Source organism: Sinohyriopsis cumingii, chromosome 10, assembly GCF_028554795.1.
Source record: "Sinohyriopsis cumingii isolate HCF-2022 chromosome 10, ASM2855479v2, whole genome shotgun sequence".
In the NCBI taxonomy this organism is placed as follows: domain Eukaryota; kingdom Metazoa; phylum Mollusca; class Bivalvia; order Unionida; family Unionidae; genus Sinohyriopsis; species Sinohyriopsis cumingii.
In genome coordinates, this window is record NC_142970.1 from 88,608,184 (window position 1) to 88,680,272 (window position 72,089).

At 33.0% G+C, this 72,089-nt stretch overlaps 1 protein-coding gene across 1 annotated transcript; it reads left to right on the plus strand.

The window, feature by feature from the left end:
• The first annotated feature begins 2,394 nt into the window (after positions 1-2,394).
• LOC149790556 (uncharacterized) lies at positions 2,395-35,905 on the plus strand. Its single transcript, XM_089973242.1, has 18 exons — positions 2,395-2,491; positions 4,557-4,592; positions 5,296-5,393; positions 6,066-6,198; positions 11,051-11,164; positions 11,887-12,048; positions 13,089-13,196; positions 16,185-16,274; positions 16,881-16,958; positions 19,356-19,397; positions 20,038-20,124; positions 24,085-24,165; positions 27,003-27,092; positions 27,323-27,409; positions 28,970-29,056; positions 30,986-31,142; positions 31,866-31,932; positions 35,846-35,905. The coding sequence occupies exons 1-18, from the start codon at positions 2,440-2,442 to the stop codon at positions 35,903-35,905; spliced, it is 1,629 nt and encodes a 542-aa protein (XP_089829368.1). The 5' UTR covers positions 2,395-2,439.
• Positions 35,906-72,089: the final 36,184 nt, after the last annotated feature.

Genomic DNA, 72,089 nt, shown 5'->3' on the forward strand with positions numbered 1-72,089 from the left:
ATGAGTTCTAACAGACACGTATATCAGATTGTAGATTCAAAAGGATGCAATGTAATTTGAACTTTATTCTAGTCAGATGTTGCTTATAAATAAAGGAAAGTGTGACAAGTAGTGATGTTACCTGGCTGATAGTATCTATAACGGTTTTAATGGAGAAGACATCCTGTATCTATATTGATGATACATTTAGGGTATATCCAACCCAAACAAAAGCGATTTCTGCAACAATTCCCATGTTTCCTGGTTTAACTGGAATGTCTAAACAAAAGGCAAATATTAAAAGGCCTTCAGTGTCACCTGTTGATGAAAAACAAATCAAATATAGTGTCTGCATATATTTTTCCTTTCATTTAGATATCGCATTCTAAAAAATATAGCTTTCGAACAGTATCAACTAACTTAAGATTTAGCTCTGAAAACTGTCGAGAAGATAAACACTTTGCATTGATAAATGTATTGCTGTTAATTATATATAAACGGTTGTAATGTTTTCAGACCACTGACATAATTGTTACTTCGTCATTACATATGTTGCTCTAGAATTATTAATGCACAGACGGCTTTATATTCATATAGTAAACAATATCCATAATATGAACTTATTTCTCACATTTTGAAATATATAAACAACAAAAGTACTTAATCATCTACTGTTTGAAATGAAGAGCAAAGATGACATGAGAAATATAATTTTTCTATTTTGATATAAACTCAGTAGGAGTAGTTTATTGGCCGAATCTGTCTCATAACTGGAAGAAGAAAGCAAAATTTCGCTCTATTGCCGATGTCATTACAACTATAGAAAATCGCTCGTTGCCGAGAAGTTGAAGAGAAGTAGGCAGTTTTGTAAGTTGTATAAATATAATATTTGCTAATGAAGGATAGAATGTGTAAGGTTGCATTCCAAAAGCAAGAGAAAATGAGATGGCTAAATCGGGAACACTGTTAAATTTAAAACAAAACAAATAAGACAAAACGAAACAATAAATTATGAGAGATTAGTCTTAGTGAATGGCATAGTCAAAAGGTAAAGACGCATCTGTTTCATAATAAATAATATTATTCAGAAAGTTTTAAATAATATGTGCATAGCACACGCATACATTAAAGCGAATAACAGGCGATTCTTCTCAGGTATATTGTATAAGGGGTGATCTCCTTAGCAGCATATAGTAACATGCTATATTATCTACATTATATCATGCTATGACCGAAACAACATGGTTAGCACTTACCCAAATAGACGATGTTTGGTTTCAAATACTAGAGTTTGATATAAGATATGGGTAATATTCCATTATCGAGGAATCCCATCCTGAAATGTTGTTTGTTTAATGCTAATTCTGTTTTGGGGCATGATGCAGATTTTATTTTTGGTTTTGACTGCATTGCGTTTATCAGTCAACGAAGAAAGAAGAATTAAAATTAAGAGATCTTCGCTTGTTGCATAGATTTTATTGTAACAGAACTAAATATCACTGGAGGCAGATAGGTAATATAAAAGTAAGAGATTGGATAACGTGTAAGCCTGTTATAATCATTATATAACCGGATAATAAAATCCTTTTTTTCTTTATTATTTTAATACAAGGTAATAATAAAACATAAAAGCAGTAAAACAATGTCAATATTAATAGGATGCTACAAGTACAATTCATGAGCAAATATATCCATCATAATGTTAGACTGAGTAGGACATAATGGTATACAATATTAATATAATAAAGTGAAATAGAAATATACTATTTGTATGTGTAGTATATGTTATTGAATTTATTTAGACTATTATTATTCTTTTTAATAAGCTCACATAAACAGTCGTTGTTACGGACAGCCTCTTTCTAAAGCCTCCTCTTATCGCAAACCGTTCGACACACCAATTCCACCATGATAGCCCGGTGTTATATAAATAAATAAAAAGCTTTTGTTTTCTGTTAAAAAAAAGTAAATAAAAACAACATCATATTATAAAATATATGATATAATCCTGTAGATGAGATTTGGTATATTAAAACTTTGATTCATAACCGAGAAGAAAGTATACGTAGTCGAAAGTAACTACCCACGTGAATCGTATATTAATTTTATCAGGAAAAGTAGCCTTTGGCGAATTTTGCGCTAACAATTTAGACTGAGAAATAGCAATAACCGATTGTGGATTTATCACCCTAAAATATGTGAGTTAAACATATTTTGACAGGATATAATTAATATGTAAGATGAGACACATCACCATTTCATGTTATTATTAATATAAATTATATAAAGATCTAACTTTGCTATCGATCGTAGCTATCTGATGTGGTCCAGTAAGGAAATCATTTCTAGTTGACGACAACAGTGCATGAAATGTAAAGTAAATGAATATTATTTAGCTATTTTGTTTTCATGTTTAGGTTTGTCAAGTTTCCAGAATAATTCAGAAAGGTCGAGACTAGAATGCATCCATGGGGAGGAGTTTTGTTATCATACGTCTTTCTACTGTTTCAAGGTAAGTGTTTAAACGTCATGAATTATAAAATAAAGCAAACACATCGCACAAACATTATATAAAACTTTGGTCTATTCCTTTGAACACTGTAGTATTGCACATACGGATTCAACCTGGTCCAGTGTCAGTGTAACCAAATACTATAATGTTTGATTAGTAAGTTACTGACCATAATTACCTATATTAAACACGGATTGGCCTAATCATATTCTATTCGTATTAAAAATGTAAGCTGACTTATATGGTAGATTGCATATGAAATCAATACAATTGTCCCAAAACGTTTCGAAGCAAAGGTGGGACTTTTTTGCCTACTTAACCTGTCACGAGTATGTTCATACTTGCTTGCGTAAACTCACTATGATGACCAACTAACATTTCGCACTTCAAGATAGACACTTAAAACTTTGAAATAAGACCGTGGAATTCTGCAAATGAACAACCGTATGTTGCAAATGAGAGGAAAGGTAGCGCATTTCATACCAACGCGTGAATATGTGTATGTTTGTGTGAATATAACATGTAGCCGACTTGAAGTTTGACAATTATAATTATAAAGTAGGAAATTAATAATGTTAAATTCTGTGAACAGACTGTAAAAGCATAATACAATTTCCACTCCCAGTCCACATACAGATGAAACTATAAAAAGGAATATTTCGGAGCAAATATGACAAACAGCCATATTAAAAACTTCATTATGGGAGCGAAAGCTAATACTTAAGCAATTGTTCTTTAGACGGATTTGCTTTAAACAGAAAAACAACCACAGCAAGTCACATGTGCTAGGGGAATGTATTACTACAGAGTTTTGCAATTGGATTTGCAATTTAAGTGCACGTATTTGCATTTAGGTACTCAATTACAAAAGTGTATGCATTGAGATCAATGGCATACATTCGAAAAACAATAATTTTCAACTTCGAGTGTATCAGTTGTATGAGAAGTTGCATGAATATTGGTTGCTTGTTTAGATTTAATCGTTTGTGTTTGGAATAGAAGTTAAATGCATGATGGTGGTTTGTATGTCAGTGTGAATGGCTCTTGCTTGGCCAATTGACTTATCGTCGTATATCACGCAGACCCTAGCACATGACTTTGTTAAGGGACTATGGAGCGATGCTATTGCTGGAAACGATGTGTGCCTACCGTGATATACACGTGGACTGGCAGCTTGTTGTACATTCTGGACAAATCTCAATAACTTATCCAACTGCCTCTATATATAGTATACAAGCTCAAATCGTAATAGCTAAAATATTTCTCAACCGTTTCTCAACATTTGTTGAGTATTTAATAATCAGTAAAACAAATCGACTTGGGATGTCTCTAGGTAAATACTTAGCTTTTATATATAACATGCTAATGAGTAGGGCTTGATAATCTCATGTCTGATGGTGTATCATTTTTGTAAGAATCTAATCTCGCACTTCTAGAAAGCATAGTAGTTTGAAATATCCGGACATTAACCTATTTACCACATAAATGTACTTTATACAGTTGTTTGTTCTGACTATCAGGTTATAAGATGAAGAGACATTTAGAAGGTAGGACTTTTATTGTTAGTCATGACCTGCACTATATCAAACAAGCGTATTTCACCGTACACTTGTTTACGGCTTCATTTTTCTTTCTGCCTCTGTGTCTATCCTTATGCGCCGGTACGTATGTTTCTGTGCAAAAAGGTAAAATATCGCGACTTGTCCATAGTAGGTGCACTACTTGAGGTAGGTCCACCCATGTGTCTAAAGAATCTATCTTCAAGTCAATCATCCCTCCTCGTGTGTCGCTGCTAGTGCATGAACTGGAACATATTATTACATAATTATATTTGGGAGGCTGCATTAGTGAATATATATATATATATATATATATATATATATATATATATATATATATATATATATATATATATATATATATATATATATATATTCACTAATGCAGAGAGAGAGAGTGAGTGAGTGAGACAAAGAGAGATATAGATGTATAGATATATCGTGACAACCAGCTTTGTTAAGATCTGAACGGGTATTCTACGTATATTACGGCTTTACCTTTGCAGATTGTCAAGCCGTGAGAATTCCCATTGTAATGGAAGGTAAGGACAACGTTTTCGATAGCAAATCATGTTTTTGGATGCTTTCCAGTTAAACAGTGCTCTCCAACTTTTTTAAAAGCTGCACCTTTCTAAGTAATATAATATACAAGATAGATTTAAATGTTATATCTTTGTTATAAAAACCCATAAGTAAGGGAGACATAAAACTTGTCTATATAGATATGCACAACTACTCTTTCAATGGTAATATCATGAGTTATTAGTATATCATTACTATCATAATGTTACGATGCAACATTTCTTCACCATCTTCATAATTTTATGAGTAATGATTAAAATGCGCTGTACTGTTAACTGAATTGTTTTAGTCAAGATCAGGTTAATCGTTTTTCTGCTTTAACTTCTTTAGGTATTGTAAACGGCATATATTTACCTTAGGTTTAATTATAACGTAAATCTTCAGCCATTAATAATCGATGACTGAGAATTTCTCGTGACTTACAAGAGGAACCTTTTGGATAAAATAGAATATTTACATTTTTGTCATCGAAATCAATACCGAAAGATACGTATTGAAACTAACGTTTATTAAGACAATAGGGCTGTAAATAAGTCGTTAAAGCTTGTTGACAGAATCATCGTATTTTGAATTTAAATCATATCGTTTAAAATTACGAACGAATAATTTGAAGATTATTGAACAATCATTCATTGAACATCGAGTTATATTTTCATGATAAAGGGTGCAGAACGCTGAAGAAAGCATTCAGGGTTAACGTATCCAATGTTAACCCGAAAGAATGTCTCCAGTGGTGCAATAGGACTCACGTTGGCATACAGGTTTGTACCTTCAGCACATACTAGCATAGTTCTTTGCCACTACATTCCAGAAAGATGCTCTTCAGTCTTAGGGACAAAGAATTTATTAAGTCCATGGTCATAAACGATATAACATAACAAAGCGAAAACACCAAATTGTATATAGCCTGAGTTATACTTTATTTTTCTAAAATTAATAGAGATGAAGACTTATTTCGAATTGAATCCAAAATAATCATAACAAGTTTTATTCAACTTCGAGAGGATCGAATGATCTGAATGAATCCACGGCTCTACTTCCTACTGATACACACACACACACACACACATATATATATATATATCTGTGTGTGTGTCTATCACCAATATATGTCGCAATACAACTCAAGTGATAGACCTTACTACACTATCATATATTTCATAATACTTACTGATGTGATGTGAGCCATCTAATGGGAAATATCTTAATTCTTTTAAAAATCCAAAGACCAAACCCATCTAATGGAAAAAACCTAAGACCACTAGCCAAACTTGTACTGAGATTCAATATATTGGTTGCATTTTAATATTTCTTTTTGCGCGCGTGTGTGTGTGTGTGTTGCTGTTTGCGCGTTGCAAATCAGGGCAAATAAGAATATTTCCTTGTGTGTGTGTTTATGTGCATGTGTATGCTGGTTTTGTTTTTGCCTTCAGAATAACACGTGCTTTTGTGGAGATTTTGAGCCAGCTCTTGCTCCAGATCATAACTGTAATCAAACATGCAAATGGCAGGAGGAAGACATCGAATTTTCCTGCGGTGGAAATTTATTTTCTGTATATTCAAGAGGTAACTGACACTGTGACTGTTTTATTGTTCACATTTTATTATTAATTCCAGTTCTACTATAAAGGCGCCATTGAAGCAAGGCTTACATTTCTCATCTTGTACGTTTTGTGTTGCTTTTGTTTCAAATTGAAGATAACAAATTTGGCCAAATCTTTAATTCTCATAGTGAATAAAAACACATTATCCTAACAGCGGATATACACATTACGATATTGGTTGGTGGATAACGTTTGGTTATAATGTTAATTCAGATATCATTTAGTATAATGTGAGTACATGCAATGATAAGAATTTTTTAAAAGATATTTTTAAGAAAAAAGCCCAAGCTGAAAATATGGGGGAATTTCCAGATTGAAGGTAGTGCATATAAAGAGTTAAGAAAACATATCTAGTTGTTTGACCTTTTTCATCTATGTCAATTTGAAAAACGTTCTTATAAGTTCAAATATGTACTGGATAAGTCAAGCAGACTAATTCAGACATTAATTCGTTTTCAATTTTAGATGTCTTATCGCTGACTGAGAATATACATGGGTCACTCATATTGTCCTAAACAATGCTCTATTTCTCTAGACCAATGTATATACTGGAGCTGTCGTTACATTGACGTGTGTTGGTTGTAAAAACTCGACCGTTTCAAAGCACAAAGCAACTACTTTTACATCGTAAATACTGACAAATAGTTACATTATATTTAAGGCGATAATTATTATAGTCCTTTGAACTATTTCAAGGGCTGAACATGAATTAGTACCAGTGTTATGAAAAAATAGTGTGCATTGTATTATACAAAGTTGGATGGAGTCAACTTATGCTTGCAGCTAATTACATTACTAAATATAAAATACAATACATTATTAATGTTTCTTTCCTTAAACATACAATAGTAGACAAATTTGTTTACAAAAATCGTTTATTTATATATCACACGGATCATTTTGTCTAACTTTGTTGAGGAATTATTTACAATCAGGCAAACAATTTGCATGCGATCAAAACAGAACAAATAGGAAAGAAGATAGTATGGAAGAAATTGTTTCGAATGAAATCTTATTTCTGGATAAAATATACAAAGTTGTACATATTTTATAAAAGCAAATGATGAATGGTAAAATATATGGTAAAATATATGTACGTTTTAGGTCTGTAGGACACGATCAATGTTTTTCAAAGTGTGGTGGCAGCAGAATATTTGTGCCATCAAAATAAATACATAATTGTTCAATCCGAATATATACTATCGTACATTAAAAGCGTTGTGAAAGATTAGGATGAGGCGGAGTCCACTGGTGCAATGCTAAAAACAAAAAATACTCTCTTAAAGTTAATAAATGGAAATGAAAATCACATAATAGATATGACAATCATATGGAAATTTAAAAGTATTACATGTGTTTACAGCAATAATACCAGGAACACACTCAGTTATGCATTTCAATGGAAAGCATTTACTATGTACAAAATTATCACAACCATAAAAGGAAGTCATCAAAGTGAGCCTTGACCAGGGTTTGAAATATTCTATTGTTGTTGGATTCATGAACGATATACAAAAGATCGAGCGACTCATTAAATCGTAGACTTAATCGAGCTATATATATCAGGGTAATTACAGACATCATTGCAAAGCCAGTTGCAAAAATATATCAATGGATAAACTGTTGAGGAAACAAACGTAGATGTACAAAATTAGCATAATTATTTTATAGTAATGATTATTATTTTTATTAAATCTGCTGACCTAATCAGATAATGTTCTAACGATTTATTGCAATTAGCAAATATAAAAATATATAAATAGATAAAGAAACATTCGCACTAATGTTGCTCAAGCTGCTAAGATCTTGCTTTTTTATATAAATAAGACTACTTTATTGTTTTTGCTAATCTCTTTCGACTTTAGAAGATATTTATCATTCTTTGATCTGCCTGTATTGCCTACTATTATAATTTGTCCAAATACAACTGTTTTAAATCGCTGTTGAAGGCAGCTACAAGGAAAGCTACCAAAACATATATAAGATAAAAGGACAAAATTTCGAATGTTCATGGATTGTTGCAAGATAGGTACAGAACCTTATGTACGGCGACACAAACTTTACAAATATTAAGCTATGGATTAAATGCACAGGGGTCACCGGCTAATTTCCACAACATAAAGATTGAATTAAATAGTGGATAAATAGTGAAAAGCATTGTAAAACCATGGAGAGCAGTTTTAATAATAACATCTAACATAAAGAGGACAGCAAATAATGCTTCAAAATAATTATTGCGAACATGAATATACCGTTACAGTTGCATACGAATGATAATATAACAGCGATAACACATGTGAACAACTGCTTCTTGCGATTTGAATACGACAGCGAAAGCTACAATCACAAAATTGTACCAATCGCAAGCTGGTTATATATATATATAGTCATAATTGGAATACATACCAATTTTTCGATATTAAGTAGATGAATTGACAGAGTATAAAGATAACACAGTCTAGAAACATTCAAACATGTGTAAAATACAGCAATGGTAGATAAATAGGTAGAATAGTACACATAAAGAAGAAACGGATAAATACAAAAAAAAACGCGCTTTAAGGAAAACACAGGTTAATATCAGCATTGACGATATTGGTATATACGGAATACGTTAAAGCTACAACATTGAGAGGCTTTTTAAGTACAATGGTAGTAATTTATATAACTAGGACAGTTATTATTCCAATCCTAGGACTAAAAAAGGCATTTTAACATGGTATTTGTTTCGAATCTAGGCACATAAACGACAGTCTCTTGAAGTGGAATGTCCAAAACGTCTTCGAGACAAACACATAGATCAGTGTTTATCTGAATAGCCTAGGAAAAATAATATTGCGCAATGCATTATAGCAAAAATAACCAAATCTCCAATCAAGGAGAAGACTTACACATAATACTGGAACTGAATCGCTACAACCTTTGTGTATAGAGGGCAGTTCAGATAGCGAAGTCACTGACAAATCGAGCTTAGTATTGTTCACTTTACGATCGTGTAAATACTTAGAACTTCGAATAAATAAGGCACGTCATAATTTCATAAAGCCTCTGAAAAGGCAGATTGTGGTAATAATAATCATAAATGTGAATTAATTTGGAATTTATTGATTAATCGGTAAATGATAAATATGGTAATGTTATTGATTTAGTGTGGGACAGCTTTGAGAGAGAGAGAGAGAGAGAGAGAGAGAGAGTCTTCCACATCATATCAAGACACATTAGATGAACCGTATGTTTGATTTGCTGTAAGGAGCTTTTGAATATTTTGATATTGTACACAAATATGCAGAGAGCGTTTAATACATATTTTCGCCTACGCAATAGAAAATATTGCAGTGAGTAAAGAAGGATGTGAAAAGTATGTGTTCATACCTAACTGAATTTAGCTAGGAGTTTCCTGACGCCACTATCTATACATATACGTGAAAAGAAACAAAGGTTTACTCATTTGATCCTGCTAGCCATTGCATTAGATTATTTCGAGAAGATCAAGAGTATATGCGACCATATACATGCAAAAACCTGTAATCAAATATTTAATATGAATTTTAGAAATTTGTTGAGATCTGAAACAATTATATGAACTATAGAATACTTTTGGGTAATACGTTTACCTGGTCAACGTTGACATGCAATGTAGGTACATTTGACGTATTACACGTTATGATTGTTCAGTTTTAGTAAATATATTAACAGTTAATTTAATTGTTGTTACAGACACAGGCCATGTACATATCGAGATTGAAATTCTTTGTTACCACATACTTTTACATTTCCTTGCAAACTGTCCATTCGTCCTTATCGGATCTGAATACGTTTTGTTAAATAAAGTTTGTTCAACAAATCTCATTATTTGGGACACTACTGAGCTCGTCATTTAACAATACTTGGACTTCCTTATTAGTCTTAGATCAGGTAAAATAGATATCGCGTCTTATGATGGCAGTAATATAATAGGATTAAATTCTTGGTCTCATTTCTCCGTAAACAATATAGCAATATAAACTTACAAACAATCGACATCAGTTATCCTTAATTTCATTTCATGACCATATTTGTCTTTCGAATTGTTGTTGAGATAACTATATGAATGTAGTATGACTGTAAGTTTGTTTTTCGTTTTTTTTGGTATTGACTACAAGTACACACACACACACACACACACACACACACACACACACACATATATATATATATATATATATATATATATATATATATATATATATATATATATATATATATATATATATATATATATATATATATATATATATATATATATATATATATATATATATATATATATATATATATATATGTGTGTGTGTGTGTGTGTGTGTGTGTGTGTAAGTTTGTGATTCTTTGAATGATAGCTCGATACGGGAAGTGAAAGATTAACCCGTAATGCAAAACTATTTATTGTTCAAATCGATATATTCTTAACTTCCATAGCAGAGATCAGAGTGAAGGTGTATGTAATAAAACCTTTCTACAGCCTCTACGAATGAATCTTCGCTTCATTAATAACGTGAATTAAACTGATATAAAAGTATCACAAATAATTCTGTGTAGAATATTGTATTAAAAAAACATAACATCTTCACAACCTAAATCAAAGACGTCTGATTTAATTTGCTTCAGTTGGCGATCGATATCATATGTACGCTACTGATATTATGAATAATTTGACATTCTGAAAGGCTACATTGCTAAATTAGCTTATGAGTAAGAGACACACTAACTAATAACGCAATAATGTAATTAATTGCATAGCAGATAAACTCTAAATCCGTGACGCAATTTAACTATAGGTAGAGGTATAGATGAGGACACAAAGGATCAAAGTGGATGCGTTCTGATGCATATGGATAATGAATTCAGGGTGGATAATTGTTCAAGGAAACTTTCTTGTATATGTAACGGAGGTAAGTACACAATATTTAAAAAATGGTTTAATTTTGCAGAACTGACATACTCATTACAGTATGTATGTATGTATGTATGTATGTATGTATGTATGTATGTATGTATGAATGCTTTATGTTCCTATCTGTATTCATTCGTTTAAAAACAACATGTATGACCATCTTTAGATTTGTCGACATTCTGGCCTCTTACATATAGCAAAACTCTATAATTAGGCTTAAATGTGAAGATTAACTATGTTTAAGTGTATTATGCATCCAGTATTTAAATTTCTACCGTTTGTAGGTGTAGTAAAAGAAGCAAAATTTAGAGTTCAGCATGATTGATATGGACGTAGTAAAATATCGTTTACTCTTGTAATCCTCCTTTACTCCCATTCCCTATGTAGACAATTTTATGCAGGGAGTTTGGCCGGTGTTACGACTATATCTCGATGATTCGCTTCAAATCGTTCGAATGTTGCATTAAGTGGTAATTGATTCACAAATTAGAACATGCTCTTTGTTTATTGTTATTACTGAATAGAGCATGTATCACTGTGTGTAAGATTACATGTCTTTTAGATGGCTTCAGTTTGTTATGGAGTTTAATACATTTCAAGAAAGAGAAGAAGAAAAAGAAATGCAATGCTTATTTATTTTCGACAGTTTTTGTTCTTATCGATAAATGGTGATGCACGATATTTTGATTTTACTCAATCACATATTATATATCTTTGTAGCTTATTTCAAAACAGTTACGAGGACAGGCACTGAAAACAATTGGGCAGAATGTGGTCAATCGTGTTTCAAACAGAACAATATGTTTGGTTTTTCTGAGAACAATCAATATTGTTCGAAACTTCCTTGTATATTGGATCGATGGATAAACGCATATGTTTATGGTATGTATATGGTATGGTATGTATATCAATCTTTCCACTCTATCCATCTTTGCAAATAAGTTGATATTAAGCTAATGAAATTATGATTGCATTATAGATGAATTAGATGACATCTGAGCTGGAAGTTATATGAAATTCACACTGTTCTCTGAATTTTTTAACTTTTATATTTATTACGTTTCCTAATAGGCACATATGGGCCGCTCCGTTAGCTTAAGCGGTTAGAGCGACCACTCTGGATGTGGGTGTTCGCGGGTTAGAACCATACCAAAGACTACAAAAGTGGTATTAGCTGTTGCCTGGCATGGCGCTCAGCATTAAGAGGTTATTGTTTGGACTGGTCGTCCGTCTGTCAGGATGTGACTGGGTTGGACATGAAGCCCTTGTGCTAGGCATGAATATAAATAACCACAATGTAGACAACTTAGCAATCTGACTAACTTGTTAAAGCTACGTTACAAATCCAAATCACACACATACGCACACACACAGACATTGAACTAAGAGAGAGCGATGATCATTGTACACCATCACGCCTATAATGCTTAGAGGCATAAGTATATGTAAATGTTCTTCTAGACATTATTGCAAGAACAAGACTTAGCAAGGGAAAATGTATTACAATGTATATATCTTCACGCTGACGTCCAAACTAATGGTGCGTCATAAACGCTATTTCAAGACATATTTACGTTTACGTTATATAATATCGAATTATTACCTAAAATGTGTTTCGCAGAGAGAGAGAGAGAGAGAGAGAGGGAACTATGTTAACAAATGATAATCTCTCTCTCTTTCAGACAGAGAGAGAGAGAGAGAGATTAGTATTCGCTAACATAATTGTAATGTTAATTTCAATCTACACAAAATATAGTATATACTATACCTTGGATCCTTAAATTGATCCTAACAAGTAACATAGAAAGCTAAGTAAAAGGTTTGATTGCATCATTTCAATATTCAAGCAAATATGACAGATTGAATAGCCCAGTATCTTTAATGATTTTATCTTGACAATATCATGCTTTTTTATATTCAAGATGACTGCAGTCCAAATCCGTGCCGAAACAATGGTACATGTACAAACACAGATTTTGATTTCATTTGCACGTGTTCTTCTGGCTTTATGGGCAAAACATGTGAAACAGGTGAGATCTCTGACATTTTTACTCCAAAATTGCAACATGTGAAATGAATACTATATATCTACTGTAAACTATTAGATATTTTACACAACCTTGCATAAATAATGACAAGCAAGGTTGTTTATTTGGAACAAGGTACAAGAATATTACCCACAGAGTTAATCGTCTATGTCATTGATAAAATTATACAACGTGATGTATATCACTGGCTCGAGGAAAGGAAAATTCGAAATTTTCTAAGGAAGAAATAACATAAAATTTGAGACGTTTTTGTAAGGAATCTATATTAATGTTTTATCGGCAATACATGCAACTCCGTATTAATACATCACATGATATAATCACGAGGTTCGACTGAGCGATTGTCTCTTTTATGAAATTAAGCATATCCCCTAACTACTGAATGTTATTCTTGATAACGGGAATTATACATTTTCCATGGGACACCTGCATACCTTATTAGATGTCAGTGGATATTATGATCTGCGTACATTTTTCATTCACTTCAACCTTAGGAACGTCAGGCACTCAATGTTATTATTTTCCACAGCCCTCAGTTTATAATCCTGCAAGAAATATTATTAGAGAGCAGTTCCTTAAGGAGAAGGTAAAACTAGGATAGTACATGATTAGCTCTTAGCTGTGACGTCACATATAGCATATACGGGCACCGTTCATGGGTAGAAGATACTGCTAGTCGTATGAAAAGTAATGTCATTGTAGCTATATGTAAACTTTCCAAACTGATCTTCAAGACAAAATGGAAATACGGTGGAGAGATCCACCTTGTTAGGGTAGTGCGCTCCGTTTACTGAAACTAATCAGTCGTTTAACTGTTGAAATGGGCAATGAGGTGTGTGTATTTTCTTTTATGTTTCTGACGGGATATGAAATCGTAATTGAGGCAAACATGATTTAAGGATAGCAACTTCTTACTAATATTACGTCATCTGTCAAGCATTTACAGGGTCAAACGTATTCATGTTCAGTGATTTCGGACACAACATACGTAAGTGGTCAGGTGTGCTTGTTGGAAATATGACACCGTTACATGTTTGCAAGGAAAGGCCTTTATTTAAATATTTATTAAGTCAAGGAATGGTATACGTTTGGCTATCAAGCTATAAATGTTTTCTCTATCTATCATAATTGGTCAAACCTAGAGGCTTTTTTGTAGTACCACCTGCACAACACAACATCTGTTTCACTGTTTTTAAAATCCCACCTTCAACCACTGTTTAACTTCGATGTATGTTGTATATACGATGATAAATAAAAACAAATCGTCAGTTGCAAATAACGGACCCGCAAAGTGTCTTCACTCTGTGCTAAAATAATATAACCAACCTTTTCTTATCTTTTTTATTCATTGTAAATTAGTGCCAACTATCAACGACGAATCGTTATTGTGTATCCGCCGAACATCTCCAGATGTAAAGTTGGGCATTATCAGTATATGTTCTGAGAAACACCATCCAAGTCGGTTGTTATATAGAACGATCCAGACAGAGATGGCAGTAACTGCAATCATTCATAAATTTAGTGAATCCACTAAGCACAGAAGTGTATGATGTCTAGAGACATACCCATAACTCATTTATTTTTCGCTCAGTAGATTCTGTCCGAGGAATAAACACGCCAATATTTCGGCTGTACGGGAAATATGTGTTAAACCATTTGATTTGAAAGCTCAATTTTCAAATTCTACAAGAAAACTTTCTGAATAAAATCTGATATAAATATTTTTGCGAAATTCCCCATTATTTATATCGCAAGCTATTCCAGTTATAGCATCTAACTGTTAGTTAAATATACAATACAATTAGTAATACCATATATATATATATATATATATATATATATATATATATATATATATATATATATATATATAGGCAAACCATTTTAACTATGGCTGAAATTATATCTTTTCAACTTTAAATTATACGACAATAAGAAATACACTTTTCTTACTAGGTATCTCTTTCTTATTTTACCAATACCTCTAAATGACACATATCTCAAACGAATGCTGGTCAGAATTCGTTTGATTCTATCGAAACAGGTTATAAGGATGTAACTTGTAGGACGTTTTGATATGATATAAATAATGTTATATTGAAATATAACTTGTTTAAAAGCTTAAGAAAGTTTTAAATCAGAAACGTCTAAAATAATTGATCATTGATCAAGACAAATAATGCTTCCATATTATGTTCGTTTTAGTTTCATTGAAACCTACTATTTTCAGCATATTCTGTTCAATACGGTTTAAAAGCACTACCAGCCATGTAATTAATTCAGTTCCGAGGTGATGAAAATTACCTAGAAACAAATATTGAATTATTTCTTAAAGTTCTTTTAATTTGTTTTTGAAGTTTGAAAATGTTTTGCAGAATTCACAATTTAATATAATTTGAATTTAGCAAACGCTGTTTTCAGCTGGTCTAAGCTCTCATTTCCTTTTCGAACATTTGTATTATCTATATGTTATGAGTAAATGAGGGGGAAATTTACAATGTTAGATGTATGTTTAAAAAAAAAAACAGTCTATCTGTACCCATTTTTAGAAACAGTTTCATCTTTAGTATTTTGGATTAATTGAAAAGAGCTATCTGTACGAATTCTTACTTGCCAATATAACTTCTTCCATGCATGGAGACAAGAACGTCCAGTCATTCTGGATGAAAACAATACAACATTTGAATTGTTAAACGATTTTAAAGTAATGTATTTCATAAAACTGCATGACAATACTTTGTTTATGAGCATATTCGAGTAATGTCTAAATGCATTAACAAATTAATTAATATTGTTATTAAGAGGGTTGTTTTAAAATTTGGAATGGACTCCTGGTCATCGCAGTGCGATTTCAATTACAACATACGCTGCACCATTTTTATATCCGCTTTTTATTACGATTCTACACTGAAGTAAACTTCTACCAACATTTTTATCTTCGAAACTAAAACATGATTGTTCAACTTTCAGACTCGATTGTACAGCCTTCTACCTACCTGACGTATTCGCTACCTCCTTCTTCAGATTCAGCATCCGCCTTAACTATTGATTGTTCTGCAGGTAAAGGTCCATTGCGCAGCTATTTTTATCTCTTTTGGGCCCATTCATACTTTCCTGCGTACTCACATAATGCTATAATTTTCCTTTCTTAAATAGTTTGCCAATACACGTAAAACTGATACAAGTTTATTCCGTGTTTCTCATTTATTGCGTATAAGAACTGCTAATGTCATATCTATAATATGTACACATTAGTCACTTTTGAGATACAAAACAAGGTTGAAACTGCTCTCTCATGACAGGATTGACATGTTTAATATCCTTCAAGCTGTATACAAACTGATATATATATATTTAAAACTATACCAGTGGTGGTTGCTATTATATTATAGCATTTAAGTATGTTTCATTTATTTGTCACAAAGCTGACTCCAGGTATCAAGCCAGTATTCTTCTTCTCCTAGAATACGGACAGGTGGGAGACATTGATAATGCCTTTCAGACCTTTAACGATGGGTTATAGTATTATAGGGTGCTCCTTAACCAAACCAGTTTACTTCTAAATATGTCTTTCACACAACATAATATAGTTAAATAATAGTGTATCAGACATAAGCAAACAGTAAATAAACATTACGGGAATGATCAAAACGTATCACATTCCAGATCAAATGTCATCAGTCAACACAAGAATATGCTCTCAAAGTGCATCACCAAGTTTTGTGTTAACCGTGAACTCCTCGGGTAAGTAAACATATTTCGCTCTTGGAATCATAAAAAAAATATCATTTTATTGTTTTGCTTTTCTTTTCCTAGTATACAACAAGGCAGATGTAAATTTACGTTTTATTCAACACTTTAATTAAATTTAGCAAATAAAGGCAATGAATTACATTAAATGGAATGCTTACCTCTGGGAAGTTGCAGCGAAAGGACAATACAAACACAAAACCCCCAGAAACACAAGCGCATGACATACTTATGCCAATTATCAGCTACCAATCCATCATCAGTATAAGTGGATATCAGTGGCGACCTACGAAACTGAAATTGTATAAATGTCTGGGGTATATATCAGCTTCTCCAAGACATTTTGTAATAAGGTCGCTGAAGTTCACGCTGTCACATTGCAAAATACAATGAAGTGTGATGTTAAGAGAATAGAGAAGAAGAGGTTTATACTCATAAATTGATGTTTGCTTTTAATGCATGTTTCATGCCATTTAAACATATTGTGTGTACAAAAGTTTTGAAATATTTGCATGAATACTTCATGATTATATAATGAAAGTCAGGTTTGCCGTACTTATGCTGGTTGTTTAGCTTCTCATTAAACACAGAAGTATGCAAATACGTTATTTAGACTGCTATTTTCTTGAAAGGACATTTATAATAAAAGGTTTTAAGAAAGGTGCTTAAGCATGTAGCAGTAACTGTAAGTATTAAGTTTGAATTCCTATAAGTTTAACACACTTTTTGAGATTTCAATATATTAGTCTTTATCTGATCGATTATAATACAGACTTTACATAAACTAACATCAATAGTTTTCTTTTATGTCATGTATGTGAACTTATATAAAGTCAATACAATTGCTTTCAATTCAGTTCTCAATTTATGTGTTTTTATGTGTATGTCGTATCCTACGTCGCTGACTCATACGCAAGGGGCAAATGTTGCCATTACCCTCGAGAGCAATTATGTAATTTACAAAACTGTCATGATAAGCGGCCATTCGCTATACGGATAAATATACATCGCATTTTAAGCAGACACGACAATACATTTTGCAATGTCTTCATTTCAATGCCAATTTTGACATTAACCAGGAACATAAAACATTTGACAGATTCAGTTTCTTTAACATCAACCATTGGATATACAAGTGTGTATCCCACTAGTGCATATTCTTAAGGAAATTTATCTTGTATTCTTACATTTCGCACTTTAAGAAATATACCTGAACATTCAGTACGATTAAAGAAGCAATCTCAATGGACACATTGGATGCACACACACCGCCACTAGCAAGATCATTTTGTCTTGATTTGATTTCTTTGTTACCAGCAAGCACTCTTCTGCTGTGTTTTTGTATGAAACGTATCATGGTAGAAAGAGTTGAACTTATATTATATTTAATATAAAACCACCTTTCCTCATAAAAATATACAATAAATATTTATAGATTATATAGTTCCAAGACCATGTTAAAAATTGTTACAGAAAGAAATTTGCATCAAATCATATAACCGTTGCCTTATTATCTCTTTTATTGTTAAACAGTCTTTACGAAAATGAAGACATCATCATCACATGTGCAATGGAAGATCTTTCTTTCTTATCGGGATGATTTTATAGAGATTCAGTAATTCGTCACTGCGCAATACTAGGTTATCGTAACTAACTACAAGGAAAGGAAATTAACAAGAATTGTTGGAAACTTTGCCGGTGTTAGCTAATGTTTTAGAAGTATTGTATATTTTACTAGTAGACTAGCTTTCTTCTTTTGCCTAAAAACCATCAATTAAATAAACAATAGTTCATATTTTACATTAGCATCGCCTCTGATCAGCTCTGTAGATCTGTCAGGCTTAACGTCTTCAGACAGTTAAAAAATACCGCAAATTATACCGCATCTTTCACTTAAGTATGCTACTTAATTTGAAAGCAAACAAATATGCAATGCATGAACACATTACCTTAGTAGCATCCATATATTGCAATCTGATTATAGACCTAAGTTTAGACTCATTTGTTAAATGCATTAAACGCTGAGTTAAAGCAGCAATCCTTCTTCGTCTCAACTCGTGAGGAATGTCTACAAAATTCTGATAATCTGAATTCGAATGAGGAAAGATCATTGACTGATTTTGTCTTTATTTCCCTTGCAGATGTCATCTATAGAATCAATCTCGCGACCATTAATTGGTTCATCTTTCGCTTTTTGTGAAACAGTTGTATCATGATTGTGTTGGTAAAGTTCGGCAAAGTACTGGAAGAGGCTAAGGGTTTGATCCACGCTAATATGATATATTTAGCCAATAAAAATAACATAATTATCCAAGTTTTATTATCCAGTTGTTTCTTATATGTTATCATCTTTCAAAAGTTTATGAACAATTTGAAACTATTTCTTTTCAGCTTCGACTTTGACGACCATAACTAACACTATTCATACATCAGGTAACTTTAATTTCTTCAATCATGAATAGTCAAATCGAATATTTCTCTATCAATATGTTAATTACATATGTGTCACTTCTGCGAAGTTCATTTCTGAAAAGCTACCAGTTCATTGTAGCAACACATAAAAGTGATTTGATTCCTATAACGAGAAAGCATAGTTATTTACATATTACAATATGAAATATTTACCATTTTGCAAAACTTTCACATCCGATCGTTTCGTATATTAAATGGTAAATGATATTTTCAATGTAATTTTGTTTGAAGCATTTGATTCAGAATTATTCCATTTATTTGAGTAAATTCACGAATAGCAGATTGTTCATCCGTCAGCCTCGATTGCGCAATGACGTACAGATACTTCAAAGAAAATTACATTTGCTGGTCATTCTTCAACTTCAAGCAAATCCTAAACATTTGATTATCCTGCAGGTAATAAGTACCACTCTATCTCTTTCTTAAAGAATCACGGACGTACTTTCACTTTTTATAGTTGAGCATATAAAAATTATAACGGTATAGTTAAGACCAATATTTGTCCCTTTGCGTGAAAAAAGTTCATGTTACATATGAAGCACCTATTATTATTATCTGTTAATGTAGAATATTACTGCATTTACTTTGTTGCCTATTTCAGTTGCATCAACATCGTCAGGAACAATGCGTTTGTCAAGTACACTCTTAGCCTCATCTCATTCAACAACCAACACAATGCCTCCACATGGTAAATATCTTTTTGCTTCATTAAATAATGTAAAATAATGTTAATAAGTGATGTCGGCGAAAGTTGTTTCACGAAAATGTAAAACTGGTCTTGAAGCGAATATATATATATATATATATATATATATATATATATATATATATATATATATATATATATATATATATATATATATATATATATATTCGCGAACCTCTAGTACATATAAAGTTTCATGAAAATACCATAACCATTATCAATTTAATTTTGTCATATAAAAATAATATAACTTCTGAAACATCCCACAAAACCTCGCAGATTATATGGCTTATTACGAAATTGAATTTTAACAATGAAACATCCATCCAATCAAACGTTTGGAAGACTAACTTTAAATAATAACGTTATTTCATGTGTAGTTGTTTAAGTGAACCATACAAAATTTAACCATATGGCAAACCCAATTTACTTGAGATGCCGTGGAAATTTTAAAGCATTAATGGAGAAAGTTTATAAGAACAGAATTTGTTTATTATTTACAAATAGTCATTGTCGTAACGTCTAATCTATAATCATGAACAGAAGTTACGAATGGTCCTATAATCTATAATCATGAACAGAAGTTACGAATGGTCCTCGTCTTAAAATGCAATCTCCAAAATATGGGCAAAGATTATAATATAGAATATATGCATATTATGTATGCCTTATCAATGATATACACCAAAATGTGTACAGTTATACGAGTGTTATATCACTGATACAGAGTACATACTAAACATCTGTTATATATACATCGCATACAAATATACATATTTGCCAACTGAACGGAGTTAAGACTGACTAAAGAGAGCTGTGTATTGTCCTAGTGAATGAACTCCTCACATCCTTGCTAAGTATATTCTCCACAAAATGTAGTTCTCTACCATTTGTATCTATTCACGATAACTTTTGTATAATGATATCTTGCTTGTTTTCTTTTTGGAGTTTCTTGTCTTGTTCACATTGATTAAGTCAATATAAGAAAACATGAAATATGGATTAATGTTGATAGAAGCGCACTACAGAAACCGACCGTTCAGGCTCAGCCATTCACGTACATGCGCATGGAAATAAGTGTGACGTAGAAACAAAAACGAAATGATGAACTAATAAGAAGTAATTAAATTATTTAATATATTTACAGTTGATCTAAGTATTTATTTTGCTTTAATTTAACATTACTGCCGACGATAACATTGTTTTCGTCCCTTTCTCCCCACATTGGTCTGTTTGAAGTGACATTTACCATCATTCACATTTGCAGGGTCAACGTCGAATGACACTAGCAAAAACCAAAGCGTAACTACTGCACGCACGTCTTTTCACGGATCTCGCACGTATATTGCTACGATAGGGGAGAGAGAGAGAGAGAGAGAGAGAGGGGGGAAGCCCTTTGGGTATTTTCATATTTAATTAATAATAATTTTAGACCGATATAATATATTTAAGAAAACAACCACAAATTGTTTATTACAATGCAGGATAGTGTACAAATACCGTTACGACGAGCTATATTCATGTTGGTTACTTTTTGTATATTCAGTTTCAAAGGTTTGATCCAGTTCAAATTTGTTTCTCTCTCATTCAAGATTTTGTCCCTTGTGCATGAGAAGGGAGGGGGATCAGAAAGCAGAAAGGAGTGCGGTTAAATTTATAGAGAGAACGGGGAGTTTTAGTGTTATTTTCATACATCAGTAATGATTAATGAGTGAAAGCCATCATTGATGTATATGCCAGGAATCATCAGCACAATTTTAAGAATACTTATTTATGTTTATTACTGTGCCATGGGCGGATCACAATTTAATATATAAATAGTATTGGTATCTCAAATACCAACACTTAACAAGCCATGCTAATTTTAACGTCTGTGGTATATATATATATATATATATATATATATATATATATATATATATATATATATATATATATATATATATTGTTTGCAAATGACCTTTATCTCATAGTACATGTACAAGTGATATGAATATACAAGTTCGTCTATCTAACAAAGAAGGGAACAATACCAACATGTTTCTTAAAATTCAATGTACTAATTTAATTTCCTAACATGCAAAATAAAAAGAATTTAAAATAACTTATTATGTGGTAGGAAGTCTTATTTCCTAATTGTTTATATCAACTCTAAAAGAAAAGATCCGATGCAATTCGAATATTATTCAATTTAATTTGCATGAAATTTGTAATAATGAATGCTGGCAGCTTAACAAGGAGCCGGTGGCCTCTATATTGTATATGACGCATTACCTAGTCATGATATATAACATGGAATGTCAGTGTGGAAGAAGGAAATATTAAAATATCCAACGAAACTTATTAATTAAAGTTTAATGTAATTAAATTGCAAAAATCATCAATATCTTTGGCGCATTTAATAATAAACACCGCGACAAATTCATTCGTTCTCTACAGACATAAGAAATCCCCAAATCGCCATCGCAGGAAGGATTTCCAGTTTGTGTACTTTTTAACTTTCTTATACATTGCTGCCTTTTAAGCTGACAATGGAATCAGAGAAAATCGTCTCGTTACCGTCACTGTGATTTTCTTTGTATTTTTTGTTACGACTCCATGGTCACATATTAAGCCATAGAAAGAAGCGAAACCAACACTCTTTGTAAAACTTTGAAAAGATTTCAGTTGCCAAAGTCATATATGAGAACGTGAAAGGAACTTACAATATTATGACGTGAATCCCTAATAATCCTGATATAGGTCTTTGAAAGCAATAAATGGATAAAAGCTTTAGTATTAATTTCTAAACCAGAAATGAACTAGTCAGCATGGAATCTTGAGGTAATATATCTTAAATGATATTATTCTATTTAGATATATAAATGACAGCACAATCGTATAGCTGCAGCGGTTATTTTTCTATAACTATATTGTAGGTTGCAAATTTAGATTTGATGCGAAACATTATGACGGTAATATGCATCCCATATACCATTGTGAATGTGATATATTCCCTAATCAAACGACGACATATAATTGTAGTGAATGAAAGACTGTTTACGAACAACACAATTTGTAAAGAAATACATTGATTTATTTTCAGCTTCAACGTTGACGTAAAAAAAACCACCAGTTATCCATCACATATTGTTAATTTTTATAAATGATGCATATTCTAATTGAATTTGTATCATTCGGTATAATTTTAATATATCTGGTGCTGATCAAAACAGTAAAACGTCTCTGCTGTCATTTTTGGTACAATCAGTACTGGAACAATCCATACTTAGTAAGGTTTTCCAAAACTTGTACATTCATTGCGCCAAATAAATGTATAGAAATACATACATATACTTTTCCATCTTTTAACTCACGACATTCATTTGCGTATCCTAGATATTACTGAAGATTTAGGTACCGTTGTCTATATCGATTGTTTAATGTGGCCTAAAATTCACAGATTGCTGGCCATCACAAAGCAGTTATATATAAAGGGGCGATATCTGCGTTTGTGATTAAGACTTTTGTTATAGGTATATTTGGTCCCTTAGTTACATATCGACATTAATAACTGACATTTAGGTTTCAGCCTCGATTTAACCTAACCATCAACATTATTAACTGACATCCAGATTTCAGCATCGAGTTCACCTACACTACCTAATAAGATGTATTCGCCAGGTCCTTCATCGATTACAATTACAACCGTAACATTGAATGTTTATGCATTTAGCAGAACCACTCCTTCTCTTTCTATCGCATCGAAGTACACACATCCTATAATATTTTCTTCGTTGCAGGGCTTGATCGATACAAATTATAACCTGAAAGTGAAAACAAATCTCTCCACATTTTGCCATTTTTCTCATAGAAAACATCCAATTATACAGATCATGCGCAAATTATTGTCATTTATCGGTATACACATTTTGAAACAATATTTTACTTTTCCTGTTGCAGCTGCATCGAATCCGACAATGCGTTTGTCAAGTTCCTACACAGCATCCTCTTCTATACTAAATGCTACAATTCCTCCAACTGGTGAATATTCTTCTTTATTGAATGCAATAAATAATCAATCTTCTCTCTTATGATAATGGCCTGAAATTGCTAACATTTCCTGAAGCAGGAAGTAGTGGTTCAACCTGAAACATTACCGGCGAAGAGATGTCGTATATTACGATATATCCTCTTAATTTCTTATATATACAAATAGTTCCCATTTTGCAGGCACTAGTATTTGTAACTTTCATGGAAATATTTTAAAGGTGATTTAACTTTTAGACAATTGTAATATGGATATAACTTATAGGTCATTGTCATAGTTTTGAAATTTCTTACAAAACATCTACAACCAGGATTATTGATCCAGTGTTTGTATTTAGTATAGATTTCTAAGCAATCTAAACAAATTTCCTTTTAGCAAGCTGAATTTGCAATATTTCGCAGGATGCTTCAATTTTTGCATCGATATAAATGCTACAAAAGTTGTAGTCCTAAATATCCATCATAATATACGTTTTGTAACTTATGTTAAATATTGTCATGCCAAATAATTCGTCAATCTTTCTGCACTTCATCATAATTTGTACATATATTAAGACAAAGTAGATTTAATTAGAGTGATCTTGCCTCTCAGAAGGTACCTAAGTAAATATTGTTTAGCTATACATTCGATTGGACACAAGACATTACAAGTGTCAGGGATGTATGCGTAATGGCATCAGTGAGAAACACGTTTTAGTTAGTCAATGAATTAAGTCTAATAAGAAAGTGGATCATAACATGTGTGAGTGCTTCATTTGCTGTCTGATAAACCTTATTTCTGACGAACATTGATCAAACATTTATTTCAAGTACAAGTCTAATCACAACCGTAAATACGAATAATCGGTATGGTATTTTCTCTGTCCTTGTATTATGTTTCAATCATTCTTTTTACGGTAAGAAACAATCTTTCATTATGTATAGACACCGGCACTTGTGCATATAAGCAAACTCGTAAACACATTTTTGCTTCCATTTGCTTTCACATAGGACCAAGAGTATTTAAAATTCTTAACTGTTTCTTTATAAATATTGGACAATATAAATTTGAATCCGTTAAGACAAAACATATTAGTAATGCAGATAAATATATATGAAGGAGACAAATTTAGACCTTTGACATTTAATTGATATACCTTGGAAATAATTTGAATCTAAATAATAATTGTCATTACAGTGAATAATCTCAACACATCTTTCTGCTACAACAGAAACCTCTCTTTAATGTTTTGGAATGTTCTAGATTGAGAGCTTTCACACATATATACATTGTTTGAAATCAATCGCATTGACGTTGACTAGTTAAGTTCTATTTTGGAATCATACTTTAGCTACCATTAAGGAAAACAATCACCTCTAGAATGAAAATATAATTGTATGTGGGTATATTTAAGCAACTACAGTTGGCACATATATATATATATATATATATATATATATATATATATATATATATATATATATATATATATATATATATATATAGATATAGATATAGTTGACCGTACGTCACTAGGAAACATAATCTGATATGAATAACGGCTATTATCAAAATTCAATTAGCCTTTCTGTTATACTGATAAGAGAAATGTAACATTTGATCGAGTGACTGATTTAACGCAAAATGCCGACATGGCACCATAACATGGTGCTTCCGGGCTTTTCCAGATCACTGTTGTTGATAGGGTCATCAACCTCTGTGTTGCATACTGTGCACTTTTCCACTGTGCGATACAAGAATGGGGATACGTCCTTGCCTTCCAGAGGCATCGCATGCTTATCATCACATAATTCCCTCTTTCTCTTCTCTGGATTCGATTATCTAAATATTCTGGAGCCCCTGTCTCTCCGACGCTATTTTTACCGAGAGAAAATTTTATTAATTTCTCTCAGAGTTCCTCAGACTGTCCTCCTCTTTAGAAAACATGGATGACGAATATCACTGGGGCAATTATATTAAAACCCCCAATTTTTTCTGGGAACATACACCAAGTCTTTTAGCCTGGCCAATCAGGATTACTCATATAACCTGCAAAATATATGCACAGTCCATTGAAGCTATACCAGTACTCTTATGTCGGCCTTTATTAATAAATCTTCTGAAAGTATCACTATATTATACATTTTTCAAATCGCGTACGACTTTCTAAAATCATCCCTGGTTTGTCTCAAACTTTCGATATTTACATCTATTGCCCTTGCATTAATATTGCAGTATATTCTAAATATAACGGTTAACCGCGCCAGTCCTAATTACAATCCAAATCATGCTCCAAGTAGAACAGATTCCATCTTTTGCAATCAGAACTTTAGGATGAGTCAAATCCATCTGTCAAACTTAATTTATACGTGTCACACTGACCAAGACAAAATACACTGTGAAATAATTCTACATAACCTGTTATACAAAATCATGCGCCATTAAATAGGCTTCTTAAGAAGGGTAAACTCTGTTGTTAAGACTAGAACTAACAGTATTTTATGGCACAACGTGTTAGCATACAAACTTTAATATTTTGAATTGCATACTATTTTACAAAATTTGTAAATTATCTGCACCACAAGAAATGTCCAGAAAACATACATATAGATTCCCATTGCTTAATTAACAGCAGATAGTTTCTTATTTTCAATAGTACGGTATATTTAATTTTGTTGTCTATCTCCATGTTTGTTTTAATTTCGCCCCAAACGTCACTGATTCTCGCTCATGACAATGCGATTTTGTGTTAAGAGTAATTTAATGATTGTTCTTGTGAATGAGAACTTTTTACACGTACGCTTGGTCTCTTGTTTAAAGATTGACACTAATAACTGTATTCCAATTTCAGCCTCGTTGGATCCTACACAGAGTCTTACGCCGTATTCGTCGGGTCCTTCTTCAACCTCAATTCCCGCCTTATCTTCAGTTCTTTCTACAGGTATTATTAACCCAACCCTCTTTTCTCTGACAAAAACACGCAGGTTATAATTTTTCTTTTTTTATATGCCTTGATCCATACAAATTATAATGGGAATGTGACAAATGATCGATCCTTATTTTGTCATTTTTCGCGTAGAAATAAAAGTTCCGTCATACATATAAAGCTCAAGTTATTGTCATTTATTAATGGACAGATCTTAAATGAGTCATTTATTTTGCCTGATTCAGCTGCATCAACTTCGATGGAACCAGTGTATTTGTCAACTTCAATCACAGCCTCATTGTCTGTAGCAAGTACTACAATGACTCCAACAGGTGAATATCATTTTTTATTAATAATATGAACGATCAATTCCTTCTGTGTTAATGAGCTGAAATTTGAAATAAAACATCTACCCTCATATATAACTGAAGAAAATTATCAATGGTTTAGTGTGTGTATTCAATAAAGATTTTTAGGCAATCAAAATTGAATACTTTTTTACAAGTTACATTTGTATTTTTCACATTATGCTTTATTTTGTGGGCACTTATGCACCTGCTAAAATATGAATACCGATCTCAATAGATGTTTTGTAGTTCATATTGCAATAATAATATCATGTCCTTCAATTTTTCGTTCTTTCATTGCTTCGTCATAACTTGAAAATATAGTTTGACAAACCTGACTTAGCTAGAGAGACCCTGCATATTTAGAAATACCGAACTAAACATTATTTAAGTATACAGTCGCTTGTCCATGGAATTTACACTGGACATCGCAGATGTTAGGGGGTATATGCGTACCTACACCAGTAATACAAAGTAAGTCAATGAATGAAACTTGGCAAGCATTTTGTTTCGTAAAAAACGATTTCTATTTTTGCTGTCTTAACAAACTTAGTAATGGGAGATAGAAAAATATATTATAATTTCAAGCCTTTCCACAACCTCTAGCTCGAAGAATACGTAGGGTAATTTTATGTCCTTGTATTATTTTTCCAAAGAGTCATGATTCCGGTACGAAAGCCCTTCCATATGTATAGACACTACTATTTGCGCATATCAGCAAAATCGTAAACATATGTTGTTGTTATTTTGCAGTTGCTTGTACTTTGAGCCAATAGTATGTAAAGTTCTTAACCGACTTTATTAGACAATATATAGTCAGAGCGGTTCCAAGAAAAAACATGCTAATTAAATCAGATCAAACAGCTGAATACGACAAATTAAACATTTAATTAATATACCTTGGAACGACTTGAAAATGAATGGTAATTGTTAATATAGTAAATATCGGAACACTTCTTTCTGATACAGCAAAAAGGTATCCGTTGAATGTTTCAAAACTCTCAAGGTAGAGACATTTCGCACAAAGTACTTCCAGATGTCACACACACACACACAGATATATATATATATATATATATATATATATATATATATATATATATATATATATATATATGCTATCACTTAAAGCGAAATCCGTTTTTGATTCAGAGTATTGGTATAGGCACGCTCAGCCCTTTATTTAAATATCGTCATTAATATCTGATATTCAGGTTTCAGCCTCGGTGTAATCTGCATTACCGTTACGATGTTTTCGCCAGGTCTTTCTTCAACTTCAACTCCCATTATAAATTTGTTTTTTTCATGCAGGTATTATCACCCCTACCCATCTCCTTTTATCTCACAGAAGCACACACAGACTATGTTTTTCTTTCGCTACACGGCTTAATCCATACAAATTATAACGAAATGTGAAGAAGAATCTTTCCTTATTGTGTCATTTGTCGCGTAGAAAACATTTAATTATGCTGATAAAGTTAAAATTATTGTTTTTCTTTTATTACTGTACAGGTTTTATAAAAATCCTGTTTTTGCATGTTTCAGCTGCATCAGCTCCGACGGGAAGAGTATACTTGTCAACGTCAGTCACAGCCTCATCTTCCATAACAAGTTCTGCAATGACTCCTACGAGTGAATATCAATTTTAATGAATAATATGAAAAATAAATTCCTTGTATGTATTTTGCAACGAATAGTATTTTTAATTTCTCAAAGAAATGCGATTGTGATTGTGATTTAACTTCGTAGGTAACAGTTATAGTTTCGAAACTTTCTAAAAACCATTTATATCACAATCAGGATTTTTAGAACGCCAGCAAAATATGCATGGTCTTGAGTGTTATTCATTATAGATTTCTACGTAATCGAAACGAACTCCTTGTACTTAGATATGTCTGCAATATTTCGAATGATGCGTTCTTTTCTCCATCTAGATTACTGTTAAAAATTTTAAAATGTGAAACATTCAACTCAAAAAACGTTTTGTAGCTTATGACAAAATAAGGCTTTCATTCCCTTTAATTTGACGATCCTTTTGCGCTTCATCATAATTTGAACATATATTATGGCAAACAAGATCTAATTAGAATGACCCTTCCCCTCAGAAGGCACCGAAGTAAATATCGTTTAGTTATACTTTCGATTGGCAATAGCATGGATAATGGACATTAAAGGTGTTCGAGATTATATGCGTACTGTCAGCAGGAAGTAAATATGTCTAGTCAGCCAGCTAATCTAACTAAACAAGAAATTGGGCGAACCGTTAATTCTGTGACCAGAAAACTTTGTTCTGCGTGATAGAAATTTAAAAAAATAATTTCAATTTCAAATCTTAACGCAACTTCTTGTATGAAGAATCAATATATTTTCTGCCTTTGTATTACACTTCAACCATTATTGGTTCAGACACCAGCATTGGCACATATAAGCAGACTCGTTAACATATTTTTGCCTATGATTGTACTATATGTCAAGAGCATTTAATGGTGTATTTAATACACCTAAATACTTCATAACCTTTCCTGGAAAACAAATATCGGAATATATATATATATATATATATATATATATATATATATATATATATATATATATATATATATATATATATATATAAAGCGGTTTCAATTCAAAAGCATTATTAATGAAACTGAATAGAGCGCAAAACGACAAATTAAGACGAGAGACATATAATTAATCTTTAGATAGAACGTTGGAGGAGAATGATAAGTGTTTTTACTGTACATATTCGAACGATTCTTTCAACTGCAAGAAAAACCTCACGTGAATATCTTAGAATACTCTAGCTAAAGACTTATCGCAAGTGTTACTTTTGGAAATCTTCTTTAGATTGCATTAAGGACAACTAACACCTTTAGTTTGAAGATATAACCGTAGTTGGACATTTCACATTTTACACTTTTGTTAAAAAAAACGGAGTTTATATCCATCGTTGACGTGCGACAGTAGCAAACTCCCCCTCCCTTAGGAAAAAAATCAACTAAGAAACGTGATTAGGGCTATTAGAAAATAAATCATACTCTCCTTCGGTATATTTTGCACTGATGACTTGATTTGGTAAATGCATATAGCAACATATGTTCATCGTAAACGAAATGCAACATTCATGTACCTTAGGTATACCCTTATAAGTTGAGTCATTAGAAATTGATTAGCGAGGTTTTATGTCACTTTTTTAGGCTCGAATACACAGTAACACAAAGAAGAGTGAAAACAACAAGCTTTGAAATAATACAAATCTTGTCTTATATTAACTTTTATAACGAATGGTTTGCTAAGGTGATTATGTTATTTCTGTACCAATTATTGCTATTAATAAGTACGGTCGTATCCTTGTTGAAACTACAATTACTGCGTGATCCGCTGCTGATTTTTATAATCTTAATGACAATAATAAATGTTCTTAAAGTTTCAAAAGTGACACGTGCTTTGGACAGAGTTAGTCATTACGAAGACATATACTGAAATTAATTTCAAATATTGTCGCAAACATTATTCTATATTTAAACTCATAAAAACAAATGTACCTATTTCTTGCAGACACATCAAATCAGAGCTATGCAGGCTCAGGGTGGATTTCCCAGCATGCAGTTATTATATTTCCGATATGTGGTGCAGTTGTTTTATTGTTTGTTGTTATAATCATAATTATCTGTGTCAGAATGCGGAAAATGAAACGGAAGAATGAGGAACTGGTGTAAGTAATAAACCAAAAAGAATTATTATTATTATTATTATTATTATTATTATTATTATTATCATTCTGAAGTTATGTGGAGCCTCTTATAGATTAAATGAAGGATCATTAAGATTAGTTTACTGCACCATAATATGTGGGGCATTGTGAAATATATAGAGCGCGTTAGTATCAACTTCAATGAGTGTTATCAATTTGAGAATGAGGTTGAGCATAAGAGATACTAATCGTGTTTTTAAATTGTACTCCTTAAAACGGTCATGAAGATACATATACCTTGCTGTAAAGTTTTAAGTGACACTTTTGTTTGATCATGAAGTGCAAGCAAGTTTGCGTCGTCATAGTAACTATGATAGTCATTCATCAGTATCATCGAGTTTGTTTTTAACCATGATCAGGTAATTAATAATTTGTGGAGAGTACTTTTAGTGATTTACAGATGCAAAATTACATTGCCTTGAAAGTGTATTTGTGCAGATACTTGTCTCTCTGTGAGTCTCTGAGGAAGATATTCAACAAGTAGCCCACATTTTCATTTCATCTATCATCCTACCTTCTCGCATGCATTCTTTGAATATTTATATACCACTAAATAGTTCAAATTGTATATGCATCGATTCAATTATGTCTTTTTGAAACAATTTCGTTTCTTTCCCGTGGTACTGTCTTTCATTTGTTTGCCTCCCTCTTTGGATAGTTGACCTATTTATTTCCTCTTTTCAGGTTTGAAAATACGGATACACCATCTAATTCAGAATTTGATTACAAAACCAGCTTTTCATATGGCCAGGTGGGTGTTCCTTTTGTATTAGTATAAGTTTATTTGCAGTCTTTTCTGCTAAGGCGTAGAAGTATTGGTAAAAGAGAGCAGTGACAGCAGTAATAATATCAGTATTAGTAGTAGCATTATTAGCGGTAGTACTAATATATTAATAGTTTGGATAACAGTTTTGACGGTTATGAAATCAGCAGCAGAGGCCAAGTTTTGGTACACTGGTAACATTGGTGGCAACTTGCTTTCTGCAACCCTGGTGAAACATTTATAAGAGCAGATGCAGATTGCATATGTGAAACGTAAAACTGTATATCATACTCCTTAAAAACCAGCTTCATATTTTATCCTTGGAGAGTTTATCATTTTCCTTCAAGTAACTGTGATGAAAAGTGGTACCTTCAGGCAGCTCGTGTCAAATCACAGTATATATCTATCTATCCACACACCCATACACACTCATACACGCACACACACACACACACAAATATATATATATATATATATATATATATATATATATATATATATATATATATATATATATATATATATATATATATATATATATATATATATATATATATATATATATGCGTGTTACTTTTAACGAATGCAAGATTACTTGAGCTATCTCACAGACAACATTTATAGCATACAATACCATTGTGTTATGCATATTTAATTTATATCTGATATAATTGTTTGTAAGTTTTACAATTTTTAATTTTTTTTATTTCATTCAATGTGAAAATGATAGGTCTGTTTACTGGGAGAACTGACTTTTTTAGAAAATAGCTTGACCATGTCTATTCATTTTAATAAACACATACGTCTGACCTGGAACCGGACTATAATTCAAAATTAATAACGGGCGCGTGAAAAAGTTATTTTTCATTTATTTTTATTGTGGAAATAATAAGGTTGAGATCAATGATGTGTTGGATACGTGACCCTCGACTTGTAATTAGCTTTTAGAGAAGTAAACAACTTTTTTTCTCAGAGTCAAATGATTGGTTGTTATCAAGTTGATACAGGGCCTACGTAATTTTTTATATCTAAACATAATCATGTGACCTTTCTCTGGGCATCTGTTTTACGCATTATTCAAGTTTTAAACCATTGCTTAGAGATATCTCTCTAAGTCTGGGCTTTAAAACACTTGATGTCAAGTCGCTTCCTTTGGTTGTGACCAGTTTTCAAGTTGTATGTTAATTTATCTTCAGATTATTTGGATTCTAACAGATTAATACGTTCCTCTGGAAATATGTTTGTACTCATGCAGAATTCTGGAACAAAGACATTTCTTAAAATTCATTTTCGGATTTTAAACACCAGATTACTTCTTGTATTTCTACAAAGAACTGTAGACCACAACACAATACATAATGAATTATTTGTAAAACTATCCAAAGTTTGTTGTTTGCAATCTTTCTTGTGTTACTGTTTGTTCAAGCCTATACACTTAAAAATTGGAGGCGAAATTCAAACTACCTCAAATTGTATTTTGTTCTTTTTTAAACCGTATTATCATTCCGCCACACAGTTTGTTCACCGGAAGGGTTTTCGCAGAGTCAGAACGACTGTGTATTTTGGATGGAACGGGCATTTTCCATTCCTTTTGTTTCGCAGGCAGCAACAGCAGTTGTTTACATTTGGCCTAAATGTGTTTACTCTAAAAGAGGCTATAGTCTCTTCGGGATGTTGGTCTCAGTGAGGGGGTTTCTTTTGACTTACTAGCAATGTGAACTACACAAAACGTCCCATATTGGTGAGGATGATTTCGAGCTTAACACACTGAACCTAAGATGAAACTGATACTTTGTAGCAGCAAGGCGTATATATACAAAAATAATATAAAATCCTGAATAACTACCCTCATGTATCGCCTTGGTACTAAATGAATTTCTACAATATCTAAGCAAGAGTTTTAAATGTGAACCGCCTCACAATGTAAGAAAGGTATTGGTTATAGTTTGTGTTGAATCCTTTCGCACGCATTTCTAGAGAAGAAGATGAAGCTGGATGAAACCACATCACCGAATGCTTACATAAATTTAAGGCACTCAGGCGACATTCACAGGTCAACTAGACACGAAAACATATCCACCTGTCTAACCAAATTATCATTACAATTGATACCTTATATTAACATGGATTCACACAATCACTCAGGGAAATTTACAGTAAGAGTAATAATAATGCAAAAAAAACAAAAACGTTATAAACATAACAGACCAACAGGTTCTTGTGCATATCACATAGCGAATCAGTTTCTTTTCAATAAATTCTAATTCGTGAAGAAAGGACGATAACAAAGACCGGCACTGAGATCGACGCCAGACATAATATCCCAGAAGAATTATGGAACGCGGTCATGATGTTGTTTTAAAGCTAATTGTGTAGGTATAATGGACAAGAATTAATAATAACAACAACAAGAACATTAACAATAATATATATATATATATATATATATATATATATATATATATATATATATATATATATATATAATCATAACAAATTTAATGACTTGGGTAGATTTTAGCAGAAAAGTTGCGTCGGCAGCAAAACAATGATGAATGGATGTATTTTGAGAAGGTTGCAACGGAAAGGCTTGATTTTTTCATTTAGGTCGAAATGCATGTTTTCTGGTGTAAGCTTACATTATGAAGAGCTACTGTGATGATCGTGATCATTATTATCGAAATATGGTTATTATTTTTTTACCTTCTTTCATTATTATCAATATTATTATTATCATTATTACATAGACCAGACAATTTTTATCCATCTTACCATAGTGAGCAGTATACTTATAAAGAGGTGCCTAAGTTGGGTCCGTCACAACAAATGCATATTCCAAAAGAATCGGTAAAGTTTATAATCTTACTTTGAGCAAGCTTGTCCTACTACTTAACAATACTTTTTGCTGTTTTTTCTGCAAACACTGTCACTGTGAAAATGTAAAGTACACCTGGGAATTCTAAAGTAGAGCATTGTTGTAGTATTGGCACAAACTAAGGATAACAAAACAAGCCGGTCAATGAAATGGATGGGAACTTATTGTCATAAGGTCAGTCGTTTGAAAAGGGTTGTTCCACTTCTTTGATAAAGTAAAAGGTATGATTATGTCAGCTGTTTAATTAAATTATATTGGCTATGGAAATGCGACCAAATGGTATGTTCTTGATGTAACAACAAATCTGCTATTGACACGATTTTGATGTTCATACCATTGATATTGATGTAACGCTGTTGAAACGACTTTGATGTTATATATCGGGAATAAAACACTCTCAAAAACATTTTGAGAAAAAAACTGATATTAATAATCTGTATTATTGACAAGGATCCGTTGAGAGTTATTAACATATAATTATGGCTATGACGAACTTCACAAAATATGTGACATATTAGTCAGTAAGGGTAAAAATTGGGAGAATGAGTTTGCTTATGAACATCTCAAACTACTTATGAAACATCAAACCCGTGCTCCTCAAGATCTCTGAGTACACAACTGTATCAGGTGATTTATTTATTGTCCCTTTAATTGTTCTCATTTATGTCATTTGTAAAAATCATAGCCTTTTATTCATACGTGCTTCATATGCTCTCCTCTGTACGAAATTTAATCAGTTGACCAGTTGATAGGATGAACATGTTACATACCGATTTGAAAGATATGATGCAGTTTAATTTGAAATATGTGTCCTTTTCATTGACTATGTGTTTTCTTCTACGCACTGCACGTACTATATTACTCAAGTGGAAAAAACTAAATCTCGTCATACTATGAAAAGATTAAGACGTGCAATATCAAGGGATACCAGGGATACGACGACCAAAGATCGATCTATTCAAAGTTCCAGTTGTTTAATTTTTAGCTTTGTTTCATACTTATTCTGAAAACCGATTACTTTCACAGACAAGTCCCGCTGGCAGTCATCCTAGATATAACAGAGATTATGAAGAGCATGCATTTTAATGGACTCAGCATAGAATGTTTCACGTGCACACTAGGTACAATGAATGTCTGTCTGTCTATCTAGCTAACTTTTTCATTCAATTCTCTAAAATTTCTCAGAATCGTTATTATTATTAGTATTATTATTACTATTATTATTATTACTATTATTATTATTATTATTACTATATTATTATTATTATTATTATTATTATTATTATTATTATTATTATTTTCCTTTGATAATTTGATTTATATTTAGATAATTTGACTTTTCTTCTTCACTACGGAACAATTATTAACCTTCTTTCTTTCCATTTTACTCACATTAGGTGTACCTATATGTCGCCAGGAAAGGTTACAGACTTGGAATAATGCTAGTGACAATTTGGAAATATCAAAAGCCATTTTACGGGTCCAATATAATCTTTATTAGACTAAGTAAACCCCTTCTGTGAAATTTTAGGCATAGTTATGTAATATAGAAGAAGGATCAGATGTGCAAATTTTGGAGAATTCAAAGCACAAGTCGACAACCTAGCAGATATAAACTGATTTGCAATAGGTTTACGTTGCTCATGAAGGAATTAAATAATATATTGCGTCGAACATGGATTGACATATACTGCTTTCAAATTTGCAGTGTATATATTATTGTAATTATTGTTTTTGATAAAATGACTCAGGTGTTTTCTAATATATGTTGCCATCTGTATTAGAAAGTGACAGCATATCTGCCATTGGCGCACACACAACCTTTATCTTCATGATCTTTGTTTGATATGATTGATGTATTTAATTATACTAAATGAAACCTGCATTTTTTCGTAAGCTGTATATAGACATCACACATGTGTTCTGTGTATTATCAACGTACGCCAAATCCAGAATGGGTCGTCGAATCCCGGGACAGAACGGAACAAGTTTCAACACATACGAGGGAATGGACGAAGTTTGACTGAAAGCAAAGGAAGAAAAATTAAAACAAATTCAAACAAACCAATGTACAAACCAATAACCACGTATGACCGATATTGTTAAATACAGTACCAACAACAACGAAATGTGGATGCAATTTAAAGTTTCTCCAGTAAGGGTGCCATATTGGATGATCATTATCTGATGTACAAGGGACGAGTGTCTCGCACGAGAGCAACTTCTAACCACTTTAATAAATCGCTCAGAATAAAATATGTCATTTTTGAAAAATAAAATAACTATCAGATCTTTGGCTGGTAAAGACGTGTAATTACTCAGAGTCTCAACAATAGTTTGATTTATAATCATATAAGAATGCACATGGGTTACTAAAAAAAGACAAGTTGAGAAATCCACATCGTGTGCATTGTTATTTCTGTTGTTCTGAATGATTAAGGTATTATAGCAAGAGACCACTGCTTAATTCTTCTCTCGGAATATATTCCGGTGTCAATTATGTTTTTTAGTGCTGCACGGAAAAAATGAATAGGGATAACAAATACATGGCAGATATGGCATATGAAATTAGATATTGATGCATGGTTTCAATCACATTGTTCTACGTCTTCTTTCGTCAAGCAAAGAATAGAATGCATTTTGTATATAACAATATTTGTGACAATCCCATTATTAGCACATCTTTATGATGAATTCGGGAATATTAAATGACCCTATTATGAGCAAGTTTCTTTAAAGTATTTTGAACAAATTACCCCGTACATCATATATATATATATATATATATATATATATATATATATATATATATATATATATATATATATATATATATATATATATATATATAATTGTATATGTTTTTTTATTGCAATCCTATTTGTTTTATACTCGATCAAAAATGAAGCATGCTTAATCAGTCAGTGAGTATTGCTGAGAATAATGTAGTCTGTGCATCACATATGATGAGATTGTTGTAGAGTATTATTCGAACAGACTTTGGCTGCTAGTCCGATTTGATCGAGGCAATTTTCAAAACTGTATCCTTCTGGTCGCGAGTCCTGTTTTCAAGCCACTCGGCTACATTAATTGGGAATGTCCAACATCTGTGTGTCGTAAAGACTAGATATATTTCAAAGACCCATGATATAAAATTTTAACAAAATTATTACTTTTTGAACTTTTGTTCTTTTCTGTGTTTAACTGTACTTTTTTATTGTTGATCACAAAACGAATGTCATCATCTACGTTCCCTTGTTTTGGGGTACTTATCGCGCATGCAATCATCCATATTTTCATATATATATATATATATATATATATATATATATATATATATATATATATATATATATATATATATATATATATATATATATATATATATATATGCATTTTGTCATTCATTACCTTTAATTTGCGAGTATGTTGAAACGGAAGAGTGAACGAAAATCTTAAATAAATGGATACCGATCAGCGAAAATGCCAAAATCAGCTATATACGTCTGAATGCTAGTAGTATAGCAAGCGCATTGTACATGTAGCAATACTTGTTAAAAAAGATGATCTTTGCTTGCAAATCAAGCACTCGCGTTAACATGTTCGTATGTATATTGACTAACAATACGTATGCCATATTCAAGCGCAATTATATCTCATTTGGGGAATTATGTTTAAAGAATTCCAACAATCTGCTTGTCCTCACAAGATGTACAGTTATTTGGATGTTACCTACTCGCCACACCATTTACAATTTGATTTTAACTGTTGTTTCAAATACTTTAAACAATGCAATGCATATCCAACATGTATTCCCCTAAATTATAGAAAAATATGTCTAGTGAGTAATAACTTTGCTACAGGCAACTATACATCAAAACGGTGTACGCATTGACAAATGAACGATAATATAACAACAATTGTCTCAACCAAACAATAGCTGATAAAAAAATACAAGAAACTGAAACGATTGGAAGTCATCGTTATATACTGTAAAAATCTAGATTTCAACATTTTGTTTTACAAATGATGTACATCAAAGAGGTGTCATAACTAGTTGCGGGAAATGAAAAACTGTTTGAAAGATAACTTTAACTAGATGAACATATATGCATATCTTGAACATTAATGACCAAGACAGGAAACTTACTTTTCACGTTCATATGTTGAACATGAAAGGCCAATACAAAAACATTTAAAATTTACTAATTCATACATTTTAAAGACATGTAAATATGTGTATGGAAATTCATCATTATACAGTTCGCTTACAATTGTTCCGTATCATTGCATCGATTATCAGACACTTCCAGTAAATTCATATTCATTGAATAGAGACCATGTAATAAATTGAGACCTTTAAATACAGTTTATTTCCCTTTCTTACCGCAGTCCCAATATATATTGTCTTTTGTAATCAACATAGAGCTAAAATGGTTTTGCACATGTATTAGATATCATATGAGACTGGGGTTTAGTGCGTACACATTAACGTAAATCTTTTAAACCACATAATTATTTATAGGTTCCAGCACAAACTCATTTATCAAGACCTTGTGTGTGGCCAGGCCCAAATAAATAAACTGAGAGAGTGAGGTCATTTTTAGTTCAGAATGTTATACATAGATAACATAGCATTTAAAGTGTTGATATAAAGCAAGTTAGATAACATTGATATTGATAAATCAAACTGTTAACAACCCATGGCGCAATAATACAAACACATAAACATTCTTTCAACTGCATGCTATAGATCAATGATGAATTTCCATCATTAATCATTAATGACGTATGGAAAAAAACAATAAAAGGTATTAATAGTCACCGTTTTCTAAATAAATTTAAAATAGTACACAATTTCATCGCAATCATTTCTTTTTTCCGATCTCCTCTCCCCTGGCGTGCATAATTACGCAATATAAGCAGAAATATTGAGTGAGAAAGTGAGAATAAAACAATTTAGGTTGAATGAAATCTTACAGGTGATCTTGCACCAAGAATATGGTTAGTTGTAACGGTATGTTTATGCTTTCATTGGGATTTATCATCAGTGTTCATAATATCAATGATCCATAGTTGCAATAGCCAGTCGACACTATAAGTTGAATTTGTCGGTTACGTACTTAATGCGTTATTGTTGTTGTTTATTAAACGTATTATAATGTTCCAAAGAATCGGTTATTGTTAATTAAATATGAACGTGTCCAATCGGCGCCACCTCTCTCTCTCTCTCTCTCTCTCTCTCTCTCTCTCTCTCTCTCTCTCTTACTCACCTATTGCAACAAGATACGGGCGAAAATGCATACAAACACGAGACGGAATGAAAGAGAATGCTGCGGTTTGTACAATGCTAATTAAAGCAGAATAAAAACTTATATCAACTGTACATATATTATAATGTTTCAATTACCTGTTGTTGGTTTGTCATTTCGCTTAGTTTCTATTCCTCTCTAATTTCCATATGCCAGTATGTGAAGGCCTAAGATTTCAGTGTGTACAAGAAGCTAACGTGTTCGTTATGCTCTACTTTCTGAAAAAAACTGTATTTCATATTTAAATCGAAAGTGTTTCTTTTATTGATTTAATTAATGTCACTAAAAATATAAACTTACAAAGGAAACAATCAACGTATCAATTTGCAAATGTGATGGTGAAAAACAAGAAAAGTCATATAACTATATGTTGTAGAAGACACATTCGCATGAATGTGAGTAGTTCATTCACTCGGTCAATATACATTTTCCAGGAGCATATCTTAACTTCGTACAAAGGGCAAATATGTGTATTTTTATATGATATAAATAAAATGTATGCATAGTATGTACGCTTTATCAATGATATACCAATCGTTGTATAAATGCTTCATTAAAAGGAAACTTAGTTTCATTATAATAAAATGTATACATCTCTTGGTATATCATCTATCTATCTATCTATCTATCTATCTATCTCTATCTATCTATCTATCTATCTATCTATCTATCTATCTATATATATATCTATCTATCTAAACCGCTTACTTACGTCACATATTGCCTAATGTCCTGATTTGTAATTATCTATCGGCTCACCTTCAAATCTGAGACTAGTACTGTCTTTCATTTCTCACGCAGTGATTATAATGTGAATCCATATTATTAGAAGCAACTTTTGCAATATATTGAAGGGAATAAATTGTATTCAAAGATTGTTTTAGTTACACTTGAACTTAGTCATTCAGTTTTTAAATATATTGTATATGTTGACCTTTACGTCTGAACCTAGACAAGGGCTAGAGGGCTGGAAGGTGAGTGAATTGTGCCGATTTTCCTGACTCTTACGACTGAAGGGTGACGAAGCCATACCTTGTAGGAACAAAACTTTCAACGTTTATGTTACATGATTGTTAGGAAATAAACGACTAACCAATTAGATCTATCTAAAACTGTTATAAACTGCCGTAACAAAATAATTGGATTAAAATTAGATATTGTCTCAATCGATGAAAAACAACCACAAATACAATGTTGAAATTAAATAAACTATGCAGGTTGTATTATATTGTTGTTTGTCCTTAACCTAGAACATGATAATGACATAATTGACTGTTTTTGTTTTTTCTGTGTACGTGAGTGTCTGATCCGATAAATTTACCCTCTTAGCTGTCTGTGGCACTTCTTGCAGGACATGACGCTTGTGAAGTAAAGCGATTTCTGTGATTTACGTTGGTTACGCGTTTGCATTCCTTCTTCAGTTTTTCTCCGTTTTGAATATGTAGCTTTATTATGGATCGATCATGTGTAACGTCTACCCAAAACCCGAGATTAGTATTGCAGTGTTTAAAGGATTACTGGCATCCTGGTGTGGGGGCGTGTCCATCTCAATTTCGATTTCATCAGCAAGGTTTGCATGCATGGAATGCCTGCTCGTGTGAGGACCTCAGTGCATGGAACCCTATCATGACATCGTATGCTCATCCGTTTCCTCAGCCAGCCTCTGGGAAAATGGTATAGGGTATTGGTATGGCATATGTACACCATTCAGTTTTCGCAAGCATACGTCAGGGACAGCATCAAAATGGCTTCGTATATCTTTACGTTTGTTTGTAAATTGATACTTCTGTCTTTCGACACATATGCTCGTAGTCTACCAGAATGATTTGATCATTTGCTGTGACTACATGTAGCATGGAAGGGTTTCATAATGCAGACTGGTGTAGCATCTCCGTATTCTTGAAGTGCTGCAATTGTCAGCAAAAAGAAGTCAATGAAACATCATATCCTATGAATCTGTCTTTGCCTGGAGTCGTTTCGGATTGAGTCCGAAATCTGAAGACGATCACATTGTCACATATTTTAAAGTAAGGTGGAAACCATCATGCTGAGGAGGGTTGGGGCCAACATGCAATATTGCTTGATTCAATTGGTGACAGAAAATGAGATTTTTAATTTTCCACTTAATACAAATGATTCAAGATCTTGTAATAAGTCTTATAGACTACAAGAAGAAAAGACAATGATGTTTCAGGGGCTAGACTAAGAGCTTTATATAGATATTACATCTGAACGACAACTTGATAGCCCACTGACCAATCATCGCCAACCGGTACCCATGTAGTCCCCATTGTTATCAGAGTAACACAAAGGTTCTTGTATGGTTTTAGTTTTACTAGTAGCGCCTTAAACAAGCAGGAGATCTCAGGATAAACTCCTGGTTGACAATAAGATTTTTTTTGTCACCATGATTATAGTAAAGAGAACGGGAAGTAAAATATTATCACTATTGTCAATAACTGCTGATTAATCAACACTAGAAGCAAAAGTGACCGTCCTTACAGACTGGCCAATACATCTAAACGAATGATTACTTGATCAACATCATTCACAAGAGCCCATTTGGCCATAACATTGGTAACTGTGCAAGCAGGATACAAAAAGGACTTCAATTTCAATAGGGACAACCTTTGATACAAGCTAGGCATTTTAGTTACAAATGGATTAATCACGACCTTATCTCAAGCTAAGCAACATTCTTTTAATCAAAGTTTTTCTACCTACACCAAGCATAAATTTAATAGATAAGACAATTTGCAGTAGTTTGTGTTAGATGACATGCTGTTTTGCTATTTATGATTTCCGTTCTTTGCCCCCAGGTCAACAATGTGGTTATCTGCGTTAATCTCTCAGCAACATCAAAGAGATGTGTAGTCACTTATTTTATAATCGTTGTTCAATTTAATTTTTATTCTCTTTTTTCTCCATTATTATTAAACTTTTGTTTCTAGATTTCCTCTATCATTCAATCGTTGTAATATTACGTGTTTCTTCCTGGGTTGTTTGTGTTAAGTGTTTGTTTACTGAATGTATATTGTTTCTACCCTGACGATGAAATTTGATTATCATCAGATCCTAGAAAATGATTTGTAAAAGCACGCCGCTACTGATTTTTGTTTTATGAGTACAATACAGATGGATACTTGAATATACTTATATTGTGAATAAACCAAACATATTGCATATATACAAGGAACAATATCCCAATCATATTCTTTTGTTTGTGTGGTACATGCCGGTTTACATGTTGTCTATAAGAATATGATTCTATTCACTAAAGCCCTGAGTTGCTTGAAAAACCTTTATAATCATTGACATAATCTTAGCAAGAACTGGTAAATGAATTGAACTTTTGTTATACATGCAACCGTCCTTATTTGCCTATAAAACGAGACAAACTGTTGCAACAAAGATCATGATCTGCCGTAGCATACTGTATCTGCAGATCAAGCTCTCTCTTGTTTGTTCTACTGATTACTTCTAATAAACTGCACTTAGAACTACCGGCGGATCATGCAACAGCAGATCTGGGTCTGTGCGGTTTGCAGTTGGACTCGTCTTATCAGCGAGCATATAGGGTACGTCACAATGTACTTTAGAATAGCAATACCATAAGTATTCTGAACGTCTTGCAATCAACGAAACAAACATTAGAAGCTTTGGTAGTTTGATAAAGTCCTAACATTCAATCATATAAGCCAGATTAGTCGACTATCACAGTTACTACACGATTTCTTACATTCGTAGGACGTTACGGATCACTGCCATCTCACCTCTGTCTGCGTGGGTTCGAGTCTAGGATTCGGCTAAAGTGGGTATGTGAGAAAGCTTGCCAGTAGCTTCTCGTGGGTCTGTGGTTCTTCCTGGGGTTTTCCCGGGTTCTTCCTCTACCATTAATACTGGCCGCCATGCATAGCCTATCGTGTGCTGAAAAATGGCGTTAAGCCCCACAACAACAACAACAACATTCGTAGGACTGACATATTTGTGTTATCTTCACCCTTCGGATTCATGGCTCTTTATTGTTTTAGGATCATTTATTCGGAACACTCTTTTCTCATCTGCAGCAAAGTAAATTTGCATGGATTGCAATAATTGGCGTTGATATTATCTGTCTTTCGTATCAACAAATCATGCAGTCCGACGGTGAACTCTATGTTACCTCCTGATTGTACGAAAAGTGCCTGTTTATAAATAATTGTTCTTTCTCTAGAACTCTCTGACCTACCAATCTGCAATACTGCCTTTATATGAACCTCTCCGTGACCTACCAATCTGCAATACTGCCTATATATATACCTCTGGGTGACCTACCAATTGCAATACAGCCTATATATATACATCTGGGTGACCTACCAATCTGCAATACAGCCTATATATCTACCTGTCTGTGACCTACCAATCTGCAATACCGCATATATATATATATATATATATATATATATATATATATATATATATATATATATATATATATACCTCTCCGTGAACCTATCAAGTAACAATAATATATATGTCATTCATTCAACTACTAATTCACTCAATCACTAATTCGTTCACTTGCCTCTACAACCCATCAATGTCTTCATCTAATTGATCTAGTTTTATTCTTGCATCTTAGTGCATAGGGTTCAGAGTGCCAAATACAAATTTCGTTTAACCAGACGAAACCAATAAAGTATTTAAAAATGTGCAGGTTTGTTTAAATTACATTCCAATGTGTTGCGGCATATAGCCTGAAGAAATCCTAGAATGTTCGCTAATATATCAAAGGTAATCGAGAATCGCAAGTGTTGGGGAGGTTCCAGAAAGCGAAAAACACTCATAAATTATTTTCACAGTATCAGTAGGTGGTCAAGCTTAATATATATATATATATATATATATATATATATATATATATATATATATATATATATATATATATATATATATATGTATTGAGAGAGAGAGAGAGAGAGAGAGAGAGAGAGAGAGAGAGATGTGTGTATGTCTGTGTGTGATTGAAGGAAGCAAACTTGCACATCGAAAGAGCTTAATTTACTGGTTTATCTTACGTATATCACCACTCGAGTTCATTCGTAAACAATGTCAATCAAGTTTCGCTAAATGAACCGTGGGTAAATCCTGAATGTGTCTCATTGCAATTATAATTTTAACATTGTGTGGGGTTTATTGCAAAAATATTTAATGTCTAATTCAGCAAGATCATTTTACGAACTTCTTTCTTTCGTACCTGTAGCATTGCTTCAAACTTAAAATCATTCAGTATACGGATAGTCAGTCATTCATTTATTGATTCATTCATCAATTCATAAATTCATTCTTTCATTCATTCATCTATTCACTCACTCGCTAACTCTCTCATTCGTCCATTCGTTCATTCATTCATTCATTCATTCATTCATTCATTGTAGATTCTCTGTAACTCCAGTCTTTCCTTCCGTGATGGATTCATGTATTCATTAACTCATCTGCCTTTCAGGTGTCCAATAGATAACACTGGATATGTCTACAGAAGGGGCCAACATCAGCTGTTGATGGTGCTGTCGTTATTGCTGCACTTGTGTATCCCCTATCTCAAACGTGTCGATCTCAACCTCGGAAAAACAAAACAATGGCCCCTCCCCCCCCCAAAAAAAACCCAACTAAAACGTTACTAAAAACAAAACAAAACAATACTAAAAAATAAACAAAATAAACCTAATCCAAGACAACAACCACCTCAAAAGTCTTATAGGTTTCATGTTCAATCAGCAAATTCTTTGCAACATGTCATACTTAGGAGGCGTAACTATTCATAGTAAAGGAGAGTATCCAGGCTTGCTAAACTGGTATAGCTAAGCGTCTTTAAGCTATGTATGTGCAAGAGGCGTATGTATGCATACTCAAGGAACTTTGGCCTACTCAATAGACATTTCCTAAATGTCGTCATCAAATGCCATATGTGTTGTCAGCGGGTAGATTTCCGCTGACTTTATATGGTGTTTGGAAGCTGAAATAAATTCACTGAATCTCAATATACTTTTACGACAATTACATACATAAACAGAACGCAAATCAAGCTTTATACTAGAATATGTAATTGTGATTCATAAGTTAACTTTGTGTCAGTATTCCTTGTAAACAAATGGTACATTTTGATGACCGCATATAAGAGAAACTGCCAGGATGTCCATCGTCCAGGTAAATTAGGCTGAATATCGTCTGCTAGTGACTGTATCGGGAAGGATCTATTATCATAGGTATGCGTACTTGAGAGGCGTAGCTAGCGACAGTCTAGAGGTGAAGATATGCGAACTCACTGAGGATCGCGTGCCATTATAAAGGGGCGTCGATATGCATACTCACAATGCGCAGATACTTGTTGTTGTTGTTTTAGGGCTTAACGCCATTTTTCAGCACAATATAGGTTATACATGGCGGCCAGTATTAATGGTGGAGGAAGAACCCAGGAAAACCCCGGAAAGAACCACCGATCCACGATCAGCTACTGGCAAGCTTTCTCACATACCCACATTGGCTGAATCAGAGACTCGAACCCACGCAGACAGAAGTGAAATGGCAGTGATCCGTAGCGGAAAGCACTTGAGACCACTCGGCCACTCGGGCCCCCCGCATATACGAATACTTACCTATTTCAGGTATTCCTAAGCACGACAGCGTGATAATAAATTGCTATTTGCTCTAACTACTTCGTGTCCATTAGATAGAGGATCAATGGTTTGATATATAACGAAATACAATCAGTCATTTTTTGTCAAGCTGAATTTGTCTTCTTTATGCTGGACATCAAGAGTAATGGTTAATTAATAAATTATTTATTTTCGTATTGAACTGAGGTTAAATAACCACTATTGACTTAAATCCACTGGCGAAATTGAATCCTTGAAACCAAATGGCAGATTATAAACACAAACTTTTAAATGCTAATTTATTTATTAAAGCACTGTGTTTCAAATGCAAGCATTCAATGTACGAACTGATCTCGGACAAGAAATCTTCTACATATATGCCTTCACGTTCATAAACGTCTTAGCAACATAGGAGTTTAAGGGATCTCAAACAATGTCCTATTAAGAAAGTAGGTATTAATGTCAGTGAAGAAGTAATTGCTCCATGTTGCAAAGCAGTACTTTTGTTTATCTCCCTATGTTTTTCACAACTTTCGTTAACATTTCCTTGTTAGCTTTTAAATGTATTATGTCATTCATGATGTACCTTTATCTAAATAAATCCATTTTATATTACTTGTTAGGTTCTATATATTTATTTTATTGATGTTATTGATGATGATATTAGCATTGTTAATATTATTACTATTATTTCAATTATTTTTATCATTTTATAATATCAATTTCTTATTAGAGTTTTGGCTCTTATCTGATTTTAATACATTATATTTATTTACAACAACCGACAATCAGACATTCATACGTATTTAAAAACGAAGTTATCACAAAAAAAGAAGCTAAATAACTGAAGAGACCAGAACAAAACAAAACAGAACAGACTATGCCTCGTCTGTGTGATTTTCCAAATCAAAACTGAAAACTTTAAAATCAAGATTAACAACAGACTTCACACTTTTTATTAAGAACATTCAAGAACTAAAATAAAATGTACTGACCGTACTAACAGTTTCTTACATCAGTGCTTGCGATAACTGGATTTTAGTTATCTTTCGTCACTTGAGTCGAGAAAGAAATATATACAGCAATAAATATTGTAAATGGAATAGACTTTGAATGGTAGTAAGGATGAAAATCATGAACTTTGACTAGAACTAGACGGAGAATACACCCTATATGACAAGGCAAGGTATTTATTTCCATGTCAGATGAGGGTGTAGACAGGTTAAATTCATTTCATTCCTTGCAAAGACGGAATCACTAGAATAGGAAATGTATGCAGACACAAGAGGTAGGCTAAAGTGATAGTGTTGGGCATTTCCACCGACACAACTGTGAAGTCAGCAGAGCTGCAATGACCAGTTAGAATCATTTGATTTTTTTAATTGTAAATTTCACAAATACATCAAAGAAGATTCGCAAATATGTGGGTGTCTAGGCGTGCCATGCGGTAACATGTTTTTGTTAGTTATCTATTGATTAATTTGGGCTTACCATGCGGTTTTACATCCGTTAGCAAAATTTCAAATTGAAAAGACTCATTGCCGGTGTTAAATAGCAGGAGTCGATCTATTCTTTAATTGTGTAGTCTGTAGTCCGTTACTCGAGTTATTTAAATAAATAGCGACGTAGATCAAGTCAGTATTTGAAATCATTTAACCGTAAAGAAATCTGAATATAGGAAACGTTTGTTTGATGACTATATAGTTTTTGCTTGGGGTTTGGTTATAATATCAGGGACCGAAGTGATGGAACCGCCGGCTCCGCCCATTTATCCAGTATGGGAACGACACTGGCTGGCAGAGAGCTCATAATAAACACGTTATTTTCTGTTGAAATTCCGGAAGTTGTGGCTTGTTCATCAACGCAATAAACATAGGCCATTAATCATATTGTAGACGTGGTCATATATTGAATACATAATTTTTTACAGTGAAAGAATATTTATCGCATATACAAATATTTTGCGAAATATTTTAGTCATAGCAACAAAGTTGTGAATCGTGCAGGCATTTGCTTATATATTCCTGCACAAATCTTATCAATAAAGACAATTGCCACATAACATTTTCAATTCCCTCACTCAACCCCCCTCCCCCAAAAGAAAATACGGTGGAACAATATAATGCTATAATGATATTACTTCCTTAAAAATGAACATTTTCAGTTTTAGCCAGGATCAGATTGTTTTTGTAGTTTTAAAGTTGTCTGACTGACTGGAAACCGTTTAAAATTTAACTTTCGTAAATTCTCCAATTATATATATATATATTTTAAACAGTCCAAAAAGAGTTGGCATTAGTTTTGTCTAGGCCTCTAGGTGTCTGCATTTCACTCAGAACCTATTATAAATAATATTATCGATATTCTTCTTCTACTTCTTATTATTGTTACTATTATTATTATCATTATTATTATTCATCCTCTTCTTCTTCTTCTTGTTAATATTATTATTATTATTATTATTATTATTATTATTGTTAGGGGAATGCTAGAGTTAAGGTTAGGGTTAAGTAGCTAGGAAAATATTTAATATTTTTTATATGGTCCACATGTGCCGGTATATAAGTATATAATGGCACTGTTCCTTAATGAGTACTAAACAAGAATGGGCTCTAATTCGTCTTGCGTAAAATCCCGAACTGATTGACATATTGCAAAACCAATGATTTACATTGTAAATGGGCCATAAGATCTTTCACGAAGTCTCACGTGAGCGTTTAACCGTAGCAAATGAAAGTATACAAAAAATATATCTTCATCTTTTTCGACCTTTTTCACTTATGAAGCTAAAATAGTGTTTATTTTGTTTTTTCAAAGCTATATGACCGTTTTGGTACAAAAAATGTGTACATTATAACGTTTTTTTAAAAAACAACAGACATACACCAATCTTACCAATTTGATATGTTCGCTTTCTTGTAAAGATTTAAAGGCACGACTCTCACCATAACTTCAACAAACGTTGTTAGATTTTACAAAGAATAATCACTGGGTATGTGGATATGGTCAAAGTGGTAACAAGAAACAAGATTAATCTATCTCAAGAGTATATATATATATATATATATATATATATATATATATATATATATATATATATATATATATATATATATATATATATATATATATATATATATATATATGTATATATATATATATATATATATATATATATATATATATATATATATATATATATATATATATATATATGTATGTATGTATGTATATATATATCGCAAAGAAGGCATTCACTGGTGTTTGCAAATTTAAGATCAGTCATATTTCAATGACTGACTACAGTACACACAAAACACAACCAGTTATAACTTGATAAGTTATTGAAATCAACAGTGGAAATAAATTGAAATAATTGAATTCTCAACATGTGCAAGTTTGATTGGTATCCCATAAAAGACCAGTGGTTTTCACCGGGTTGTCCGTGTCCTTATCCTCCACATCCAACATCATTGCAGTCTAATATAAGATGGCGGTATATTTTAAACAATCGGGCCTGTTTTCTCTCTATTCCCTGTTATTACAACTATCCTTGTATATTTTAATTAATGGAGATGGTTTCTTGGAGTGGGAGATAACCGTTCTTTCTGATAGCAAGATCGGTAGGTTGTTTTATTAAACAGATGCATGGATCGTAGAGTGGGTCATGAAAGCCTTCGTCCTTGTTTTTGTGTGTCACTATTTTGACCTTATTTTATATATCAATGTTGCGCATGCCATTATCTTTCATTTAGATGACAAACTTTATCGCTATCTGTCGAACGTAATCAACAGCATATTCTATATAAAACACGAAGAATTGGATTAATTTATATTCGACTTGTTAATAAGTAGACTGGTTCTGTTCCACGAGGATAACTACTTTTTTCACAAAATGTCTTATCTGTAATACACTTCTTAATAAAGCGGGCCAAATTTATCCGGATAGAGATTCAGGAAATGAGATCCGCTGTACTGGAAAAATTGTTATTTAATAATTACGAATTAGTGTGCAACTAAGTTTGGATAGTGTTCCTATTGGGGTGGAACTATGCAATCACGTGTCATTTTCCAATCACATAGAAAGGGACAAATTCCCAAAGGAGAAAAGTCATTTGCAGGTTTTCACCCATTATATCTTATTTACTCAAGTAAACATAATGCCGATAAATGCAAGGGACGTATCAAATGGAGACCGTATTTCTGAAGTGTAAGAGAGTCAACGTACGGCTCATATTATGTGTAACTTAAGGTAATTGCTTGCAAAACATACGGTTATGTACTATTTCTAGGAAATTAGAAGAACCCGCTTCACTGGGTTATATCTCTATACAACTTTGCAGTTGGTTGATGTATGAGATTCGCATGAACGTTAGAGCATTTATATCAGTTGATCGGGAGCAAGCACAGTCCCAGACATATATTACATATAATAAATGTACAAGTTCAGCGTTGCGACCAAGGAGTTTTTACAATTTATTTGATAGCCTGAAAGAGTTTGCTTTTTGGTGTTAGAAATGTAATTAAACATTGCAATTATAAGTTTGATTGTCTTTTTCTCCACAAACGTTCGGCAATTTTATTTTTGTATTGTCCCAAATCACAAAGCGAAAGGCATATTGTGCCCCTGGCGTATAGGATACAAATACCAGGCTCGTCTGAAGGAGGCATATCAACCAGCGTGGCAGTGTCCACTCTCAGTAGAAAATGTTCTTGTGGAGTGTATCGACTTTAATCCTGTGATACAGAAGGCTTTTGATGTCGACTTAGTTCAGAAGCTCATTGATGATGTGCCAATAAAGTAAATCGTCGGCTCTTGAAAATGGCGCAGAGTGTATGGGGCCACTACATGATATCGTTGACTCTTTAAAATGTTTTGCATAATATGAAACCAATAGAGTACATTGTCGACTCTTTAAAACATCGTGGTTTATATCATACATCTTGACCCTCTTCTTTAAGGATCTTCTCCTTTTGTACCTGGCATCTTCTCCTTTTGTACCTGGCATCTCTTATTATTTCTTACATTACATCATCTGTTTTATATAGCTAAATTTATTTGGAAAACCTCTCTTGGTAAATTTCTTTTCGCATTACATTGTCCTCTGAAACTTACAGCTTAAAATTTAATTGGAACTATATGAGAACCTATGAAGGCCTAGTAATTAATTCTTATGAATATACACAATCATTCTGGCTGTGTCGATACATGGGAATTAATTACTAGGTCATCATGCGAGTATGTGCAAAGTTACATATTTGCGTCATGTAAAAGGAATTACAAACGTGTTATCATTGTAACATTATATATCTAACTGTTGCATTTCTGTTAAAATTCATTATGTTTAGGTTTAATGAGTTGGTAAATGCCTGTGAGTGTGTGTGTGTGTGAGGTCCGAGTTCATTACTAATGAGGTTCAAACAATGCTCATACACCTGGAATTGTATGAGGAACATGGGTTTTAATTGTAAGAACTGGGGAAAATGAAAATGGGGTCAATTCAAAATATTGTGATATAATGACTCACGTTAGATATCAGTTATTAGGAAGAAAAGGTCCCGAATATTCAATTAGCTGTATGATGAATTGGGCTATCGAAACTTTCATGAAATGTGTAGTTAATTAATCATTTAAGTGGTTGGCACTAATCCAGTCCATATAGTAATCTCTTTAAGAACTCACTGCACTAATTCAGTTCCCATAGAACATCTATGCAAACACCATGCTATTAAAAATGTATTAACTTTAAAAGTCCGAGTGCTCATGACAAAACCTATATTTATCTGCATATATACAATCAGGATGACAGCTTCTGTATAGAGAAAAGGCTATGATCCGCTGAATTTTCTGGACCAATATGTTTCAGTGTTACCGGTGCAACTTTCAGTAATTAGAGTTCCAAACTCATGACTGTTAAAGGACTGAAATTCCGTCAATAAAACAATGTCTCTTTTTTGATTCAGTTACAATCAGGATAAGCACTCAAAAAGTATTTATCCTAAATAAATAACTTACATTATCAACCAATCTGAGCCAGCCAAACCCATATATACTCTATTTTATTTTCACCTATTTCAAGACTGATTCCCATTTTTCCATATAATTAGTACCGTGTGTCCTATAAGTTTGATCAGTTGAAATAGGCCAGGCAAGAGTAAGTTGAATAAAACATGATATGTATAACCTCCAGCCCGACACCTGAATTTAATCTATTACATTTACTTCATAATTTAAGCATTACAAGTTGATATCTGGACCGCATTCGGAAGAAGACGACCATGACCAAGACATAGGACATTTAGTATTATTTGGAATTTATTTCACAATGCTGTCTCTTGAAGTTTCATTTCGTACTGTAGGGTAATAAGTTGTTTGTTGCTTCTATTTAAATTGTTTGTTTTACCTTTCTTCTCCTACGTAATTTAAGACTTACCGCCGGAACGCTGTGGTCACAACCATGAACAAACACATGAATGCAACCGATTCCATCGTTTTCGGCCAAGTACTTTGAGCGGGTTGTTGCTTTTAGTGAGATGATCCACGTATTTATTGAAGCATCCGATACATTTTTGAATCTTCATAATTTGGAGAATGTCTTAAGCTTCAAATGGAGTGATTTAATTGTCAGCCTCTTTCAGATACGATAATCGCAAAGAATGTAGTAAAATGCCATGTGTATCTAGAACGTGTCTGTACTACGGGTATACTCCTTCCCGATACTTCTGAACATGAGTTAGCTAAATCTTGTTTCTAAAGTTGAAAGTAGCTATAACATATACTATGCAGTCCTTCCTGTTACATAAAATACAAAGGCGTTTAAACAATATTTTGCATTTATTTCATGACTAATTTGTTTTTATTAGCGACATGGTTTGTGCTTGTTCCATTCTATTCTATAAGCGATTATACGACTCGCTTTCACACGAATGATTACTATGACGTCATTATACCGCTTATAAGTTATTTCGTACTTCCAAACAAGGGGGTGCCGAGTGGCCTAGTCTTCTAAAGCGCTCCTCGTCACGGATCACTGCCACCCCACCTCTGTCTGCGTGTGTTCGAATCTCGGGCTCAGCCAATGTGGGTACGTGAGAAAGCTTGCCAGTAGCTTGCTTCTCATGGGCCGGTGGTTCTTTCCGAGGTTTACCCTGTTTACTCCTCCACCATTTATTGTGGTCGCCATGTATAGCTATTCTTGCGCTGAAAAATGGCGTTAAACCCTGCAACAATAACAAAAACTCCCAAACAATAACCGAAGATAAAACAGATTTCGATTCATAAGCGCCAGAAACACATATGTGGTGTAAAATTAACATGACGTGCGTAGAAAGACACATGTCGACATCAAATTTAGGATTAAATCCAAATTTAAGTTTCTACAGGAGGCTAGCAAAGTTAGTGTGGCCTCTGTTCGTTTCCCCTTGTGCAAATTGCAATTGTCTCAGTAAAAGTTTTTCTTCCCCAGCATGATTAATAATAACAAGATGCTCACCATGACAGCATTGAAATGAAAGTGTGCCACATCATTACAAACATTGCATGTATGTGCTATAAATATAATTCAAGTCTGGATATACAACAAATTTTTCTCTGATAATATAAAGGTGACACATTGCTACTTGTGGATATATCCCACGTTAACTCACGGTACGCGCGGAGACACTCTCCAATGCTCAGATATTTCTCTGTTACCATTAATGGTAAGGTGCCAATGATAGAATATTGACAGATTCAAATCGGTGAAAATGTAATAGAAAATTACAGAAATATCCTTGATGGCATTTGACGACTTCAGTGAAAGTGGACATAATATGACCAACCCACTAGACATTGTTTTATAATGAAATTTAATGCTTCGGTTGTTCGCTTTTAACAAGTTTTAATTTATTGCGTTCAGATTATGTACTGCAATACAACCTTCATCTAAATAATCTAAAATCTGTTGTACATCATTCAACTGTATAAGTTCAAAGTGAAAATTAATTGATTATTTATAATCGTGGATCTCACATTGCTTATAACAAAACAGATGCAGGCCCAAATGAAACAAAATAAAATGTCAGCGATCATTTTACTTCTAAATGATTGAAATTTCTGCAAGCAATAATGATATATGGCTGATAATGCCAAGAACGTTTCTGTTTAACAAAATAATGGAGACGACACACGGTATATGTTTTATCTTCGTAACTATAAAGCTGGTTAAAAGCATGTCCGCCCAAAATAAAAGTAATTTCGACTTTAATTTCAACGTAACATGGTGTAAGTGGAATGTCAGCAAAGAAAGCGAATGTGGTTCTTACCTTGGGGTTTCTTGTTAATTAGAAAATACCGCTTACGTTGACAACATATGTTTCGGTTTTGTATGAGGATACATCTTTTAACAAATAGAAATATCTCAAGAGTAAGAATCAATGTACAATTTATCACCGACAAGTGACCAGGAGATAGATGTTTGTTTGATATATAATGCCTATAACTAAGACAATGTGCCATTTATTTATTACATATTTTGAGATAGCTTGTACAAAAGGCGATGCCTATACATATTTTGATCAAGAACTGGGAATACATAATGCTAACTAACATATTGGAAACAATCCCAAATATATAAATATTTAACTTAATACAGATTTAATAACTCAGTAAGAAATGAAGAGAAAGGCACTGAAGATGACATAAAATTGACAATGCATAACTCATTAACATCGTAATGATTTTTGTGGGTATTATATGGCTGTTTGATGGTCTAGTCTAGTTGAATATTACTGAATAAATATGATTGATTGCATCCTATACCAACTAACTGGTTCAAATTAGATTATTGTATATTTGCTCTTAAGACCGTTTCTAGTGTGAATAGTTGAATCATACAATACGTGAGCAAAGACATGGCCAGCACATACAACACATAGGTAGAAGATGGGATTCATAGTCTGGAATATTGCTATCCTATTGAATTGCAACGTAGATAGGTAGTTTTTAGTGTCAGTAATGATTGTTATGCTTTAAAGGGGATTGGATGTATGTACGTCATAAGGTTGCCTGTAGATATTAGTAACAGAGTCATACGTATCAATTGATGTTTGTGGTGGGGATCATTACACAGATAGGAAAGGGGCGTTGAGTCCTTCGGAGATCATGCGTTTGAAGCGTTTCTGTGGCATAATTGTAAAGATTTAATTCAAGAGAAAACTTACTCAAGTAATAAACATACATCTAGAGTGGAGTATTTTCATCGAATGACACGGATTATATCATCTGTATTAGTCGCGTCTTTGTTATTATAAGTGCTGTTTATTCCGAGATGCTTTGTTTTCTTATCATCGGGTAACTGCTTTCATGGTCATGCTAACTTTGCATAATTGGATCGTCGTAATGTAATGAATGTATATAATTAATGTAGGTCACACAAATATGTTTTAGTAAGAAGCAGTTCTTGAAAATCAGGAAAAGGATTATGCAACTCTTTGACTATATGACTGAAAATCTTTTACCGAATTTTATTCTCGATCCAGTGGATTTAAAATTTTAAATGTTACTTTTGTCACTGTGCCATGCTATTGGTGTTAAATGTAACTTTTATTTAATTTGTTAGTGAAAAAAAAGAGCATCAGCTTGAATTGTAGCTGTTCTTTATTTTCAACGTAGACGTTCATTTGAAATTTACCAACACCTGAAACTGACTGAAATTTGGTTCTCGACTTTTAAGTGAGAAGTAATAATTAAATATTTTTTGAACATTTTTATATTCCATGGTTTCATTTCAATAGGACATTCACCCCAATCCCCTTGAAAATAATACAGCATTAAGCACATATTAAGCTCGGGCGCATGGTGCCAATAATGTGTAATGCAATGTGATCCCACCTGCATTGCATTTACATAATTAATTGAGAGTGTGTAACCAACAACGACAAATAAACTTGTTTTGCTACTGTTTATAAGAACAAGAGCAGAAACATTAATCCTTTATAGAGAACAACTTATCATTGCCTGGATTCGTTTCGGATTGAACAGTCCCCGTAAGTCCGAAATCTGAAGACGATCCCACTGTCACATAATTTCAAGTAAGGAAGGTGGAAAACATGATGCTGAAGAGGGTTGGGGCCCACATGCATCACTGTTTGATTCAATAGGTGACACAAAATGGTTTAAATGACTCACCGTCATTAACAATAGAAGCAAGCATCACATTTCCGAAGCAAATTTATAAATGTCTCAAGGCAACACATTTTGATATGATATTCTATACCAATCCACGGCTGACTGTATCAAAATCATTTTTCAAGGTCGAAAAACATTTTATACTTTTATACATTGTATATATATATATATATATATATATATATATATATATATATATATATATATATATATATATATATATCGTAAAAATGTCGTTTTTGCCTTTGAACTGCGAAGTCTTTGCAAAACCACAATAGATCTGTTACAATAGAAGGTTCATATGTTTGTCCACAAGGCAAAACCAGATAAGCCCATTTAATAATAGATATCCGATGGGTTTTGTTTTGACAATGTTTCCGATGAAAGAGAAAGGTCCAATATATTTATTTTAACATATTAGGGAGTATTTTTAAAGAAGACGTAATGCAATGACAAATACACAGAGGAAAACAATAACCATATTACCTATCTAGCAGATGCCATAAAACGTTTCGCTGCAGACACTATGGAATGTCGAACGGATAGCGTAAATAACGCCACAATGCAGTATTTGAGGATATAAATTTGAATTATTTGGAATAAGGGAGAAAATAAACCACATTGAACAATATATTATTTGCCATTTAATTTAATGACATTGAGAGAGCTAACAATGTATGAGATCCTCAAACTGACGACAAAGTAGCAAATATATTAGACGTACAGAAAATTGCTGGGATAGTGAGAGAAAAGAGAAGGATAGAGACAAAGAGAAAGTAGAGATAAAGTTTGCATATATCGAGTACCATACTTTAAGCCGGTAAAGGAAAGGTCAAATGAATGAGAAATGTCTAAAATCCGTTGAACAATGAATTAATGAATCCCCATAGTTAGATGGAGAAATGGATGTCAGGTTTTATTCGACTCTCGAAAGGGGATTGGGAAAAATGGTCTCGCTTGTTTCAATACTGCCATTTTTCCCCCCAAAGGGGTTTGTTATGTCAGGTATAACATACAGTAACATGAAACATGGCAAAACCCACAAGACAAGAACAATAACAACAAGTAAAACTACCGCTATTGTTCAGATGATAGGGACGATGGGTGTGAGGATTGAGGGCAATATATTTGTAGTATGGAGTCTACCCTATATAAAAGACAAAATCATTTCAAACACAGAATGTCCAATGGATATGATGTCGCATTGTTTTTTGCAGCATTAGCGCGTGTAGTCAACAAATCCTTGTTTCCGTAACTTCGGTCACCTTCACAACTAAACATTATATAGCTGCAATATTATTTTGAAAGAATGTTGACTGCATGCAAAAATTCCAATATTTACTGCATTATATTTGTGACCGTATATTTGCAGTATTTGATTTGGAACAGTAGACTGTACATAATTTCGTTTTGAGTCGGATTTGCATCACTTATTTACCGTTAAATATACTATGGGTGCATAAAGTTCTGTCAGTTGGGAGACTGGTTTATGTCCACATTCTACTATAAACTGAAGTGAGTTTATTTACCTCTTTATGTTAACATTTAAAGCACACTTGTTTATAGGGTGGAATCATATACACTTGCCCCTCCACAACCATGCGCTATTAAGTGAGCAATACTCTCTGTTTTACTCGTTGTTGTTCTTATCTTGGGGGTTTTACGTCAATTTGCATCGGAAGATATTGGTATTCATGACATTACATACACCGTGGGGTAAATTGACCATATCGATACAGACGACACAATTTTCCCTCAATAACATTTCTTGAGTCATGATGGCAGGGTTAAAAAGGTTTTCCCCTGATCGAAGCCAATCAGTAAAGAGAATACTGCACAATAATTTCATGGACTTATTTAATCCAGTCAAACTCATATAAAGTAAAATGTAACACGTTGTTATATAAAAAATATGAAATTGCACATACTAGAGGGAAACTGTCCAATATATGTGACAAATGCATTAATGTGTACTGCTTTATAATTATTGACGAATCATTCGGGTGGAAAGGAAACAAATGCGATGAAGGAGCATAAAGCAAAATACACTTAACATTTTCAAAATGGGAATTATGCATAATGTGTTCGAACATTTTGATACACATGAACTCTTTTTATATAGGATTTAATGCGTTCGACAAATTTGATACTTCCACGTTACACATATAATTATGATCTGTACATGGTGAAACCTAACACACGAATGTGTGTTGTTATACAAAACGAGTCATCTACATATTGTACATAATATTTTACTAATTCAGTTTAAATCCAACGTAAAATGCAGATAATCAAAATGCACAAAATAGAGTCTCAGTAGGGTCAATAGTTCTTACTCATAAATGAAAAAAAAGCTGTCGCGGAAGAGTTATGATGAGAAGAGCAATCACCAGCTGGCTAATATTTACAGCGAGGCATCGTTTGTTCATTTAACTAGATTCAAATGGAGCCGGAAAATAGACTCACGAAAGGGATAGAACCAGAGAAAACCTTTAGAATTTATGACAAAGAGACAAGATGTACTAATTCATGAATTATAAAGACATAAGTAAGTTTGTTGACTCAGTGCTCGAACAACAATGACTTTGATCTACATTTGAGTCTAGGAAAGATATAGATTGGATGTAAAGCGTCCCGATATGTTGCAGGAAGTACACATGATTTCAACAATCTTTTCAATGCAAACATTTAAACTGTTTTCGAATCAACACGTGCACTCGAGATACGTATTATTGTTTTGCTTACACGCCTTTGTAAGACAAGATAGCAAATATGTTGACCTGTGATATATATATACGTAATTCTTTGCAAACATAATACAGGCAATAATTATCTCAGTTCAAAGTCCATGACGTCCAAAGCTGAGATTTTAACGTTTTTAATCCATTGCTATTTATCAGGTTAGATATGGAACCTTGAATGTGGCATATTTTGCAATCATTATTTGTACACTTTAACAGCAGAGTAAATAGCTGTGTTTAGTACATTTATAAGATATTTTCCATTTACATTTACGATTTTATTAAATTGTCAATGGTCCATTTGAAAAGATCCCCAAATTATACATCTTTAAAATTAATTCTCTTCGCTTCATTAAAACTTATTATTTTGGCACACGAACACTTCTAATAAACATTATTCTTATATAGGTTTAACTTCATTTTGTCCCACAATATATCCTACAATGTGAAACGAACACGACAGAACTCTTTTTTTACCTAAATGTGAAAAAACTGAGTATGTCAATGATTTCCGACTTGTGTGCAAAGGATCTTTAAACGTAATGTTGTAGATTATAATGTCATTGATGTGCGTGTCATAAGTATATATACCAACCTGAAACTCTGGAATGTTGCCAGCTAACCTGTCTTTCCAGAGGACATCACTTTACACTGATAACGCCAGTTAGAGATGGGAATGCTGAAAATTCTTTGCGCCGATTTGTTAGTGGAAATTGTCAGGAACCTTCCAAAATGTAACATATTTTGCATTTCCTAATTTGTCGATGCAATCATATAGTCTTGTTATTGGAAATGAATCAATTTTGTGGCGACATTGTTGACATTTGTAAAGTCAGTACATACGAGGGACGTATTTTCTGGTTTATGTACAATAATATATGATTAACGTTTTCACTTTAACTTGGCTCACTAAAGTTCTGTTCCAATAAATATTGAATTTCTATTCTCAAACGGTCATTCTGTAAGGATGCTGTTTCACAAATATAGAATCTACAATCTCCACGTTATACTACATTTACTTGTTGGTGTTGTCAAGCCAGGAAACATGTATTCATATTCACATAATAGCTGTTTATCTCACCCATTTTTGTTGTGGTAGACATAAAAGTTTCTGGTCCAGAATGTTAGATAATCTGATTCAAGTAAATTGGCTCAACCAAAATCACTACCGTCAGATGCATTCTGTGGTTCAGATCCTCACAGTATTGGACAGTCACATTTAAATTAAATCAATCATTAGCAGTGTCATCTGTACCATATTTTATATGACACAGTTCTTTCTATGTCCGCCTCTCGGTATTATTAATGATATAAATGCAAGTCTTATACTTTCTTTTCAATCATATAAGGACCATACAATTTAGTTCGCAGAGGACTTTGATGTATGGGCAAATTAACCAGAACTTTATCAACAGGCAGAAAACCATGGGTTCTTGAACTGCTTCCCTAACAACAAACAACAAAAACTAACACTCTCACCCCAGTCCGTTCCTATATCAATGCCATATGACCCAATCGTGTTTGATTAAATCTTATGAAGTTCCTTTGACTTTCAGGGTGATAGTCAAAACGCTTAAACTGACGGATGCCTTAATCATATATAACTGTTGGCAAATTCCAGATATTAAATTGCCCCTTTGTTAGACTGGGTAGTGTTCAGAAGGCAAACAAGTGTAAAAACATTTATCAAAGCTCTTACTGTTACCTTTTATTAAAAATTCCTTAAAAGAATTGACTCTGGAAATCATGTGGACACATGCATCATGGTTAACAAGTAACAGTTTTCTGACTTGACCTGATATACAGTCCACCATTATTCGACCAAATCTTTAGGCAAATGCGGGAAAAGGTTGCAGACGAGTCGTATGTATCTTCTAATTGTGCTTTCCAACCATTGTCATGTGTGACAAGATCTACATTATATAAAACCATCATTTTTAATTTTCCACTTAATACAAATGATTCAAGATCTTGTAATAAGTCTTATAGACTCCAAGAAGAAAAGACAATGATGTTTCAGGGGCTAGACTAAGAGCTTTATATAGATATTACATCTGAACGACAACTTGATAGCCCACTGACCAATCATCGCCAGCCGGTACCCATGTAGTCCCCATTGTTATCAGAGTAACACAAAGGTTCTTGTATGGCTTTAGTTTTACTAGTAGCACATTAAACAAGCAGGAGATCTCAGGATAAACTCCTGGCTGATAATAAGAATTTTTTTTTGTCATATGATTATAGTAAAGAGAACTTGAAGTAAAATATTATCACTATTATCAATAACTTTTGATTGATCAACACTAGAAGCAAACGTGACCGTCCTTACAGACTGGCCAATACATCTAAAAATATGATTACTTGATCAACATCATTCACAAGAGCCCATTTGGCCATAACACTGGTAACTGTGAAAGCAGGATACAAGAAGGGACTTCAATCTCAATGTGGACAACCGTTGATGCAAGCTAGACTTTTAAGTGTTTAAATCAATGTTGTTCTACCTACCACAAGCATACAATTATTATATATGACAAATCGCAAGATTTTGTGTTAGATGACACGCTGTTTTGCTATTTATGATTTCCGTTCTTTGCCTCCAGGTCAACAATTTGGTTATCTACGTGAATCTCACAAGAACATCAAAGAGATGTGTAGTCACATATTTTATAATCGTTGTTCAATTTAATTTTTATTCTCTTTTTCAATTTAATTTGTATTCTCTTTTTTCTCCATTATTATTAAACTTTTGTTTCTATATTTCCTCTATCATTCAATCGTTGTAATAGTACTTGTTTCCTATTGGTTTTTTGTGTTAAGTGTTTTTTTAGTTGATGTATGTTGTTTCTACCCGTGACAAAGAAAGATGATTAGCTTCAAATGCTTGGGAAATGATTTGTTAAAGCACGCCGCTACTGCTTTTTGTATTATGAGTGCAAGAAAGATGGATACTTGAATATATTCATATTATGAATAAAACAAACATATTGCATATATACACGGAACAATATCCCAATCATATTCTTTTGTTTGTGTGGTACATGCCGGTTTACATGGTATCGATAAGAATATGACTGAATTCACTTAGGCTCTGAGTTGCTTGAAAAACCTTTATAATCATTGACATAATCTTGGAAAGAACTGGTAAATGAAATGAACTTTTGTTATACATGCAACCGTCCATACTCGCCTATAAAACGAAACAAACTGTGACAACAAAGATCATGATCTGCCGTTGCATACTGCGTCTGCAGATCAAGCTCTATCTTGTTTGTTCTACTGATTACTCCTAATAAACTGCACTGACGTAGATCTGCCGGCGCATTATGCGACAGCAGATCTGGGCCTGTGCAGTTTGCAGTTGGACTCGTCTTATCAGCGTGTATATAATGTATGTTACAATATACTTTAGAATAACAATACTATAAGTATTCTGAACGTTTTTCAATCAGAGAAACAAACATTAGAAGCTTTTGTAGTTGCATAAAGTCCTACCATTTAATAATATAAGCCGGATTAGTCGACTATCACAGTTACTACATGATTTCTTACATTTGTAGGAATCTTACATTTTTGCTATCTTCACTCGTCGGATTCATGGCTCTTTCATTGTTTTAGCATCATTTATTCGGAACTCTCTTTTCTCATCCGAAGCAAAGCACATATGACCTATCAAGTAGCAATGCATATCGGCAATAATATATATGACGTTCATTCACCTGCTAATTCATTCAATCACTAATTCATTCACTTACTTCTACAACCCATCAATTTGTTCATCTAATTGATATACTTGTATTCTTGCAACTCTTAGTGCATAGGGTTCATAGTGCCAAATACAAATTTCATTTACCCAGATGAAACCAATAAAACATTTAAAAATGTGCAGGTTTGATTAAACTACATTCCAATGCTTTGCAGCATATAGCCTGAAGAAATCCTGGAATGTTCGTTAATATATCAAAGGCAATATAGAATCGCAAGTGTTGGGGAGGTTCCAGAAAGCGAAAACCACTCATAAATTATTTTCACAGCATCAGGAGGTGGTCAAGCTCTCTCTCTCTCTCTCTCTCTTCTCTCTCTCTCTCTCTCTCTCTCTCTCTCTCTCTCTCTCTCTCTCTCTCTATATATATATATATATATATATATATATATATGATTGAAGGGAGCTAAATCGCACATCGAAAGAGCTTAAATTACTGATCCATCTTGCGTATCCCACAAAACGAATTAATTCTCAAACAATGTCATTCAAGCTTCGCTAAATTAACTGTGGGTAAATCCTGAATGTGTCTCATTGGAATTATAATTTTAACACTGTGTGGGGTTTAGTGCAAAAATACTTAATGTTTATTCAGCAAGACTATTTTACGAACTTCCTTCTGTCGTGCCTGTAGCACTGTTTCAAAATTAAAATCATTCATTCATTCATTCATTCATTCACTAACTCTTTCATTCATTCATTCATTCATTCATTCATTCATTCATTCATTCATTCATTCATTGTAGATTCTTTATAATTCCAGTCTTTCCTTCCGTGATGCATTCATGTATTCATTAACTCGTCTGTATTTTAAGTGTCCAATAGAGAACACTGGATATATCTACAGAAAGGGCCAATATCAGATGTTGCTGGTGCTGTCGTTGTTGCTGCGCGTTTGTATCCTCTATCTCAAACGTGTCGATCTCATCCTCGGAAAAAAACAAAACAAATCCCCCCCCGAAAAAAACCAACTAAAAAGACCCTAAAAACAAAACAAAACATTACTCAAAAACAAAGGAAAAATCTAAACCAAGTCAACAATAACCCCCTCAAAAGTCTCACAGGATTCATGTTCAATCAGTAAATTCTTTGTAACATGTCATACTTAAGAGGCGTAACTATTCATAGTAAAGGAGAGTAGCTAGGCCTGCTAAACAGGCATATCTAAGCGTCTTTGAGCTATGTATGTGCAAGAGACATATGTACGCATACTCAAGGAACTTTGGCCTACTCAGTAGACAGTTCCTAAATGGAGTCATCAGCCGCTATATGTGTGGTCAGCAGGCAGATTTCCGTTGACTTTATATGGTGTTTGAAAGCTAAAATAAATTCACTGAATCTCAATATACATTTACGAAAATTACATACATAAACAGAACGCAAATCAAGCTTTATGTTAGATTTTTATGTTAGAATCTATATTTGTGATTCATAAGTTGACTTTGCGTCAGTATTCCTTGTAAAAGATTGTAAATTTTGGTGATCGCATATAAGAGAAATTGCCAGGATTTCCACCGTCCAGGTAAAATAGGCTGAATATCGTCCGCTAGTGACCTTATCGGGAAGGATCTATTATCATAGGTATACGTACTTGAGAGGCGTAACTAGTGACATTCTAGAGGTGAAACTGTGCGAACTCACGGAAGATCACTTGCCATTATAAAGGGGCGTCGATATGCATACTCACAATGCGCAGATACGATTACTTATCTGTACAAATCTGGTCACTTGAATTCATAATTAGCTTGTAAATGTGACATACACTGTATCTCTCTCTCTCTCTCTCTCTCTCTCTCTCTCTCTATATATATATATATATATATAGAGAGAGAGAGAGAGAGAGAGAGAGAGAGAGAGACAGAGAGAGAGTGAGAGATATTCGTGCATAAACATGTATAAAGAGTTGCTAGTTTTATCATAACTAATTGCTTGTGAGGCATCATGACTATTTCACATTTACCAAGTATATAAAAGCGTCAAAGGGTTCTAAGAACCATTTTATGCACCTCACTGAGACTGGTGAAAATAAAAATATTCGCAACACCAGCAAAATCAAATAAATACATAAAACATTACAAATGTTATTTTACCTTGAAAAAAAGTAAATATTTCAGGCCAAGACCTAAGTTTGCACAAACGATCGTGTTATTATCTTGCTTGCTTAGCAGATGGCGAGCCATATTTAACCGCGTATCCACAGCGATTGCGCAAGCTTCGACAAACGTGTGCTCCTATGTTGTATTAGCAGATGATGGTTACTCCTTGTTAAGGTTATAGCAGAAATTGCGGTGCACTTTGCACGTAATATACTATTAGATTCCAAGATTATCGTTATATCACTGATGATTTTGTAAATGAGGTGTTTGCAAAAGGAATATTGATGTGGGTATTACTCTTGTCGCTGAGAGAGAGAGAGAGAGAGGAGAGAGAGAGAGAGAATCCTAAATTAAAGCTCTACTATACTGATGTCTTTACCTTTTTGGTTTTAAATATATCTTTTTTTCTTTTTAAAAAAATCTGATAAGATTTTTGTTTTTAATTTCACTGCCGCTAGATTTTTCATGTACCATTTGGAACAAGCGTATTTATATTGTGATATTTTTAACAAAATTATATTTAAAATATGAAAAACCAAATCCTTTGGAACCTTTGTTATACGGGTGAATAAAGATGATTTGGAAATAAAAAAGGCATTGTTGTTATAAATAAATGACTGTATGTAAAAAGAACCCAGTGGTCTACTCAGTGACTGAAGCAAATCCTTCTAAATTGTGAAGCAAACCCCAGCCAGAGCAAAAACGGTTTGCTATGTTTGTTTACCTTTGACATCGAGGTCAACGTATCACTATTAATTACAAATTTTGGGAAAAAGACAATATAAGCAACAAAGTCAAAAGTTACGTAATAAAAACAAGACATTATAAAAATGAATTTTGATGAGAAGGAAACTTGCATTCATGTGTTATTATTATTATCATTATTATTATTATTGAACTCTCTTGTGGTCTAGTGGTTAGAGCGTCCGTCTCGGATTCGGGATGTCGAGTCTTAAAAATGATTTATGCAAATGGTACTAGCAGCTGGCTCGATAGGCCCTCAGCATTAAGCGTTTAGTGTTAATACTGATCGGCCTGGCGTCAAGAAAATGTGAATCAGTGGGACATGATGCCACATGTCTATAGCATCACGCCCTAGTGCTATACATCATTATAAACTGTTACAACAAAGACACGGTAACGATATGACTGAACAACACTTAAAGCTACTTTAAAAATCCAAATATCACACACACATTCTTCTTCTTCTTCTTACCATTATTATTACTGTATCATCTCTGATTTCTAAAGATAACAACATCTATCTTTGTAAATTTCAGAAGAATGAGTTTGATGCATACTAATATCGCTTGAATATGTTGGAATGCGATTATATGGGAGTGGTGCTTTGACATTTGTCTCAATGTTAATTGACCGATTGCTAGAACCTTTGAATTTACACATAAACAAAATAGCTTACATGCTTTAGTGTGTAAATATTTAAATACATATTGTATGTAACAAGATAACCGGGTGGGATTTCGGGATTCACAACTTTTGACCAGGATATAAATAAAATGTTTAATAATGAATGCCTTGAATGGGCAATTAAGTATGAATAGGTGCGTGTATATGATCCAAATATTGAATTAATTACCATAAGACCGCACAGAAATAATAATGAAAAATAAAAATAAATTACTTTGCAAAATACAAAGTCAAGGGTGAATGGTTCACAGTGATTTAATAATGAAACGATTGATATAGATTTCTCAACTAGTAAACAATGTATAATTTTACTCATGTAGTAAAATGAATTATTTCTGAAAGTGAAATTGTGCAAACAAACAAGGACAGATTTACATATCATCTTTACAGTCCTGAAAAATAAAATGAGTTTTACGAACCCCAAAACTAGCCCACGGCTTAAAAGTTATATATGAGGAGATACACTCCGTCATCAACACACTTTATGTCAGCTCCACAGCTGCTACAGTACAGCTTCACAACTGCTACGGTTAATTCCTATGGTTGGTTTTACAGCTTTTACCACGTCGACACCGGTCACTGCGCTAACTTTGAACACTCTAGACACTCAAGATACTCTAGACACTCTAGACACTCCAGACACTCTAGACAACTCCATACACCACTCTAGAAACACCAGAACTCCAGACACTCTGGAAAGCTATACACGGCTGAAAATATATCCAATACCGTGTACTATACATGACACGGATATATAAGGTAAAACGTAATGACATTATGCACGGTACGTTATACAGATTACATTATCGGCACAATAATTACAAAACAACTGGTTGAGAAGGAAACCTAACCCTGCTCGATAATAGTCCTACTGTACTAAATATTTCTTAAAAATGTAGCATTATATTACTAATATAAATCCTTTGCTAAGTCGCAAACAACAATAGAAATATGTGCATTATGCTGCGTAAACCAAAGATACATAGCAAACATACAAAAATAAACGTGGTACTACAATAGTTTTAACTTATATGCAGAAATAAATAAACATACATACCTCTACAACTGAAAATGTGCAAGTCTTTAATTAGACCGCTGACTAACAAGACCATCGGTAATGTAAAGAGTTTTACCTACGGTGAGGTATTCATACACAGACATAGTCTGTGCACTAAAGGCATTCGATTCTTCGCATCGAGGGGACTTCGCACACGCGGCATAGTATGAACCGAACTCAATATTTCGAAATACAACACAATATACATAAATGACCCTCGGGTATCGCTGTAGACAGAAAACGACAGCCGAGTACATGTATTTAATAAATAAAAGAATTTATACTTATTGCCTGTCATTGACAATTAAAAAAATATTTCAATAGAACGGCGTAGTTTACCGTAACATCCTCGTAAAAGTTTGTTAATTGATAGTAAAATTAAATAAATGGAAAACACATATAAGCTCGCGTATGCAGATGTATTTAAATATTTACACACTAAACGGATATATATATATATATATATATATATATATATATATATATATATTTATATATATATATATAGAGAGAGAGAGAGAGAGAGAGAGAGAGATTTATGTTTCTCTTGTGAAACAAAAAAGAGGCGGGGGTATGAATGGGGTGAGGCGGGACACGATCTACAAACTAGTTTTGATAAAAGAATATGCAGAACATCGTTCTAAACAGGTACCCTGTTAGGTAACACTTTTATGCGACTTTATATATCTACCCAGACTGCACACTGATATTTTGAATCATATATATAGATATTCATGCTGTATTAAGAAAACTAAATACTGATATGGGTAACTTGTTAGTTCCGTATGTTGTTAACTTTCATGACAAACAGATGACAAAGTCTTCAATGTCGTCCTGACCCTTCTACCCATTTTAACTAAGATCAGAGACCCATTATATGTGGAGACAAAACTCAGGTGTCTTAGGCCTAGGCCTTATCGTATACCTGGAATTAACCGTAAACGCACCCAGTCGTGATTGACCTTACCCGGTACCGTATCTGGAAATTTCCCAGCCGTGGAATTCCCACTCTGCATTATTGTTCCGATTATATGCATTTATTTGTAATCCCAAACTCACAAGAACAGATACTTAGTCTAAAGTGTTTGGTTCACATTTCGGTGATTTGAATGGTTGAAAAGATCAAATGCTTGCTTATTGTATCTTTAAAAAGTAAATCTTAAATTAATCGTGTTATTTATGTACACTGACCAATGACGAAGTTGACCGATATGACTCATTTAAATATTTGTTTCTCGCAGTTTCTGTAAGTTAACCTACACTGTGTTTTGAAAATAATGGAATTATAATTTTTCCAATCGTCACTCCACAAATAATGAATAAATAAAGAGACCCACATCTCATGTTCCAGGTAATACTGGTATTTACAAAGAACAATTGTCTACACGCACATAACCTTTCAAATTATTATATTCAATTTGTCACCGTAAGGTAACAAAGTCGCTATATTTGTTTTCTGTTAACCACGTGATTTAAATGTATTCGTTTCTAGAAATTAAAGAGATTATATAATCTATTTTCTCTGATAAAGATAATTTCTACAGTATCATTTGATTTTAATCATAATGAGAGAAAGCATTGTAAAAACCGTATTATATTTAGACAAAGATTAATAGTGTTACAATATCACTTACTGTGGCTTATTAATATCACTTACTAAAAAATCCGAGAGCATAATAAGAAAATAAGGAATAGTTGAAGAAAGTCATATCAATGATGCATTTTAATATACATTTCCTTTAGCACTGGATGAGCGAGACCTATTTCAGTTATTCGTAAGCAATATAGCTTGATAATAGATTGTTACTTGCTCTTACTACCTCGTGTCCATTAAAGGATCAATGGATTGATACATAACGAAATACAATCAGTCAGTGTTTGTCAAGCTGAATTTGTTTTGTTGATGCTAGACACCAATACTAATGGTTACTTAACAAATTACTTGTTTTCGTATTGAACTGAGGTTGAATAACCACTGTTGACTTAAATCCAGTGGCGAAATTCAATCCTTGAAAAAAAAAGGTATATTATAAACATAAACTTTTAAATGACTGTGCTATTTATTTATTAAAGCACTGTGTTTCAAATGCAAACATACACTGTACGAACTGATCTCGGACAAGAAGTCTTCTACACATATGCCTTCACGTTCGTATATGTCTATAGCGGCATAGGAGTTTAAAGTATCTTAAACAATGTCCTATGAGGAAAGTTCGGCATATTCATGAAAATATATGTGATATTTGTTATATAACTTGGTATTAATGTCAGTGAAATAGTAATCGCTGCATGTTGCAAAGCAATATTTGTGTTTATCTCACTATATTTTTCACAACTTCCGTTAACATTTCCTTGTTAGCTTTTAAGTGCATTATGTCATTCATGATGTACCTTTATCTAAATAAAGCCATTTTATATTACTTGTTCGGTTCTATATATTTCTTTTATTGATGTTATTGATGATTATATTAGCGTCGTTAATATTATTACTATTATTTCAATATTTTTTGATCATTTCATAAGGTCAATTTCTTATTAAATTTCTTGCTCATTTCTGATTTCAATACATTATATTCGTTTACGCCAAAACGAAAATAAGACAAACGTACTTATTTAAAAACAAAGGTATCACAAAAAGGTAAAACAACAAAAAGTTAAATAACTGAAGAGAACAGAACAAATCAAAACAAAACAGATTATGCCTCGTCTTTGTGATTTTGCAAATCAAAACTGAAAACTTTATAATCAAGATTAACAACACATTTTTTATTAAGGACATTCAAGAACTAAAATAAAATGTATTGACCGTACTAACAGTTTCTGGACGTCCGTGCTTGCGATAACTGGATTTTATATATCTTTCGTCACATGAGTCCAGGAAAAATAAGATATATACATCAATGAATATCGTAAATGGAATAGACCTTGAATTGTGGTTAGGACGCAAAAATCTTGAACTTTGACACACTAGAAGGAGAATGAACCCTACATGACAAGGCAAGGTATTTATTTCGATGTCAGATGAGAGTATAGACAGGTAAAATTCAAGTCATTCCTTGCAAAGACGGCATCACTAGAATAGGAAAAGTATCTAGACACAAGATATAGGCTAAAGTGATATTGCTGGGCATTTCCACCGACACAACTGAGAAATCAGCAGAGCTGTAATGACCACGTATAATCATTTAGATTTTTGATTGTAAATTTCACAAATACATCAAACAAGGTTAGCAAAATATGTAGGTGTCTGGGCGTGCCATGCGGTAACATGTTATTGTTAGCTATCTATTGATTAATTGGACCTTAGCATGTGTATTTATAGCCGTTAGCAAAATTTCTAAATGAAATGACTCATTGCCGGTGTTATATAGCAGGAGCTGATCGATTCTTTAGTCGCATAGTCTGTTACTCCGTTACTCGAGTTATTTTGTATGTCCACGACTGCCACATTGATTGCTAATATGTTGCAATTCTGAATAATCATTGGTTTTGTGGATGTTTTGTTTGTAATCATAATCTAAAATGGTCACATTTCTACACTAAATGTTAGGGTGTGAGACTGGGTAAAGAAACTGGTCACTCATGTAGACGTCTCTTATAACTAGCACTGCCTAGGCGACCCCCAAACATTATGTAGCATAAATTGTTAACAAATAAATAGCGACGTAGATCAAGTCAGTATTTGAAATCATCTAACCATAAAGAAAACTGAATGTAGGAAACGTTGTTTGTTTGATGACTATATCGTTTTTGCTTGGGGTTGGGTGATAGTAGCGGGACCGAAGTGATAGAACCGTCGGCTCCGCCGATTCATCCAGTCTGGGAACGACACTGGCTCGCAGAGAGCCCATAATGAACACTTTTTTTTCTGTTGAAATTCCGAAGTTTTGGCTTTTTCATCCACGCCATAAACATAGGCCGTTAATCATGTTGTAGACGTGATCATATATTGAATACATAATTTTTTACAGTGAAAGAATATTTATTGCATCTCCAAATCTTTTGCGAAATAGTTTAGTCATAGCAACGAAGTTGTGAATAGTGGAGATATTTGCTTATATATTTTCTGT

Coding starts and splice junctions, on each gene's coding strand:
- LOC149790556 (XM_089973242.1), top strand. CDS start 2,440: ATGCATCCATGGGGAGGAGTTTTGTTATCATACGTCTTTCTACTGTTT. Junction 20,125..24,084: donor CAACACAATGCCTCCACATG/GTAAATATCTTT, acceptor TTCCTGTTGCAG/CTGCATCGAATCCGACAATG. Junction 24,166..27,002: donor TGCTACAATTCCTCCAACTG/GTGAATATTCTT, acceptor TTCCAATTTCAG/CCTCGTTGGATCCTACACAG.